At 33.4% G+C, this 72,089-nt stretch overlaps 9 protein-coding genes and 1 pseudogene across 9 annotated transcripts; 5 read left to right on the top strand and 5 right to left on the bottom strand.

Annotated features, from left to right (window-relative positions):
* Positions 1-3,155: 3,155 nt before the first annotated feature.
* LOC122589775 (cytochrome P450 81Q32-like) lies at positions 3,156-5,110 on the top strand. The gene is made up of 2 exons (XM_043762098.1): positions 3,156-4,074; positions 4,362-5,110. Exons 1-2 carry the CDS (start codon positions 3,193-3,195, stop codon positions 4,971-4,973), a joined length of 1,494 nt encoding a protein of 497 aa, XP_043618033.1. The 5' UTR covers positions 3,156-3,192; the 3' UTR covers positions 4,974-5,110.
* A 4,850-nt stretch (positions 5,111-9,960) lies between these two features.
* LOC122589774 (cytochrome P450 81Q32-like) lies at positions 9,961-12,066 on the top strand. Its single transcript, XM_043762097.1, has 2 exons — positions 9,961-10,883; positions 11,277-12,066. Exons 1-2 carry the CDS (start codon positions 10,002-10,004, stop codon positions 11,886-11,888), a joined length of 1,494 nt encoding a protein of 497 aa, XP_043618032.1. The 5' UTR covers positions 9,961-10,001; the 3' UTR covers positions 11,889-12,066.
* An 8,157-nt stretch (positions 12,067-20,223) lies between these two features.
* LOC122588225 (pumilio homolog 12-like) lies at positions 20,224-23,556 on the top strand. The gene is made up of 5 exons (XM_043760349.1): positions 20,224-21,062; positions 21,179-21,341; positions 22,687-22,850; positions 23,101-23,359; positions 23,437-23,556. The coding sequence occupies exons 1-5, from the start codon at positions 20,224-20,226 to the stop codon at positions 23,554-23,556; spliced, it is 1,545 nt and encodes a 514-aa protein (XP_043616284.1).
* Positions 23,557-29,858: 6,302 nt separating this feature from the next.
* On the bottom strand, positions 29,859-30,798 carry LOC122590009 (peamaclein). Its single transcript, XM_043762347.1, has 2 exons — positions 30,688-30,798; positions 29,859-30,185 (listed from the first exon to the last, which is right to left on the bottom strand). The coding sequence occupies exons 1-2, from the start codon at positions 30,770-30,772 to the stop codon at positions 30,001-30,003; spliced, it is 270 nt and encodes an 89-aa protein (XP_043618282.1). The 5' UTR covers positions 30,773-30,798; the 3' UTR covers positions 29,859-30,000.
* Positions 30,799-33,988: 3,190 nt separating this feature from the next.
* Positions 33,989-37,494, top strand: LOC122588549 (pyrroline-5-carboxylate reductase). Its single transcript, XM_043760683.1, has 7 exons — positions 33,989-34,379; positions 35,553-35,601; positions 35,787-35,875; positions 36,136-36,208; positions 36,608-36,728; positions 36,816-36,921; positions 37,003-37,494. Exons 1-7 carry the CDS (start codon positions 34,188-34,190, stop codon positions 37,189-37,191), a joined length of 819 nt encoding a protein of 272 aa, XP_043616618.1. The 5' UTR covers positions 33,989-34,187; the 3' UTR covers positions 37,192-37,494.
* Positions 37,495-38,792: 1,298 nt separating this feature from the next.
* LOC122590224 lies at positions 38,793-42,821 on the bottom strand. Its single transcript, XM_043762559.1, has 5 exons — positions 42,447-42,821; positions 42,191-42,302; positions 41,274-41,807; positions 41,002-41,185; positions 38,793-39,190 (listed from the first exon to the last, which is right to left on the bottom strand). Exons 1-5 carry the CDS (start codon positions 42,521-42,523, stop codon positions 39,168-39,170), a joined length of 930 nt encoding a protein of 309 aa, XP_043618494.1. The 5' UTR covers positions 42,524-42,821; the 3' UTR covers positions 38,793-39,167.
* A 2,948-nt stretch (positions 42,822-45,769) lies between these two features.
* LOC122589581 (subtilisin-like protease SBT1.7) lies at positions 45,770-48,291 on the bottom strand. The gene has a single exon (XM_043761886.1). It carries the CDS (start codon positions 48,225-48,227, stop codon positions 45,933-45,935), a length of 2,295 nt encoding a protein of 764 aa, XP_043617821.1. The 5' UTR covers positions 48,228-48,291; the 3' UTR covers positions 45,770-45,932.
* Positions 48,292-52,496: 4,205 nt separating this feature from the next.
* LOC122588224 (glycine-rich cell wall structural protein 1.0-like) lies at positions 52,497-53,489 on the top strand. The gene has a single exon (XM_043760348.1). It carries the CDS (start codon positions 52,497-52,499, stop codon positions 53,487-53,489), a length of 993 nt encoding a protein of 330 aa, XP_043616283.1.
* Positions 53,490-54,202: 713 nt separating this feature from the next.
* Positions 54,203-54,766, bottom strand: LOC122588223. Its single transcript, XM_043760347.1, has one exon. The coding sequence runs from the start codon at positions 54,764-54,766 to the stop codon at positions 54,203-54,205; it is 564 nt and encodes a 187-aa protein (XP_043616282.1).
* A 7,850-nt stretch (positions 54,767-62,616) lies between these two features.
* On the bottom strand, positions 62,617-64,929 carry LOC122588222 (annotated as a pseudogene).
* Positions 64,930-72,089: the final 7,160 nt, after the last annotated feature.

Here is a 72,089-nt window from a genome sequence, read left to right as displayed (position 1 = left end):
CATATGTTAAACGGCTATATATAAGGTTTTGAAAAAAAATTTCTTATACAACATATGTTTTTATGACGTTTCACATGTGAGTGATCAAAAAACATGTAATCCAAAATGAAATTTAGGAGTTCTTAAGGTTCTTACAAAAAGAATGAGTTCTTAAAATAAGGGTCATATGTATAATATGATAAAAAGGTAATTCTCTTGGATACACATATTAATATATATATATTAAAAACAAAGGTACGAAAATGCGTGTAAAAAATAGTAATGGGTCATTTTATTTATTTGGGCCCGTTTTTATTTTCTTAATGGGCTAACTTCATTTTATTTTGGACCCATCTTATATTCTTAATTTTGGGCTAATGCTTGCAAATAATAATAACGGGCATTTTATTTCTTTGGGCCCATTTTTTTTTAATGGGCCCACTTCATTTTCTTTTGGACTATCTTATATTTTTAATTTTGGGCTTGATAAATTATGTTTTGATCTTTTAAACTGTTTCCAATTTGTTTACAAAGATCACTTATTTTAATTACATATTATTATTTTTTAAGTTTGTAACATATTTAAGATTATCTCATCTTATTACAAGTGAACTATTACATAGTATATATACACATAACAGTGGGGTGTATGTTTTGAATATATACACCTAACTATCTCCGAAAAATTTGTTTGCAATACTTATTAGTTTCAATGTTATTTCGGTTGATGTTTTATTATTATGTATTATTTTGTTTCACTTTCTATTTTCAGTGATTAGGGAAATTATCTTTATTTATGTTTGTATTATTATTTTGTATTTTTTTTAAATATTCTACTTTCATACTTATTATATTTTAGAATTTATATAATATATTAATCTGTTATAAAATTATACTGTCAATTTTTTTTAACTTATAATTGCTTACTCATTAAAAAAAATCAATATTAACTCAGGTTTTGAGCAATATAATGTTTCTAAAAGCATGTAATAATTTTTTAAAATAGTACTGAACATAATAAATATAATGTCTCCCGGGGCAATGCCCGGATAACGTATCTCGTTATATATAATATGACAAAAAGGTAATTCTCTTAGACACACATATATTCTATATGATCAACTTTTAATCTGCTTTTGGTTTATGTTCAATTTTATATTTCAAACTTTAGAACGCGAATGTGGCTTGGGGTGAGATGTAAACCTGAAAACCAGAAGCTCAACTTCAACCCGGCTGAATCTGGTTTGACCCGACAGCCATACGACCCGGGCCTTGGTCCATCAAAATTGTAGTTTTTCAGGTTTGGGCATAATCGGGCAAAAACTCGAAAAAACCCGAATTGGACTGAAAATCCGAAAAGAGTATTTTAAACCACTTCGAGAGAGTTCATGGTTTCTTTTCTCTATTTACTTGTGAACTTTATCTTTTGAGTTTCGTCCATGCCTTTTGATTTGAGAACCATTCACATATAAATATTTATAGTTAATATATATTAGGTATAACTTGATACGTTCATATATGCATGTGTATGCATGTTTACATAGAGTATTTGAAAGTCCCACGTTTGCACAGATTAAGTTGAGTTACAACTAATGTAAACTTAATTAAGTAAACACAAACAAATAAAGTAAACACGTTTAACTATATGTATATATTAATTAAACAGTGAATACATGGTTGGTTTACAAAGAAGAAAAAGAAAAATACTTGTTAAGTTTTTGACACACAAAAACTTAGATGTTCTACAATAATAAGGAACACACAAAGTGACAATTGCAGAACTGCACCAACGAGAGTTGCGGCTAGGTCAAGTGATTCTTTAAATAGGCAGAGATGGGAATCGCATTGTCAACCATCTATTGGTGGATCTCTCAGATCTGCAGGGCTCTCTGTCTTCATCTTGTTTGTCTTCATTTTCCCGCTATTTTCTGACTTACAAAAAACTGGGCAATGAGTCATCGAACCTATTTTTAACTTGAAGATAATATTGATCGCTGAGAGATCGCTGACGAAGCTACTCGCTGAAGAAGAGACTTGCTGAGTCTCTTAGCAAATCCATAACTCAACAGTATTCACATGTGAATATCAAGTTATAATATAAAGATTCTCATTGTTCTCACATGAACTTTTTTATATATATAATATGTATATAATCTGTAAATGTAAGTTGTGAAAGAAAACAAACGGACAAATTTGTGGCGGTTGAGATGGGGTGGTGGTGTGAGAGGAGAACATATATATTACATCTTACATATTACATGTTAAGTATGGTATGAAATTTTAGGATTTTATGATTGGAAAAGCAGAACTATAGTGAGTTAATGGTGGATAAAAAATACCTAGTGGTCCCTAATTTTGGGCACAATAGCAATAGCATAACATACTACATCAACTACATCATTAACAAACATAATAGTTAATTAAAGCCATATAGCACGGGATGCTTATTAAACTGTCTAGTTAATTTTAAAACATATCATGATTCGTATATTTTCTATAAATTTTATTCATTTTAACAATTCTCCTAACACAACAAGACACTTTAGAGATAGAACGTGAGCTTAAAAATCCCTCAATCTTAAAATGCTTTTTCAATAAATCTACGTTTTTAACGAATACAAATACTATTTGACATATATGCTCGATTGATAATATGTGTAGAAAAACAGATAACACAAAGAAAAAAAAGTCTAACTAAAATACACGAGTATGAAATTAAGGAAAATGATTTATCTTCCTAAACATTAACCTAAAGATCCTCCTATGACTTTATGAATGTAACAAATAGATTTCATTTAATCTATTTCCAAATCTGTCACATTGAATTTTCACGTGTTATCGTTCAATAAACTAAAAGGATTTTTAGGCTAATAGTTAAATTAGAAAGATCATCCCCTAAAATTAATATTAAAACAACTTAATTGGAAACCTTAAATACAACTTTACACACAACCATGAAAACAATGTTAATATCAGTATTTTAATAAAGTGAGTAGTACTGCGCGCGCGAATACACCACACGACACGCAAAAACAAAGATAATAAGATTGAAAATGAAATATATAAAAAAACGTGCTTACGGTTGGGTCAATAATCGAACACATATACTTAGACCTAAAAACCATAAGATCGATCTCTATATAAGACCATAGATGAAGTTGGTTATGCTCATAACAATCTCCTATTCTGCTTCCTTCCCTTTTTTCTCATGAAATGGGTCTTTTGCTGACCATCATCGCAGCGATTGTAATTACACTCATTGTCATATTTCTAGTCATAAATTTCTGCCGTGGTTCGAACCTTCCACCAACTATATTCCCAAGCCTCCCAATTATTGGTCACCTCTATCTCTTTGTGTCAGGAGCCCTCCAAAAGAACTTAGCCAAACTAACCTCTAAATATGGTCCGATTCTTTTCCTTAAATTCGGGGTTCAAAATGTCCTCATAGTCGCCGACCCTAAAATTACCGAAGAATGCTTCAGCCACAACAACGACGTCTATTTCGCTAACCGCCCAAAGCTACAATTCGCCACGATTCTTGCATACAACTCCACTAACACAGCTTGGGCCCCTTACGGCCCGTACTGGCTCCACCTACGCGGGATCGAGAAAACCCAATTTTTTTCCTCTATGCGTTTAGAAGACCTTTATGACGTACGTGCGGATGAAGGAATGGCTATGATACGTAGTATTGTGCCTGACAGTTCTTCGCAGGTGGACTTAAGCTCGGTATTCGCTGACTATATTACGAATCTTATCATAATGTGGACAGCCGGGAAAAGGTTTGGCGGGGAAGATGCAGCGAAAGGGAAAGAGCTACAAGATATCGTGAAAACGACGTTTGAGCTCGGGGATACGAATTTAGGAGATTATTTGCCCTTCTTGAAATGGCTAGGATTCACTAAAAGTTTGGAGAAGAAGATGTGGGATTGTGTGAATGATAGAGATACCTTCTTCAATAATTTGCTTGCAGAATTCAGACAAGGGAAAGGGGTTCTAATTGACAAGGATAAGACCATGCTTGGAAACTTGTTAAAGCTACAATCAAAGGATCCCGACTACTGGCCTGATGAAATTCTCTCATCCGTGTTGTTGGTACGTACGTACATACTGTATATATAATTGTATATATATCTATACTACATTATAAAACGTTTAGCTCTTTACATTTTTTACAAGTAAGTTGTTGATAACCCAAAATGTTTATTTCTTTTTCACTATATATATATACTATATATATATATTATGATCTGTCTCTCTCACATGGGAGGATTTATTGGGTATATATATATGTTACTCCAAGCATATGTTTTGTGAAATAATATTATATAATACATATATATTGAACTGATTCATCAATCTTTATGATTATATATATGTAGAATATCATAGCAGATTGTATTGACAAATGTACCTCAACTATGTCATGGGCCCTTGCGTTACTGCTAAACAACCCAAGTGCTCTCAAGAAAGCACAAGAGGAGATCGACAGCGTTGTGGGGAGCGAACGTTTTCTTGAAGAATCGGACTTGAGTAATTTGCCTTACCTTGGTTGTGTTTTGAAGGAGACGATGCGATTGTACCCTGTAGTCCCAGTACTAGTACCTCACTATAGCTCGGAGGAAAGTGTAGTCCAAGGCTATACCATCCCAAAAGGAACTATGGTGATAGTCAATCAATGGGGGATACAACATGATTCTAACTTGTGGCCTGACCCTGAAAGTTTTAAACCCGAAAGGTTTGAATCGGAAATCACACCCAAGCTGAAGTTCATGCCATATAGTTCAGGATTAAGGATGTGTGCAGGAAGTGCATTGGCTACCCCCTCGGTTGGGCTGGCGATAGCCTTGGTTTTACAATGCTTCAATTGGGAAAGGATTAGTGACGAATTGGTTGATATGACTGAAGGTTCTGGCCTTGTATTGATTAAAGAAAAGCCTTTGGTAGCCAAGTGTACACCACGTCCGATCATGGAGAACTTATCTCAGGCTTGATCAATCCCGTACGTTAAGTAATGAAATAAAACCAGAGATCCAGCAGATCTGGTTTGTCATAATATGTATATCATAAATAAGGGGAACTACGTACCTTCATGCATGTTGTTTTTTATTAATTAATTACGTTTTAAATATGTGTGTTAATTGCTTTTTATTAATTAAATACCTTTATGTCTTGGTCATTCAATAATGTAACTGGACCACGGCGATTATTGATAGCAGAATAACATCAAACATCAAATTATATAATTAACACCGTGAAGTTGAAAACTCGAATATCATTATAAAATTGAATGATGTTATGTTACCCTGACCCTCTCATACAGACATGTACTGTAAATATAAATATTCACCTGTTATGTTACCTTTTCGATCGGCTACACAAATTGAAAAAAACAGATGAGTACTATATGTATATGTGACACTTCCATATGGATTGCAAATGTAAATATAAGCATGATATATTTTACCCTTTCATACAAATTACAAACACAACTAGCCAACGATCTTACCCTTTCATATTCGGATTGCAAAAGAAAATACTCTATATATGAGCCTAAAAGGTTACCTTTCCATGATGACCGAAAGGAAATTTAGCCTTCTATGTTACCTTTACATACAGATTGCAAAATAAATAAATATATAAATAGCCAATTTTTGTTACCTCTACACGGGTATTGACAAAAAACAAAAATGAGTATTAGGTATGTAGGAATTGAAAGACGTCAGTTTTGGGCCAGGTTTAGGTTATCCTAAACCCGGATCCGATTATAGACCTGTTACCAAAACTACTACCTAACTCGGCAGGTCCTTAGATACTAGTAAAACCCATCGGGTTTACCTGAAGGGATCGGTGATCGGGTATTCCGATTGATTTAAACGATATATATAAACACATTCAAATATCTACTCCCACACACTATATTATATTCATAATAGTAAACATATAGTGATATCTCACAACATTTTGTTAACCATCCACAACATATGTATGTATTTTTACTATACATTGTACAATTATGTAAAACCATGATTGTTGTATATAGCTAACTTGTGTTGTGGAAATATCACTTCCTTTAAAAAAAATAAGTCACTTTTACAAGTTTTTAGCAAAGATGGGTTACTTCTAATTTTTATTATGGTTTCATGTCTAACAAAAAGTTTAACACGGTCCCACTCACAATATTAAATATTTCACTTATAACCTTTTATTTACATGTAATTGTATATGTATAGGTATAATACCATATAAAAGTTGTAAACTCATATTAAAATATTAAGTTAAATGGGATGCGTAAATTAACAAAACTATCCTTAATGATTTAAATCACTACAAATTCTTAATATTATATTACACAATCAGTCTCTTATATTATAAAATATATATACCTTTTTAAATCAAATACTTTTACATCATTTACATACTCATACAACATTAAATTTGACATACGTTGGCGTGATTTGGTTTGAGCAACGGATCCTGACGTGATACATAGTCACTATACCATCATCATCATCTGGCACTAATTAGTAACAAAAATGTATGACTTCATCATGTACCTGATCATTAATGTTTGATTGAAAGTAATATTTATGTAGAAGTACTGTTAAGCTAATAATATTATATCCCGTTTTAAAATAAAAATACAATCACCCAATTAAAAAAGGAATACATGTTTCAAAATGAACGTCAAGTAAATTAAATTACATTCACTCTTATAGTCTTATGACTTAAACTCGTGGTGATAATATTCAAATGTCTCTAGCTAGCTAGCTAGCTAGATTAATAATAAATCTATTATTTCTCCTAGCTTTTAAAATAAATGATTGCAAATATTATTCTGATAGTACCAAATTCAATGTATTAACTACTGTTTAAGACTAATACATAAAATTTCTTTTGTATAAATTAGATTAAATTTATACAGTAGTAGATTCACGTTAAATAAATTCTAAAGTAAATTATTTTGTAAAACTAAAAAAAAATGGGATGTATAGTAAATGGATAATCTATCATACTAATGACGCCCTTGTTATATTTTTGTCAGAAACAACCCATATTTGCAAAATAAATTGAAAGTAACACACTTTTGAGGATTTAGAATTTCGACTCAGTTTTGCAAAAACCTCGTAGGTAATCAGCCTCAAGTCCGTACTCGGGTAAGTGGGTGGGTTTGAGTACTTAATATCAAACTAGCTCGGATCCGTTAACTTTATTTTATTGTATTGGCCGGTGACCTGAAACCCCAACCTAAAAACTTGATTAAACAAAGTGATATTGAAACTCATTATATCGCGTTTCGGTTCTCTCGTCGGGTTTAATTTTTATTTTTCATCTCTATTGTTATGTACCCTTTCTACGTCTTGGATTGCTTTACGGGCTTACATGGACACAAAACAAAAACAAAACCATCAAAAATATAATTCTATTACTACATAATCAAAGAATTCTCGAATTTAAACATACGTTCGGAGACCTTGTTCACTTCTTGTCCGAACAAACTTAGTACACTTGTTGTCTATATCAAAAATATCAAAAAGTATATCAGAATCAATAACAATAAATCATTAAAACAAATAAATATATATTAGCTACATCATATATAATAGTTTCTTGCTTTAATTACTTTTCAAATATATATAGGTCACTACAAATCATATTGCATTTGTTCACACTTTTAGGTGAGTGTGAACAAATTAAAAATTTTGTCACGCTTTTTAGTGTGTAGAAATATATTGAATTAAAAGTGTATGGAAATTTCTTCACACTAAAAAGTGTGTAGAAATAAAAGTTCACACTTTTTAGTGTGAACTTTCATAATTATTTTGTCACACTCCATTTGTTCACACTTTTTAGTGTGAACTTTCATAATTATTTTGTCACACTCCATTTGTCCACGATAACTAAAAAAGTTATCGTGAACAAATGAGGTGTGACAAAATAACTATGAAAGTTCACACTAAAAAGTGTGAACTTTTATTTATACATATTTTTTAGTGTGGAAAAATTTTCATATACTTTTAATTCAATATACTTCTACACACTAAAAAGCGTGGCAAAATTTTTAATTTGTTCACACTCACCTAAAAGTGTGAACAAATGCAATATTGTTTGTAGTGGGTGTACGTGTGTAACACCAATAAATCTTTTACACTATTTTATTAAAATTGAAAGTAGCATCCATATAACTCTGTAAAAGTTAAACCCCGCTAAGCAGTAGTAGTAGTTGTGCATGTGGTAAAATTGTTTGTAACATGGGCAAGATGTTATTTCAACTTGTAGATCAATATACGTTCACAAAAATTAATCCATAACAAACTCCAGCCCGCCTGCTATTGATCTTCGAAATTAAGTTGACGCAACTTTAAAATCAAATTCTAGGCAATTATTATTGTCCAGAAATAATATAGTATTATCACTCAAAGTTTTGATGTAAATTATTCAGACCACAATTGTTATACGAGTATATCCAAACAATAATTTAGAAGCTAGAAAAAGAATTAAACTTATGGTATCATCAGACACTACCAATTTTTGTTGCAAGTCAATATATGATTTCCCATGTTTAGCCATTACATCACTAAGGCGGAGATTTCATCATCATAATAACAAGATTTATTGGCACCGAAAATAAGTAAATAACCACTAAAACGACAGTACGTAATTAGTAGCCTCAAGCTCAAATTATAGTCATTAGTAGTTCATATATATATATATATATATATATATGGGACAATCAAATAAGAACAGTTTTAAAATAAGAACGGTGAGAATACTTTAAAAACATCATTTTGATGCATTAAAAGTCTATAAAACTGACATAGTGCATAACTAATTATCATTATTTAAGTGTTTAACAACACATTGATTCATCAAAATCGAAAAAATCATGTTTTTTGTTGGATGCATCATTTTGATGATTATGCATCCAAGATAGATGTACAAAACAAAAAACATGATTTTCTTGATTTGTACAGGCCAATGTGTTGTTATACAATTAAATAATGATAATTAGTGAAGCACTATGTTAGTTTTATGGACTTTTAATGCATCAAAATGATTTTTTTAAATGTTCTTACCGTTCTTATTTTGAGACTGTTCTTACTGGAGTGTTACCATATATATATATATATATATATATGTTCCGTGTGCTTTGCATGCGGCAAGAAATTCTACCACGTTACCTTCATATTCATATGCAACTATATATATGTATAGTCAGAAAGTTAAAATCGTAGTACAAATTATACTTGTGAAAGAAAGCAAACAAATGGACAAATTTGTGGCGGTTGAGATGGGGGGTGGTGGTGTGTGAGAGGAGTAATACTATACAGAGAGTTAATGGTGGATAAAAATTCCTGGTGGTTCCCAATTTTGGTCTTTTTGTATAGATATGATATTGTAAAAATCTAAACATATTCGTATGAGAATTTTGGATTTATAAATTTAACATAACAAAACTATATCAATGACAAACATAATAGTTGAAACCCTCTACGTAGCGTGAGCTGGCCGGGTTAAAAAACCCTCTAGTTAGTTTTAAAACCTAATCATAATTCGTATGTTTTCTAGCTAGCTACAATTATTATTCAATTTAATAACTCTCCTAACACAAGAAGACAACGTGAGCTAAAAAATTTCTTAATCTTAAAAGGCTAGGTCTAAACTCTAGACCTTAGCGTATAACATTAAATAATGAATATTAAAACAATTTAAATAGACACCTCAAAATTAAATACAACTTTACACACAAACTTGAAAACAACGTTAAATACAGTACTCGTATTTTAATAGAGTGAGTAGTACTGCATCATACACCACATTACCACACAAACACATACAGACAAAGATAATGATGTTGAAATAATATAAGTAAAAAAAACGTGCGTACAGTGTGGGCAATGAACAAAAATACTTGTACTAACTACGCACCATTAAACCTCTATATAATAAGACCAAAGATGAAGTTAGTTATGCTCATAACAATCTCCTATTCTGCTTTCTTTCCTTTTTTTTCTCATGAAATGGGTCTTTTGCTGACCATCATCGCAGCAATTGTAATTACACTTATTGTCATATTCCTAGTCATAAATTTCTGCCGTGGCTCGAACCTTCCACCAACTATATTCCCAAGCCTCCCAATTATTGGTCACCTCTATCTCTTTGTGTCAGGAGCCCTCCAAAAGAACTTAGCCAAACTAACCTCTAAATATGGTCCGATTCTTTTCCTTAAATTCGGGGTTCAAAATGTCCTCATAGTCGCCGACCCTAAAATTACCGAAGAATGCTTCACCAAGGACAACGACGTCAGTTTCGCTAACCGTCCAAAGCTACAATTCGCCACGATTCTTGCATACAACTCCACTAACACAGCTTGGGCCCCTTACGGCCCATACTGGCTCCACCTACGAGGGATCGAGAAAACCCAATTTTTTTCCTCTACGCGTTTACAAGACTTATATGACGTACGGGCGGATGAAGGAATGGCTATGATACGTAGTATTGTGCCAGACAGCTCTTCGCAGGTGGACTTAAGCTCGGTATTCGCTGACTATATTACGAATCTTATCATAATGTGGACAGCCGGGAAAAGGTTTGGCGGGGAAGATGCAGCGAAAGGGAAAGAGCTACAAGATATCGTGAAAACGACGTTTGAGCTTGGGGATACGAATTTGGGAGATTATTTGCCCTTCTTGAAATGGCTAGGATTTACTAAAAGTTTGGAGCAGAGGATGTGGGATTGTGTGAATGATAGAGATACCTTCTTCAATAATTTGCTTGCAGAATTCAGACAAGGGAAAGGGGTTCTAATTGACAAGGATAAGACCATGCTTGGAAACTTGTTAAAGCTACAAGACAAGGATCCCGACTACTGGCCTGATGAAATTCTCTCATCCGTGTTGTTGGTACGTATGTACATACTGTATATATAATTGTATCTATATCTATACTACATTATAAAGCGTTTAGCTCTAGCTTTATATTTTTTACAAGTAAGTTGTTGATAACCCAAAATGTTTATTTCTTTTTATTCACTATATATATACTATATATATATATATATAGGGTTTACTATCCGTACTGCAGTACAGATCATGAGAATTGTCTCTCTCACATAAGAGGATTTATTGGGTGCATCTTATAAAATTCAAGGGGCTGGGGTATAAATTTATGTTAAAAATCTACAGTGCAGATAATTATCTATATATGTTACTCCAAGCATATGTTTTGTGAAATAATATTATATAATACATATACATTGAACTGATTCATCAATCTTTATGATTATATATATGTAGAATATCATAGCAGATTGTATTGACAAATGTACCTCAACTATGTCATGGGCCCTTGCGTTACTGCTAAACAACCCAAGTGCTCTCAAGAAAGCACAAGAGGAGATCGACAGCGTTGTGGGGAGCGAACGTTTTCTTGAAGAATCGGACTTGAGTAATTTGCCTTACCTTGGTTGTGTTTTGAAGGAGACGATGCGATTGTACCCTGTAGTCCCAGTACTAGTACCTCACTATAGCTCGGAGGAAAGTGTAGTCCAAGGCTATACCATCCCAAAAGGAACTATGGTGATAGTCAATCAATGGGGGATACAACATGATTCTAACTTGTGGCCTGACCCTGAAAGTTTTAAACCCGAAAGGTTTGAATCAGAAATCACACCCAAGCTGAAGTTCATGCCATATAGTTCAGGATTAAGGATGTGTGCAGGAAGTGCATTGGCTACCCCCTCGGTTGGGCTGGCGATAGCCTTGGTTTTACAATGCTTCAATTGGGAAAGGATTAGTGACGAATTGGTTGATATGACTGAAGGTTCTGGCCTTGTATTGATTAAAGAAAAGCCTTTGGTAGCCAAGTGTACACCACGTCCGATCATGGAGAACTTATCTCATGCTTGATTAAGCCCGTACGTCATATATATGACTTTAATTATGGGCTTTAATGAAATAAAACCAGAGATCCAGCAGCTCTGGTAGTTTGTCATAATATGTATATCATAAATAAGGGAAACTACGTACCTTCATGCATGTTGTTTTTTTTTTATAAAATTTTTATCTATTAACGTTTTGATTATAAGTTTGTTAATTATCAATTATACACAAGAGGTTTACTCTTGTGTATTACGTACTGTATATTTTGATCGTTGGGCCAATTGAGTTCCAAATAAATGTTAAGTGTATCGTATGATTATTAAATTAAGCTCGTGGTCGGCCTTATTGCATTATCCGAACATCACATGTTATTTACGTCCTTTAGTATAAAGTTCGAAACTTCTCCAAACACCTTCATGCGTGTCTTGGTCATATTCAATAATGTAACTGGACCCACGTCGATGATTGTTGATAGCGGAATAACATCAAACATCAAATTATAAAATTAGGACATGTGAAGTTGGAAAAACTCGAATATCATCGTTAGATTGAGTGATGTTACCATGCTAAGTTACCCTCTCATGCAGACTATAAATACAAATATTCACCTGCTATGTGTAATGTGTTACCTCTCCACGCAAATTGAAAAGTTGACCTACCCTATGGATTGCAAATGTTAGGTGCAGTTTGGTTTACAGAATATTTTTGAAGAAATTGGAATTTATTAAAGGAATTAAAATTTGATGGAATTTGAAGTTTTAAAATATATGTTGTGTTTGGTTGACAGAATGTGATGAAATCTTATTAAAAAATTTAGACAATAAATCATGCTAAATTACAAAGTTACCCTTTTAATATTACACCTCATCAATCATATATATAATTTATATATGAGTATTATTATCACAAACCAATAATTCATACCACTGGAAAGTTGTGTCTTTGACTTTCACGTTTTCCTCTACATTGTACTTTCTCAGAACCATAACCACAAACTCCATTTATATTTCAAAGACATCTAATCTTAACAAATAAAACCATGTCATTTAATTAAATAGAAAAAGGTGAAAGAAGAAAAACATACTACAACTGCGGTGGATCATGTGGGACTGTGGTCCACAGAGATAGTGATCGATGGCCGGTTTTATGGTGGTCCAACGATGGTGGTCAGTGGCTATGGTGGTGGTCAATGGTCATGGCGGTCCAAGGGTCAATGTCCCATGGCAGTACATCAGAGATGGGTCAATATCCGGTTTTAGTGGTGGTCTAACGATGATGATCAGCAACCATGGCGGTGGTTGCTGATGATGGTTGTCCGTGATTGGTTGCGGTGGTTCAACAGAGATGTGACCAAGAAGACATAGGTCTATATTCTTTCTTAATTTGTAAGGGTTTTTATGTTAAATTGTTTAAATTCCAATGGAATTTAAGATTTTCCTATGAGTTTTGTGAATTCTTTGTTTTATGGAATTTGATGGATAGTTTTGAATTCCAATTCCATTATTTTTCCAATCAAACAAGCTCTTGAAATGGAATTCAACATTCCAATTCCAAGAAATTTATTAGAAATTCATGAACCAAAACACCCCAAGGTGAGAAAATAGTTTAGATACCTAAATATTCATAAACATTTATTATTCTTGGCTTTTAGCAAAAAAAAGTTTTTAAATTTCACCAAATACTAACAAATTAAATCACAATGAAAAAACGTAAAATCACAATCAGATTCGTAAAATCCTAAAAAAAGCAAAATTCGCAATTAGATATCATAAAATCGCAACCATAAAGCCAAAATTGCAAACAGAATTTGACAAAATCGCAACGAAATTCCAGAAAATCACAACAAGATTTAAATGAAAATCATAACAAGATAGTAAATCAAATTCTAGACAATTATTGTGCACCTAGGAATAAAATGGTATTATCACTCATACATTTTGTTTTTGAAAGGTGAATTTTGCTTGAAACTTTGTGCCGTGATTCGACAAGGGAAGGTCTAGGATACGTTGTTTTAACGAAATCCGCGCTAGAAAGCTCTCTCGAAATAGATTGAAGACACAACAACTAATAAGGGCAAACTCTACCCCCTCAGACTTAAACAACTTAGGTATACCCAAGTCTTGTCCTTATAGAAATACTTTCAATATTTCAAAATTGGCCTAAGTGATAATTGAACTTGAGATCTGAAGGTCACCAAGGGAATTCCCAACCACTAGACCAATAAACATCTAATGCAAATATATATCTTAGACCATAACTATTATATATGTCCTCTGTAGGTTTTGGTTTTGAGCCCCAATACCTCAACGGTGTGTGGGGGAGGTTAAGTTATAGGCAAACCTTACCTCTACCTAAATAGAGAGACTGCTTCCATGTTCTGCCTAAATGGTAGAAAAGAGCATCCAATCTTTGCATGAGATGAGGTTCGAACCCATAACCTCTGTCTCAAGAGGCCAGAATGTTTACCACTGCTCCATGATGCTTAAGTATTATATATGTCCTATCAATTCTAATTAGATATTCATATTCGCTAATATATATATATATATATATATATAGGGTGACAATCAAATGAGAACGAAATTAAAATGAAAACAAACGAGAACACTTAAAAACTACATTTTGATGCATTAAAAGTCCATAAAACCGACATAGTGCATAACTAATTATCATTATTTAAGTGTTTAACAACACATTGATCCGTCAAAATCGAAAAAATCACGTTTTTTGTTGGATGCATCATATTGATGAATATGCATCCAAGATGGATGCACAAAAAAACGTGATTTTTTCGATTTTGACGGATCAATGTGTTGTTAAACACTTAAATAATGATAATTAGTTAAACACTATGTTAGTTTTATGGACTTTTAATGCATCAAAATGATGTTTTTAAGTGTTCTCACCGTTCTTATGTTAAAAGTGTTCTCACCGGAGTGTTACCCTATATATATATATATATATATTGTTATATTAAATTAATTTTGCTGCTAAAGATATATCTATAGGCAAAAGATGTTGTTGTTATCTTATATATTAAAGTCCACTAGTCCATCAATATCTTATGAATTATATTATTGTTTTATTATTATACCATACATAATAATCCCATCTTATATTTTTTGACGTTAATATATGCAGATAGTCGTAAAGAGTAAATACGCAAACTGGAAGTGTTCATTGTTCAAACATATATATTGATTTATATACTTTGATTAATTTTTTTATGTGAGACTTAAACAACTTATGGTATTAATTATCAAAACTTAAATTTTGATGCATTTAAAAATAAGTTAGAAAACTTTGCTATGGTTATTTTATATTTTCGAATGACATTATTGTTATGGTTGTTTTGATACATTTCTATATATACTTACTCTACTTCAGCCGTTAATGACAAATTTTGACGTTTAATGGGCATCATTAATCTATTATCGAGCTGGGCACTCAAAATTCATGGCACAGGCCTGATTAAACGTATTAGATACTTTCACCAATTTTGTGTAAGTGATTGCTTTTCATGTTAGAGATATAATTTGTTGTTGTATCTTTAAGGCGGAGATTTCATTGATGCGTTGATATAATATGTTCCATGTGCTTTGAGGCAAGCAAATCTACCACGTTATATTCAATTCAATTATTATATATAGTCGGAAAGTCAAAATCGTAATACAAAATTAAAAAATGTTTTTTGTTGCAAGTCGGTGGATCTTTCTTTTAAATTTTGATGGAATTTCAACTTTTAAAGTCTTTTAGTCGAGTAGTCAAAACAATGAAGTCTCCCAATATGCTCCATGGAGCCTTTTCCCGAAACGGAAATGGTGCAACTAGCGGCATCCGCACAATAGGGTTTCGGTGACAGTAACTGTGGCGGCAAAATGTGGTAGTGATGACAATAACGGTATATTTATTAATTTACAATTAATTGATGTTAAAGGAAATAATGTAATTATTATTTTAAAATTAATAGATATATATTGGAAATAGTTTCCTTAAAAGTAATATACAACTTTTTTCTTTTTTTCATCAGTTAGCTTACCTCTCCACATAAATTGAAAAAACAGATGCTATGCTACCCCCATATGGCCGGATGGCAAATGTAAATATTAGCCTGATATATTTTACCTTTTCATACTTGCAAGTTGCAAAAGAACATATTAGCTAACTAACTTACTATCTTACCCTTTCATACGGACTGCAAAAGGATGGGGGTAAAAAAAAAAAAAAAAAACCCTGTAACGTTACCTTACCATGATGATTGCAAGAAAATTTAGCCCCTTATGTTACCTTTACATACAGATTGCAATAAGCTAATATTTTGATTTGGGCCAGGTTTGTGGTAATCCTAAATCTGTTTGGGCCAGGTTTGTGGTAATCCTTTATCTGGACCTGATTATAAAACCTTTAGACTTTACTTAACGTGCATAAAAATGTTGTACCTTTCCATATCAAAAGCCCACCCAATGATTTTTATGGTAACTATACAACTAATTAATGCACCTTAACAAAAGCACTTAAGGTTTTGTTAGCAAAACCCTTATATAACAGGGGAAATCAAAAGAAACCTTTATATATATTGTATCATATTACTTTCCAAATCCATCCAATGGACGGATAGTCTCGATATATATATATATATATAGGAAGGGTTATTTGAGAACTTACAAATAAAAAAGAACGCGAGAATAAATCTAAACCATTCATTTTTTTTTATCATTTTCTCTCTCTTCAATTAAATAACAAAATTCACCCAAATCATTCAAAATGTTCTAACTCACAAATCGTAAATCGTTAGACAAAACAAAAAACATGGGTAATCTTAAAATTTTAAGACTACCCATGCTTTTGTTTCGTCTAACGATTTACGATTTGTGAGTTAGAACATTTTGAATGATTTGGGTGAATTTTATTATTTACTTGAAGAGAGAGAAAGAGAAAAAGAATGTGTGGTCCAAAATGGTTCTTGAGTTCTTTTTTTTTAGGAGTTCTCAAAATAACCCACCCATATATAGAGATATATATATATATATATTATATATCAAAGGTAAATAACAAAATAATAACAAAAAAAATTTAAAAGAATAAACCCAGTAAAATAATATGTCATAATCAAAGTATAATTGACAACAAATAAATTAAATTAAAAGAGATGAAAAATACCAACATAAGAATTCAATATCAAATAATAAATAAATACGAACAAAACAACAAAAATAAATTTAAAGTGATATATAAAAACCGTATGTATATATAATAATTTATTGAAAGAGTTTTAAGAATATTATAAATATTTTTAAAATTTAATAAGATTTGTTTCGATAGAAAAAAAAATTATAATAGAATTTTAAATATAATTATTTATTAAATAAGCAAATAAAAAATAAAAAAATTCTTAAGAAAAAGAGAAAACTCTAGAAAGTTTTAGGTCTATTAATTTTAAGGAGTGTCAAGTGTAATTTTAACCTTCTTTTTTAGTTATAGTATAGATAGATACATATATACCATGTAAGATTTTAATATATCAAGGTAACTGCACAATCACATTTTCTAATAATGATATATTTTTTCATTTGTGTTTTTTAATCATTTAATATTTTTACTATTTTAGATGTGAATTAATCATCAAGCTTTTAAATTATGTCTTTTTAGACTAGTTGTGTAGCTTAGATATCAAAATAGACATTAAATATTGCTAAGTTAGAAATAAGAAGTCAAAGTTTAGCTTGCAAGCATTATTCAACACTGTTTTCATACTTGAATATTTTACGTCTAAATATCATGATGTATTAAAGAAAATCCCTTGATGTTTATATTTAATGTAGAACTAGCAAGATATATGTGCAATGATGCAATAATGGTGGTGGCGATGGTGATGAAAGCGGTGACGGAGACTGTAACAAGTAATGTATGTAATTGATGTAACTGATAGTGTATGTATTTTAAAAGTTAAATGATAAATGATATAAATAAATAAGAAGAATATATTAGTTATTTTTCATAGCCCAAAAGTATGAATTTTCAACATAACACCTTTATATAATACGAGTAATATAAATAGACATAATCCTTTTTAATTTTTTTTTTTTTTTGATTTTATAAAATGTCATGATCAAATTGTTAGAAAATTATTATGCTCATATATTATGATGATATATAACTTTTCTCTGTACTTCCTAGTTAGGTCAAGTGGTTGAGTACTTGCCTTACAAGCAAGAGGTCTCGAGTTCAAGACTTGTGAAGTACATAGGAAGTCTTTTTATAAAGGTTTGGCTTGAATATACCCAAGTTCAAGTTTGGGGAAGCATGGTTTACCCTATTGATCGTCGTGCATTTGGGCGGGTTAATAGGGGGTTTTCCCCCATCGGGTATTTGACATAGACATTTCTATTTCGAGGGAGTTCTCTAACACGGACTCAGTTAAGACAACGTATGTTAGAACTCCTGCTGTCGAATCACGACACGAAGTTCTAAAGCGAAATTCACCTTTAAAAATAAATATAACTTTTCTCTAAATATATATTTAAGTAAATATAACAATGCAACCATAACCCTTAATACTCCGTATAATCAAATGATAAAATATACTTCGTCATGATTTGATTTGAAAAGATGAAAAGGAACCATTGGTCACAGTGAGTTTACAGTCCTTAACTGCCGCGTATTGGCTCAAAACTTCTCCTTCACGCCATGAGCAAAATGTATACTTTCTATATATTGCATGCATTAAATGATTAAATCTTCCAAATTTTTTCTCACTATAAAATCACATTAAAAAAAAAAAAAAACTTATACAGTCATTAAATACACACCAAAATCATAAATATCCCAATCCCATTACAAATTTACAATGCCTTTTTGCCTCTTATAAAATTATACAATTCTTTTTCTTAATGGTTATCACAATAACAATATTTTTTCACATTTTTATTGTTACTATTATTAAAGTTATTCAATAAACTGTTCATCTTATTTGTTCATTTTTTCAATATTCATCTATAAATCTATAAACCCTTATAAAGGGTATTGGAATTAAGAAATTAAACAATTTTTCATTATTCCTAAAATACCCCTACTTCTATAATCTCTTATAAAACATATTAGACTTTCTATATTAGGAAATTCAGCAATCTTTTCAATATCCCCATATTGCCCCTAATTCACACATTATCTCTAATTCTATATTTCTAAACACAATATTTAACACACAATCACTTCTTTCTCTCCTTTCTATTTACACACACGCATATTGATTCCTCTTCCACTGTTTTGTATTATTATCACCGTTTAACCGCCGCAACGCGTGGGCAACAACCCTCGTTGTTAGTTGAAAATGTTGCATTTTCTAGCTTTACGAGGGTAAAGTTGTAACGAAAATAGTCTGATTTTTGATTAAATTGACTAAAATACTACATTATATTTTAATCCAGGCAATTTATATGATAGAGAATTGCGGTTTGTGTTGCAACTTTTCCATATTATCCAATGAAAATACTTTTGATGAAGAATTTTTAATAGTACTTGTTGCAGGTTCTTAAGTGGTGGGATATCATAAAAGATAATAATGTTACGGTTGAGTTAAAAAGTTTTTACTATTAAATATTACTCCGTAATTGATAATTAAATAAAGTAACTATATAAGATATTAAAAAAACTTGACCAAAAAGTAAATGAAAGAAATTAGGTACGTGTCATGTTTTGAATTTTCAAAGTCTAATTTTTTTAACTTTGACCTTAAGTAAATTTTTTTGTGTTAGATAATACTTGATAAAAGTTATATAAATTGATTATGTTTTAAAAGTGTTTTCATTGGTATAATTTTCATCAAGTTTTATATAACACAAAAATGTATATTTAAAGTCAAAGTTTATAAATAAAGATTTTAAATATTCAAAAAAAAGACACTTAATGAAGTAATAATTTAATTTCAAGTATTAAAAAATTATAAGTAATGAGTTGATGGTTCATTGGAAATGTATTATATCTCGAGAAAATCCTTCTATTCAAATCTCACATTGTACATTTATAGTGGATTATTGAGGGTTTAAATCCTATTAACTAACAACGCGCTCTCAACAAAAATATTATAAGTATTGATAGAATTGTTATAAAATATATTAAATATTGAAAGTTGAAAAAAAAGAGAGCTTAGATAATTAATTCTTATTACTGTATATACGATATATTATTATATCTGCAATATTATATTCATAATATAAATCAGAATATTAAACCCCCTAATCTATAAAAACTCAAACAAACTCTCCATTTTTAACTCACAAAAAACCCCAAAAATCTTGTATATTATTTTTCTTTCATAATTCTTGCTAGCATGAATCATCAAAGATTTCATCCTCATATGACGATGAACCAAACCCCACCACCGGCGGCGGCGCCACCTCAGAATTTTCCGGCGCCACCATCCTCATTTGATATCAATCAAACACTTTCAAATGCTTTATTTTCTTTGAATCTTTCGGAATCTACGCACCAATCGACGTCCTTTTTGCCGCAAACTCTCGACTACGAATACGACCATGTTCAAGGTTTGACCAACGGATTATTTGACGATGATGATGTTTTTAGGGTTTCAAACAGTAATGTTGATCAGCAACAAGGGTTTTATTCCGCTGTGGGCGATGCTACACCTCTTACCATGCACCCTCACTTTCAATTGTACCCACATTATCATCATGATCAGTATCCAATTCATGGGTTTGACCCAAGATTTGAGCTTGACTATATTTCTTACTTGTTAGCCAAGGAAAAGTTGTATAACAATCGTTTTTCGACGATTTCGGATGGTCCCTTTAGGCCAAGAAACAATAGTAGTAATTATAGTAATGGCAATAGGAATAGGAACGGGAATCATTCCCATAGTGGGGTGGTGAATAAGTTGCCAAACCAACAATTTTTTAATACAATGTCTTTGAAAGATTTAAGGGGTATGATTTATTTTATGGCTAAAGATCAAAATGCCTATAAAATATTAAAGTCCAAAATTGAGAATCCAACAAATGAAGAGGTTGAGCTTGTGTTGTCAGAGATTATGGGCTCACTTGTTGATTTGATGAAGGATCAGTTTGGTAATGTTGTAATTCAAAAGCTTGTTTGTGTTTGTAATGATGATCAGAAGACGTTGATTGTTCGTGAATTGACCGAGTTGCCCAACCATATGATTAGTGTTTGTATGAGTCCTTGTGGGTATGTTATAAGTGTTTTTATTAAGTTTTGTGTTAATTGTTTATGTTTAGAAAAATAATGTAATAAGTATGTATAATGATGATGTAATTTGTTTACTTTTTTGGTTGATTGTGTAGGACAAGGGCAGTTCAAAAATTATTGGAGAATATGAATTCTCCTAATCAGATTATGATGGTAATTAGGGCTTTGCATCGTAGCGCGGCTAAGTTGGCTATTGATCCGAATGGTCATCATGTTCTTCAGCATTGTTTGGTACATTTTGATAGCGAGTTCACCCAGGTACTATTATGCTATCAAAAACAACTTGCTTTCATTGTCTAAATCTGTGAATCGAGAGATATAGACTATTGTATATGATTGTGTAAGTTGTCAATGTTTTACATTTGTTACAAAAAGTTTATTTTGCATGTCGAAACGATAGAAAAGTCACAAACTTTCGAAGAGAGTTCTACAAAAGTTATAGTTAATTGAGTGACTATGTTAAACACATATGAAAGTTATTATCATTCCACATTTTTGCTCAAAATTTATATCACTTTTTTTTGACGATTTCCCTTTTTACATAATATGAACTACATAATACTTAACTTTATTTAGGTTGTGATCAATTGTTATATGATTTATTCTCTTGTAATATATATAGTATTTTCGAAGCAGACTATATATACATATATTATATGTACTCTATAGGCACTAGGCAGGATTATGCCATTTTCTTGAAAACTGATGATGGTAAGATTCTTTCAGAAAATCTTTTGTTGATACTAGCTAGATACATATGACAAAAAGCATATAGAAGTATATCATCTTTGTACTCTATATATATCACCAACAAAAGCTCACACTGATTTTTCTTTGGTGTCATAATGGCAAAATATTGACCATGGGCAACTAATAATTGTTCTCAATATGGATAAGAAACAAGGGATGTAAAGCAAATATCTTGTACAGATAATGTTGTTATGAATTGGTGAAAGATCTTTTCATGTCCCGTTAGATGTCTACTCAACTACAAGTAATTCATGATAAATCAGCACATTTCAAAATATTTCATGAGTTTGGATTTGTTGTTCTATTTCTCTGCAAGATTGCAGTTACATAAATTGGGATTCTTATGTTTCCCATCAAGGCCTTCATTTAATAGATAGTACTCTTTCTATCTCAATTCTGTAAAGAAAAAAAAATATCAAACTGCTATTCATTCACTAGATATATAATTGGAAGTTTGAAATGTTAACCTTCAAAACAAGGCTTTAACAATCTTTATAGTAAAAGTTCCATTATAGGAGTATTCTTTTGTGATATGTAACCTGTATTGTTAATGTTGCAGCCTTATTTCTATTGACAGTAATTTTTATGTTCCTAATTTTTTACATTGATTCTTATGGTAATTAACAATAATGTATCAATGCTTTGTTGATTTTATATATATTGTTTAGCTAGCTTAAGTGTCATATAGCTTCTGTTTTTCTTTCATCAACTTTAATACTTTCAGTTTAATTAAGATCAGTGAGTTAATACTTTTAGTTAAGTTATGACTATTACCAGTGACTTCTTCCTTAATTACTATTTACGTGAATCTTTAAAATATATAATTTTGACCACTAGCATTTTTGTTTTGCAGCTCATTCTGGATGACATAGCAAATAATTGCTTGAAAGTTGCAACTGATAGAAGTGGATGCTGTGTGCTGCAGGCATGTGTGGAGCATGCTCGTGGTGATGTTAGAAACCGATTACTATCAGAGATCATGGCCAATGCAATCCACATTGCAGAAGATCCTTTCGGGTTTGTATCTCCAAATCTTGTCTCTATGTGACTTTATTAGGGTGGACGGAGTGGGGAGGGGAGGGGGCCGGTACCAGATAGGTACCTGTTGGCACACCGCTCCCACCCCCCGGTACCTGCACTGAAATGACTCGTTCAACCCAAAATCTACTTTGACCCGTTGACCAACCCCATCTTGCCACCTCTAACTTATTTTTTTTGTGTCATCTTGGCGTCATAAGACTAATTTTTTACTTATTATTATGTGCAGCAATTATGTGCTGCAACATATGGTGGGACTAAAGTCACCAGAGTTAACAGAACTGCTTGTGAGACAGCTTCAAGGGAATTTTGCATATTTGTCCCAAAACAAGTATGCTAGTAATGTTGTAGAGAAATGTTTGATTGAATCAGGGTCTGATGTATCAACCGAAATCATCCTTGAATTGGTGGGAAGCTCAAATCCATCGTTGCTTCTTGTAGATCCCTATGGGAACTTTGTCATCCAGTCTGCACTAAAAGTTTCCAAGGTCGGTTAACTCTTCCGTTTCTAAATATTACATTAGTTTCCCCTATAACTTATCAAACTGATGCGTTGATAAATCAGGGGTTCGCACATGAGTGCCTGTACAAACTGATATCAAGAAATGTAGCATCAATGCAAAGCAATCTTTATGGCAAGAAGATACTGGAAAAGCTTGAAAAGAGGAGGGCTGTACACATTTAAGTGTTGCGGTGTAGCATGTATGTGCATAGAGGTCTGTTATCTAGTCACAAACGTTGTGTCAAAAATTCAAAATGTGTATGTGTGTTAGTGTTTCTGTGTCATGTTGTGATTTTTTGTTTGTGTGTAAATCTTAATTCTGGCTATTCAACTGTTGGAATAAGTTTAGGAATAATAGGTGATTGGGGATGTTGTGTTGAATTTGTATACAAATGTGTCCTTTGGATTCTTATCTTTGTCACTTTATAGTGATATAATTTTCTAGTAGTTGCATGTGTTTCAAAGGTTTTCATGTATATTTGAAAACTCTAATTCGGAAACAATTTAGTGTGCTTTAAGCCTTAAGATTGTTGCGAAGTGTAGTTGATCGCATCAGAGTGGTAGTCAATGTTGGAGCAGGTTCTGCACACATGGATGATCGATCAACAGCAGGAGTGAACTAAGGCTTTCTGTTGACATGATCACTACATGACTTTCTGTATCATAAACCTACGCTCGATTTATGAGCTACACACTGTATACATAACAAAAGATGAACATGACAATAGTATCAAAAACAACCGATCATGACACCTTGAAAACTTGTTTGGTCGATCATTTGTACATGTCATGATAAATTAGGATGCATGGTTATAAGTTCATAACTTTGGTTAGTGTAAAAACGTGTTTCAGCACGTTCCCGGATCGATTAACACGAGATCTAACAATCATAGATGTGCGGAATCCGTCTATGATCGTCTTTAGGGTTAATTAATGATTATCATGATAAACACACACGAATATAATAAGAACAGGAGATAAACACAAAAATACTATCATTAATCATATGATTACAAGATGAATCCGTATGAACAACATCTACAATGATTACGGATTACAATCATTGAGACGAATCGTGATAGTTTGGGCGGTATCTCGAGGTATAGATCTCTACCTCAAGAACCTAGTGAATGACTCTATGTTGCAACTAAATCATCAACCTAAATTCGTGACCTAAGACTTATATTTATAGGCTGTACAAACAGACTGGGCCTTATTAACTTAATAGTTCTTAGCCTTTTAGAATTATTGCATCGGACAACAGATTGTGCACTTTATGTGCTCTAACAGTTAGTTATTTATATGTACTAGCGAATTTACCCGGGTTCAACCCGAGCGTTTTAATTAAAATGATAAAACTAAAAAATATGTCTGTAATTTTTGTTATTAATATATTATAAATCGATATGAAGATAGTGAATTGAATAACACAATAATTTATAAATTAAAATAGCTATTGCATTAACAAAACATAAAAATATTTTTAATTAAAATTATTATACAAGTTATTTATGACATTATAGTTAAAATAAATACCTTTTAAGTAAATTGTAGACTTTCTACATCACATTTTTTCTAAAACTTTTTTTGAAAGACAATTATCTTTTATTTATTATAGAAATAGAGATTTGCTGCCTTAAACAATTAAAATTTCACATAATGATATATGAAAGTCTGTTTAATAATTTTAAAGTGTTTTTAAGTTAGTTATTACGGAGTAAATAATTAAGCATCTTTCAAGTCTAACAGTTACCATAATGTGTAATATGAATCAAAAATGCATACTCATATAAGGAAAATCTCATCCCTTTAATGGGTGAAATTCAAAGTCTAATTATATATTTTCCTTTTTTTCTAAACGGCAATATATGTTTTCCAGTTAATTATAACAAGAGAAAGTATCCGTGCCTTACTGTGATAAGATGGTGGGAATGATAGGTCATAGAGTGTGATAGGTCATAAAGTGTGATAGCCAAATGCCTTAGCCGTACGGGCTCCGCCCTCAGATTTAAAAATTCGTCGAAAGTATATCAAATAACATCTTTAATGAAAGATCATGAAATTTTAAGAACACCCATATAAATTTTATAATTTATCGATGTATGTTTTTTGAGATAAAAGATTTTGAATGAATTAGAGGAATAAAATGATTTATAGAGTAGAGAGAAAAATGAGTGGTTGAGATTTGAAGAAAGAATGAAAAATAAGTGATTGCGATTTCTTCTAAGAGTATTTTAGGATATATAGATGTATTGTATATTATGCATTAGTAGATGTACATTGTTGAAAGTTGAAACTTAAAACCCTTTTTGCTTTATCATAGAGTATAGATATACATATAGATAATACGAGAAAAGTACCCACGTATTGCAGTGGTGAGATGATGGGCGTGATAGGTCATAGTGTGTGATAGCCAAATGCCATAGCCGTACGGGCTACGCCATCGGATTTAAAAATTCATCGAAAGTATATAAAATGACCTATTTAATGAAAGAACATAAAATTTTAAGAACATCCATATAATTTTTACAATGTATCGATGTACGGTTTTTAAGATAAAAGATTTTGATTGATTAGTAAAAATAAAATGATTTATAAATGAGAAAGAAAAAAAATGAGTGGTTGAGATTTGAGAAGAAAGTTGGAAATGAGTGATTGAAAAGTTGGAAAAAATTTGAAGTAAATAAATGCTTTATAATACGGTAGAGATAGAGATAAAGACATGACCGCGCAGGTATAGCCAGGGTTGGGGTTGAAAGTGGGTGTTAGCATCGCAAGGGGCGGCTAAACAATGTAATTGGACTAGTCAATGGCCAAGGCCCTAACTAACAAACTAGCTAGGCCCCAATTTTTAATTCTATTGGGCTAAAACATATATATTATTGGTTTTTTATACGTGAAGTTTTATTCTGGGCCTAAAAAATTGAACATAAGACACCTCCAATTTGTAGCTCCGTCCTTTGTCGATCCACTTTCCTGGATAACCTACAGCCTACAAATTGTTGCACCACAATAATTGGTCCCGATCGATTTCTGCGCGTATAGCACTAGCAGAGGCCATTGCCATTCATACTGTAAATTTCTTTTTCCTTATTTTCTTACGTTCCTAAAGCCGGATAAAAGAAGAGGGGGTTTGTTAAAGACTCTCAAAAAAAGACCTCCAAAATTAGTATCGCTTTAGGCCACCAAAAAGGTTAAGCCGCCAATGAGCGTCGCGATATGGTGCCCAACGCCAAACCGACCCCATGGCGCCCCTTTCTTGGTTGGCTTTAGCATGATGGATTGGGCAAACCTTGACTGATTTGGGCGAACAAACCCCATGGCTCCCCTTTTTTTTGTGTCATCTTGTTTCTTATAATGGCTCAAAATTGGTACAATAGGAATCAGTGAGAAGTTGACAATATAACGTTATGGGCTAACATAATGGATCGCAAGCGTAAGGTTATGGTAGGTTCTACATAAAGTTATGATTTTTTTAAAAAGAGCAAAAGGCTACCGTTTTATGTATTGCGAGTATAAAATAGCACTTTTGCTTGTAATGCTAAAGATAACATTCGATCTCTTTGGTAAATAGATAAATGAACAAGTACCATAGTGTGACAACCGTCATCTGAGCGTACTTCCCGAAACATTTTCCGGTCACTTTAGTTCGTTTGGTTTATGTATGTCATTAGCCTATAAGACTTTATCATGGAATAAGTGAACTTATTTTTGATTCGGGCTTTATGAGCACCTAGACCTTAGAAAAATTGTACGTGGACTCGAGAACAGGAGGAATACTAGTTGTCTTGTGGAAGTGCCAAATTAAGTAAAATACTTAAAATTAAATCAATAAAAGGTTTAATAAATAAATATAGGCATGTTTATATCCGATAGAAAGCTATTAAAAAGTTACGTTTAAATATGACGACAAAATAGATTAACGGGCCACGAGTCTTCTAGAATGGTCGGGTCAAACGAGTCTTGGTAGAGTCAAAGATGGTCAAATTTCGGTCAAACTAGGGAAAAGATTAAACAAAACCCTAAAGTCGCGTTGGGTTCACAGAATCTGATGGAATTTGATGAATTGGAATTGAATTTCATTCCTTAGTGCGTTTAGTTGCACAAAGAAGAGGGAATCTCATTCCATAGGAATGTAAACATTCCATCATTTAATGGAATCTCCATTCCTTGGGGATGGAGGAAGGAACTTCATTCATTCCATCACTTGAATTTTCAAAAAATCAAAAACATTCCGTCAAATTCCATTCCTTCAAATTCCAATTCCTTTGAAAAATTCCATTCCTTCCCAAAACATTCTGTGAACCAAATGCGCCCTAAAATTCCCAACCCTAGCCTCCCATTTTCCCATTTCACTCTCTCACTCTTCTCCCTCTTTCTCTCTAGCCGTCCCCTCCCCCCTTCTCTTCTCCTTCTCTCTTTTTGCACCACGAACCACCACTAACCACCACGAACCACCACCGATTTCCTTGAATCTTCACATTATTCTTCATCTCTTATTCAAATATTGGTAAGATATGGCTAGATCTAACGTTTAAAGGCTTGTTATTCATCAAAAAAAAATTAAGAATCTCATTCATATATACCTATATATCTCGACTATATATATATATATGTATAAATCTGATTTTTGTCTTTGTACATGTATATTTTCGTTTAAATCCGAAAAGTTTTATAAAAATATGTATATATCGGGTTTTCTTTTTCTTCCATCTATTAAATCCAACATTTTGTATATTATATATGTATATATATATATATTTTCGGCTAAATATGCATATATATATATATATATGTATAGATCCGAGATATTTAAGTATGTAAAAATATATATTTTCCGAATTGTATAGTGATTTTGGTCTTGGAATCGTGATCCTAATCTTTGTTCTAACCGGATCAAATTTTGTTCTTCATATTTGACTCGGTCAACGCCGGTCAAACCGGCCGAATTGTACATTTTTGGCTTCAAAAATCAGTTTGTCATGGGTTAAGTGTTTAGATCTCGTGTTAGTGAGTTTGTTTTCCGTCGGTCAAAGTTGGTCAACGGTGGTCAAAGGGGCAGATTCATAATTTGGTCTTTTTGTTAAATTAGGGTTTTGGTTTAATGTGGTTTTGGATAAAGTCAAAATTAGGGACTTTCTAGCCAAAGTCAAAATTAAGTATAATTGGATCCAAAATGACGTGAAATTTAAATAATATGGACATTCAGACTTTTGTGTATATATATACGGATTAAACTATATATATACAAGGACTAACTTAATAAAAAAAATATATACATATATAAATACGAAGATTAATTTGAAACGAAAGGACTTTATAAATATTTTATATAAATCATAAAGATTAAATATAAGTTATACGACTTTTTGAACTCAACACATTTTTATACTAATATTCCATATGAAGACTTGACTGGATATAAACGATTTAAAGTGACATTATTAAACAAATTGTTCCCTTTGGACAATTTACAAGGACAACATGATTAATATATATTAATATTTGACGAGACATAATGGCATTTCTCAAGATACTAGTATAGGACATAGACATGTACATCTAAGTAAGTACTTACTGGGTGACTTGTGGATAATGTAGGGCTTTTGGACAAATATTGAGCGTATTTCAGGTGTACTGACTGTTCCTGTTCTTGTTCGTTGACTTAGGGTACTTATACTTGTGCTTCTTCCAAGTGAGTTTCGTAGCCCCTCTCTTTTATAAGTTTTGGGGTGGAAAGTATACTTATTTTCAAACAGTTTTGTCGGTTTCTGTTTTATGTTCAATATTGAGCTTGTGCGTTTAGAGTTACTTGTGCCATTTGATGTGCTTTGATCTTGTTGTATGTGTGTGATTATGTGTTTGTTGGTTGTGCTTTGAATGTACTTATTGTATGAGTTGAGACTTGAGACTTTGGACTAAGGCAGGTACCGTAAGGCCGGACTTTGAGACATTGAGACTTTTGGACTTATTATGGCGTAACTCTGCTCGTTATATATTAAACTATTACTGGTTTAGACTTAAAATAATCGACAAAAGACTTATTTATTTGACTAGACCTTTGACTAAAACCTACAAACTCACTAACCTTTGTATTGACACGTTTTAGTATACTTTTCAGGTGCTCAGGCTAATCAGGGATAAGGACTGCTATGCTAGGCTGGACTTCGGAGATTAGTACTTCTTAATAATTGTCAGACTTTAAGGCTACATGCCTTGGTTTTTTTTCTTTATGGACTTGATTGTAATAAGCTATTTTAGCACTGTTATCACTTTGAACTTATGTTTTTGGGAATATATTTATTATATTCTATTTCGTTTAGCAGTATCTATGTAATTCCATGTCGTGCTGTACTTTTCATGACACCTCATGTTTCCGCCAACGGTGGGGTGTTACACATAGTTAGTTTAATGCATTTCTCTACCATTATTCTGAACATTGTAATTGTAATTCATTAATATAATAATAATAATTCAAACTCCAAAACAACAATTACAATATTTAATCTTGTCGAAGACATGATATGAAATAATATAGCCAACAACCATGCATCATCTAAAATAACTTATATTAGTATATATCAACGTCATATAAAATATCCAATGAAGAATATGTAAGTGGTTGAATTAAGGACATTTCGGACCACCTTTAGAATTCTTTTTGTCCCGATAACAAGGGCACTCGTCTTTGTTCCCATACGTTCCTGATGGCACACACTTACAATCTCTACAACATATTCCACAATACTTTAGACACCTGTCTTTTCTTCCAGCCTTTGAGCACCTCACCCCACACTTTGAGTCGCAAAAACCTATATATATTACATACAATACAATTATCAAACATACTTATTAATCGTCCATGCCTTATTTAAACATAAAAGGACACATAATACAATCAAAGGTCTTGGGTTTCACAGTAAAATTACTCATTAATCAAAAGGTAGTCACTCATGGTTCTTTTTTATTTTATTGTACAACAAATCCGAAATTATGAAAACCGGAATTCTGTCAGGGTGACACACAAAATGTTGGGAAATTCAGTAAATAACGAACAAAACCGGATATAATGAAATCTTTGAAACGTTTTCGGATTGAATTAATTCGGTGGTTCACTCCAAATTCTTCAATTGGATACAATTAGAGATTAAACCATACACTGTATAACGTATATAAACATAAATTACTCCCTAAAACACACATATAGTTTCATGGTAGGATCAACTACAAAAGTATAATCTTCTTCAATAAATAAGGTACATGCATATTGGTAAGGTAAGGCTAGGCTAATTAATTTGTAAAGTAGAATCTTACTCGAACCAGCTATGGTGGTTTGAAGGAGAGAAGAGCTAAAAAGTAGAAGTGCCATAAGCACAAATGTTACAACAATTGGTTTCATCCTTCAACTTATGTTTGAACTCACGAAACATATGTGGGAGGATTTTGGTGCTAGAATGGGGCAGTATTTATAAACCTCAAAGTTTGGTAGGACAACTTCTAAGTATAAGAGATATACAAAACAACCCCTCGACTATTTTCCAACCCGCTATTTTTGTCGTTTGTCTTTGATTGCTTATAGTTTGTATATGTCATACTTAAAGTGAAGAGATTTGTAGCCCCAAAACAAAAATCTACATAGATATATATTATCATTGCATCAAGGAAAACTCTTCATTCTTCCACGATTCTGTTTTCCATCGCTGTTGCTTATTATTATCTTGATTTCTTGTGTGACTTATATTTTTTTAAAGAGCCACCAAGTTTTGCTAGTTAAGTCTAATCATTGAGGACGGATTAATCTTACAGTTTGCTTATATATCCTCAACTTGATTGTTTTATATTGGATGATACACAATTTTAAACAGTAATTGTTAAAAAGTCATGTTATACACAATTTCCATGGTCATTTCTTAGACTTTTTTTTGTTATAGCGCATTCAATGATATTTATCCAACGAGGTTTAAATTCTAGTCTTTTCCAAGACCTTGAGGACGGATTCACTATGCAATCTTAAAAATGATTGGATATACCTGTATATGTAGAACCGATATAATGATTGATACAAACCTGGAGTCTTGTTGAATTATAATGATATTGCATCGATTTAAAGCCCATAATTTTATTGCTCACAAGAAAGAAAAAAAAAAAAAAAGTATACCTCAAAGGGTAACTGGTTGGTTAAGAAAGAGTTGAGGGGCCATCATATAAGTTTTGATGTAATACGACTAATATTTATATTCTTTTTAATCCAATATTTGGATATATAGAATCAAGAATGACATAGAGGTGTAAGGTGTTACACTTCCACATCGTGGCTTCTTCGACCATCCCCCACTTTGCCCTGTCTTTTTGTAATTTGCATTTGGCTTCTTCGACCATCTTATCTAATTAACTTGTTTCTAAAAAAAAAAATAGATCTGATCTAATTAGTTACATAAGATTTGTGTTTGACAAGATGTTGATGGGTTATAAATTGAAAACTAAGATAACTTTAATGCGATGAAAATTTGCGATGAAATATGCAAACTATGTTAAAAAATCTAGTGGAGTGGAGACATATAGCGTTAATTATTTTCAACTTATAAAAACCTTACGAGAGTTAAATTAAACCAAACATCAAAGCTTTTCGTAACATGATTTAATTCCTATTGGTTTTGGAGAATACTCTGGAAAATGTGATCAAGATATTCAAGAATGCTCTAGTGGTGGGAACTAGAAAAACACTTGATCAAAAAGTGATCATGCTATTTGTGGAAACATAACTCATTAAGTGACAAATGTTGGAAACATAACTCTAAAAAGGAAAACTATATTTTTCTATGATAGATTTTCTAAGGCAAATTAATTGGTTATGCGTTCACATATGCATTACATCTTAATTTTGTTGGAGAATATGTGGTAATATGCGTTTTCACCAAACTTGGACCTCGATAACCAATTAATGCGTTTTTAGCCCTTTAGAGGGCTTTACAAGAGTCCAAAACACGATTAAAGTGAATGATTGATGCGATTTTGGAAATGTAACAATTGAATTATAGAAAATGTGCAGTGTGTTTGGGCTAAAACTTTTTTGAAACCAGCCTTGGCCCTGCGTAACCAAGCATTACCATTCAAGATTGCAGTTCCTTTCTCAGTCACATCCTACCTAAGTCCGACATTACGCTACTTTGAGCAGGTGTGCCTTATAAGTTATTAGAAACAAAGAATATCTATAAGTGCAAGCCCAGTACCAGTACCAGTACCAGTTATTTTTATTTGTGTTTCCTATTTTCTGTTTAGTTTTTATTCAGGAAGGAAACAAACGTGTTTCATTTTCTTCTTATTCTTTAATACTTTCTAGCATACTTTCTACCCTATATATATATTCAGTAATTTTGATATTTTTGAAATCTGTTCCTTCAATATATATTTAAGCTCAATTTTTTTACAAGTTTTACAACAAAAATAATGAGAACGTCATCACATTGACAATTTCTGTAAAAAAAATTTTGGTTTTAATTCTCTTTTTCTTGAAGTCAAACATATATAGTTCATTTTGTAGTATGTCATAAGTAATAAAGTTTCCTTACCTTTTTGTTATGAGTTGTTTATTTTTCAAGCTTTTCAATACAAATATAGTATAATTGGATGTCTCAAAAGTGACTTCTTATCATCGTATATAATTTTAACAAAATTTTCAAAATTATCTCTAGAAACATGAAGTTGAAGATTTGGTCAACAAAATGCTCTATAACATTTTTGGTGTACGTATTGGAGCTATACGAGTTTACACAACCAACAAAATACTTTTTTAAGTTATATATTTTCTAAAGTGTTACCTCATTTTAATTTGTGAATAAAAGAAGATAGATTGGAGACATGAATGACTTCCACTATATATCATGAAGTTGTTGAGGATTGAAGAGGTTCTTCCATATGTCTAATTATTGGATTGGTGCGGTTGATAGTACCGTATGTGTCAAGACTCGAGAGATCAATTTAACTTTTTGGAAATTGACACAACTAAACCACTTTTTGTTGGAAATCCATCCGTATACACCCACAACTATTTGATGTAAACCAATGTTTTAACGGCTGGTATTATCTGACATTACCTGTATCTGTCTTTTGTTCGGTATGTTATACAATATATCTAAACCACATTACATCAATAACATACACTACTCGCTGCCACTGTCACCACCACAACCTCAATCGTCGTCGCCGCCATTACATCATTATTGCCGCCATCTCCACCACTGCACGCCAACCGCCGTATTGTGCGGGTGTCGTTCTATAAATTTAACGTAGAGAAAATTATCTGAAAACTATAATTGTGTATATTTGTTTTTAGGAAAATGATAAATTTTTCATAACTAATAGTTTAAAAATTCTTCTAACCATTAAAAGAAGATATGTAAAAAAATTAGGAAGTAAAATTAAGAAATAGAATTAGCAGATAATCCACATTTGACCTTGTTATAGTTTTATGAGGATTTTTAGTCTGATTTTTAAAAATATATATCCTTGTTTTAATAACAAACCAATTAATGTTTTTTAAAAGAATTACTGTATGTCGTAACCATTTTCGATTTTCCAACCGCGACCACTTTCTTTAGATTGTGTTGAAAAAAAGTAGTCGTACCATATTTGAAGTATTGAACCCAGTAACAGTGCAACACTGGCCCTGACCCACATGGTTAGCTCGTATTGTCAAGAAGCAAAGATAGGTTTTCACATATAGTAGGAGTATCAATATATATCATCATCAGCCAAACAGGGTCACTGGTACAAACTCTTGACGGCTCTATTTTGGATTCCATAAACAAAAAAATATGGCGACACCTATACCAGCAGATACATACAACTTAGGGTTCATCGGTGCTGGCAAAATGGCTGAGAGTATTGCCAGAGGTGCTGTTAAATCTGGTGTCCTTCCTGCTTCTCGTATTCACACTGCCCATAAAGGCGTCCGCCGTGCCGCTTTCGAATCATTCGGTGTCTCTGTTTCCGAACACAACAATCAGGTTTTTACATCAATCTATGTTTTCTTTCTTTGTTTCATCACTAGTTTTTGAACTATTTCTGTAATTCTATGTGTGTATGTTGTACTTTAATCTAGTTAAAAAGAATAAATTGGTTAGATATGTATCGAGTGTTTGTAAATGTATTCAATTGAAAATCTTAAGTATGGATCATATTTTATAAATTTTTTCAATTATTGGGAGTACGTTGTTTAGGATTCTCACCGTTGATAGCGTTTTTTTAATTTGTGGTAATAATTAACCATTTTATTGATTAGAAGAAAAAGCCTAAAAGAGAAGTTGTTACTTTCCATGACCTTGTTGTGATGTTGTAGTGAGTAATGCATACAGAGTTGTATGACCTGCCACTTCGACATCTTATTCTCATATACAACTCTAATCATCAAACTCTCTAGTATATAAAACCTTGTACAACAAGTTGAATGTCCCACCAAGTAAGTCAGTCATACATTCGGTTAGAATCCATGAACCATTTTATGGAATACATTGCCACCTCATCACTTGTAGTGCTAGTTTGTATCCATTAACCTCCAAATCAGCCTTATACAACTCTCATAGAACTCGCATACCAATGCTCTGTTGATTCAAATCCTAGAGTCTTGTGTCTTTCAACATTATAGTTTTTCTTTTGTATGTGTGACCAATATAAGTATATTTTTTCTCTATAAGTCATTGGAATGCTTTTCTAGGTTATATATTTTTTCAAATTTTTTTACATTCATAGATAGCTTATATTGATTATGTTTTTTATTAGTATGATAGAGGGTGGGAATTATGATTTTAATGTTGTTAGTATTTTTGGATTCATATCATTTTTATTTTCATTATCAATTTGGCTACACTTCACAAATTGGCAGTTATGGGATTTGTAGTTGTTGAAAATACCCGAGGACCACTACGCTCCCAAATCCAAAATGTGGTTCTAATTAGTTACTTGTTACTTGTAGTTGATTAGTTATTCCACTTCAAAAAAAATTTCTTTATTTCATCATGTTTGTTGCATGACGTATTTCACATTCTGCCTATCATGCTCTTTATACATTGAAAGAAGCAACTTCTTCTTTGTTTTTCTTACCTGTACTATTTCTTATTAATAGATGTCTTTTGAGTGTGTTATAATACACTGTTTTTATTGGCATCTCTTTTATTTTTCAGGTTGTTGAATACTCTGATGTGGTGATTTTCTCTGTGAAGCCACAAGTTGGTATCCCCTTGCCGTCTATGCTTTCTTTTTATGTTCTTGCTATTGGAAATGTGCAATGCTAGTACTAGTCAATCCTTTATTCCGTTAAGTAACGCATAGCTGCGTATCTGTCAGAGCTTGCCGAAATTGATCTTAGACTTTATCATAATTTTAAACTTATTGTATTTTATGCTTCTTGTTTGTAGTTAAAGATGCTATCTCGCAGCTGAGACCCATCCTAGAGAAAAAACTTTTGGTGTCGGTAGTTGCTGGTGTCAAATTGAAAGACCTTCAGGTTTGGCAAAAATATAAATTTCTTATGGTTTCACCATTACTGTATTTATGATCATATCATTGGTAATTTAGTATATTTTTTTAACTTTATGATCTATCAAGCATATCCTGTCTTATATTTGAGTTTCAATCTTAATAGTTATTTGATATGTCTAGAGGGAATCTAATTTGATATGACTGTTAATGGCATGATGTGATATTAATGATAACACCAGCTGTGCATATTTTATCGTATGGGGTAGTGATTTTGTATGATGGCAGGAGTGGGCTGGTCATGATCGCTTCATCAGGGTTATGCCAAATACACCTTCTGCAGTTGGTGAAGGAGCATCTGGTATAATTTTTTTTTTTCTTTTAGGTATATGCTTGTTATCTGGCATTTTCTTTAGCATGAAACTTTCACTTTATAGATTTCTGAGTTGTGTGGCCATAGTTATTATAGTTGTATGAGTCACAAGTAGAATATCGTACAGAAACAGTTACAAAATCTGTTTTTTTTTCTTCGCTGTATATGTTATGGACTTATGGGAATATGCCGTTCTTAGAGTTCAACTTCTTTTTACAAATATGATATTAGTCTGGCTATAACCTGAATAAAGGGATATTAACTTTTCAACATTTGCTGCCAATTTGTTGATCTCTGGAGAACTTGCTTGTTCCATGATACATATTCCTAAGAATAACAATTATAAAAAAAAATGTGAATATTTCTAAAAACTGGTATGTGTTTCAGTTATGAGCTTGGGAGCAGGTGCAACACAAGAAGATGGTGAAATAATTGCTAAGTTATTTGGAGCGGTAGGTAAAATTTGGAAAGCTGATGAGAAGCTGTTTGATGCAGTCACCGGCTTAAGGTGTGTAACTATGTATGTCTCATTCAATATAGAACCCAATACTAATATTTGACTTTAACTTGTTCTTTTTTTTCATAAAAATATTAGTGGGAGCGGGCCAGCATATATATTTTTGTTAATAGAAGCTTTGGCCGATGGAGGTGTAGCCGCAGGTCTACCACGGGAACTTGCACTCGGTTTAGCGTCTCAAACTGTAAGTTTTTGCCACCACATTTTTAATCGTTTCTTTAAAAGCGTGGTATCGAGAGTAATATTGAAATGTATCTTGTTTCAGGTTCTGGGGGCAGCGTCTATGGCTACCCAAACTGGGAAGCATCCAGGTCAGCTTAAAGATGATGTTACTTCGCCTGGTGGAACCACAATTGCTGGGGTTCATGAGCTGGAGAAGTCTGGATTTCGCGGGATATTAATGAACGCTGTTGTTGCTGCTGCAAAGCGTAGTCGTGAGCTTTCCCAGAATTAGAGCTTAGCTGGTGGTAAAAACATGCACTAATATTTAAAGAATAGACCTCTATTTGTAGCAGTTGAATAAATGAGTCACCAATTGGTCTAGAATATTAGCTGACAATGAGCACATTTTGTGGAGTTGCTCATTGTCCAAGATATTAAGAGTGTATTTTGTAGAAACTAGAAAGCGCAGGAGCAAAGCAAGACTAGCTAGTTTGGGAGCAAAAAGATGTATGCTTGTGCCACTGTAAACAAGGAAATATTTTCATTTTATGGCCTGTGAGTTGAGATTTGGCATTACACAGCCATTACAAATATATACCCATGCGTGCCTAAATGCTGATTGTTTGCAACCTAAAGATCCTCCACGAGCAAGATCCTCAAAGCTACTTTGTATCTACATTAGCGTTTAACTAAACAAATTCTAACTAACGTTTTCTTTTAGTGTTGGCTTCCGAAGGAACACTTCTTTTCTAACTTGAGGACTTAGTATGCTTAGATAAATGTTCAAAATATTACATTAAAAATAAATAAACAAACAAAGAGATTGGTAAATTTCTAAACTTGGGAGTTATGATTTATGAATGAATTTACAAGGGTAAAAATATGAATACAGATTTGTATGGTTGGACTCCTTTATGGGAAACAAAAACATGCTAAGGATACTACAAAGATTAGAGCGCTTGGAGACTTGGACACCTTGCAAGCTATGAAACTATGAATGTACCTTTGAAACAGTAGCTGCTTACAAAGATGAGGTGATGAAGCTAATTATGAAATTATCTTTTGCCTGTTGTGAAGTAACCGCAATGAGTTCATGTCTGTTGAGTGTTGGCCTTTCTAAACAATATCACATTCCAATCAACACTTAGTGCTTGCTTTCCATGATAATTATCATCATTATTGTTCACATTTTAAACTGATATATGGCAACCATGTTACTCTTTCTAGTTTATTCGTTTGTTTCCGCAAATTAGCATTGATAAGTTAGAAATTATTCCATAATCTCTGAACTTCAAAAGATATTACTTAAACTTTGGGCGACTCTGCCCATATATTAAATAGCGTGCTTTGGACTTGAACAAATAGAATTGCTACAAAAGCTGGCTAACGGGGGTATACCTGCGTATGAGAACATAGTAATAGCCAAAATAGGATTTGTTTCATCCTCTGTATCTATATAATGACGTTATCTGGACTTCGTTCTCAGTATCTGTGTTTTACCACCTGGCACAATATCCACATCAAGATGCTACATCGAAGCAAAGAAATGCTTCCCTTATTTTCTTCATCTATAAACCTATTTGCATAATCAAAAAAAGCAAATATCTGTTTTCTTTTTGAAGTTACACATGCTTTGGCTCCATTAAACTTTTTTAAGTTGAAACCTATTGGATGCATTAACAATTGTGAAGCCTGAGCCACATCTCACAAATTTGGTAAGAACATAAAGCAGAACCTCACTGGTTGACCCTTTTGCCCCTCAGTTGACAGACATATTTTAGTGCCATTCTGTAACAATATCTAAACTGGTATTTAAATTTCCTAGAACACACTTGGTGAAGGTTAACTGATTAACGAAAAACAGATAAAAGGGTGCACTATATGCAAAATCACTGATACAAGAATAACTACATAGATCACTAATACATGAACCCAGAATGTACAGCGTCTCGAAGATCGTGTCTAAGTGGGAGAACTATTACAATTAAAACAATTGGTCCTAAAGCATCTATAGTTTACATTACATGAGAAAATACAACAAATTAAATCTGTACAAATGCATATCCAAAACAGGGGCAAGAGGTTATATTTTCTCACCCCACCAGCAAACCATTTGCTTATTATATATCAAAAGTGGATCGGTGCAGGAATGTGGGAGTGGCAAGGTTATTTAGAACCATGCTTATCTCTAAATGTTGAATTTGTGTTCTTTACGGTATATGTATTCTGGAATTCGCTGCAACTAAGGACATATCTTTGCTTCAGAGTTCAGATCACATGCACTGTAACAACTGCAAAAATAGAAATTTAAAGAAGAGATGAGCACATGAGCCATTTGTCACTTTTCAAGTGGTTGTAACAGATGTAGTAGTTAATGATTAAAGGGTTACAAGTAGAAAGGATCTGAACTAAAAACGGATGTATTGGTTTAAGACTACTGCAACACTGCTCCCACCATAAACTTAACAATGGCAATTTAAGAAAACATCATAGCCTATGATTTCCATATAACATAAATCAATACTATCTATAGTCCTTTCAAGTTCATGGGGTTCATAATCAAGTGTCGCTAAACCTTTTTTATCATTTGACACCAATGACCAACCAGTGCAATGTGGTGGATCAAACCACAAGTCCGCGACTGCTGTTGTTATCCAGTGTTTTAAAAGTCTTCTGGTGGTTTAAGGTGGCTTCTGATGTTGCAGATATGAATATATACGGTCAACTAAAAAAATCAGTCATTACTGCAGCTTTGAACTTTGTGCAAAGTCAATCAAGTTCTTCAAGTATTAATAATCAGCCTTGGTAGAAACATGCAAAGATGAGTCCAAAGAGGGGAAATACTATCATTCCAATCAGATTGACTAAAAAAAATGCTCAATGGAAAAGCTTTATCTCAGACTCTCAGTTATTATAATGCTACTAAATTAGAATCCATGCTGCTAAGTAATGCTACTAAAGATTTACTCACAGTTTGTAAGCAAGCATAATGAGACATTCAAGTGGATCTGGACAACTAATTATTAAATGTGACTTGCAAACAAAGTGCTTTCTAAAGATTTGTTCTAATATTCATATATGGAAAGATCATTAATGGAAGTGTCTCAGGGATTTTAAAATCTTTAGTTATGCATTACTTAAATGACAACACATCCATAGTAGTCATATATAGGTATCACCCAAGACTCAATCTCATCATTTTCTTGGCACATATGCAGCTTTAACTCAAAATATTTTGGAATGAGAAGTAAAGAAATATTCGTAACTTATGAACATGTTTGCAAAGGAAGCTCATCCTACATCTTTGATCTAACATTCAAATAATGGAAAGATCTGCTGATGGAAGTTTATGGAGTTCATAATCAGGTGTCACTTATCCTTGTATCATTTCATAAATTGTAGGCCAATAATAGAGGATCAACTACAAAAATGCATCCTTACCATATGTTTGAGCTTTATGTAAAATCATATAAGTGCTCTAGGATTGATAGAGGAGCCACAACATTTCTCCCTCATTTTAAAACGGTGCATCGCAAAAAGAGTTCAAAGGGGGGTACTTTGCAATAGTCTCAGTCCAGTCATATCCAACCAAAAATCAATAGAAGCGATTTATTACATTTATTATAATGCGATTTTATGTCTAAAACAATATCATTCTATTCTGAAATGTCTGCCTTTACAGTTTCTCATAACTCTTTAAAATAGAAATTCAGAATCCATGCTTTTATGTTTCTAAGAAAGTTCAACCAATATATTACTTCCGTGTAAGTGTGTAACCCTAAAGTCATCAAAGATATTCACTGTTTACAAACCCGCATAACGAGATAACCAAGGGGAGCCTATAAATGTTGTACTAACTTTTTTATCTCAACTTTCATATAATAGCACGATATGGTTGGAAGTGTCATACGACTATTATAAATATCTAGTAAAGCATTACTTAAAGGACAACACCTCCATAATAGACTAAAGGTATCTTATCTGCCTCAATGGTATCATTTTCTTTGTATATATATATAATTGTAACTCGAAATGTTTCCATATGAGAAGCAAACTTATACAAAAGTAATGAACACATTTTGGCATAGGAAAGCAAACTCACCGAACAATAAAATCAGGACAAGAACCCAAAATACCATTTGAGTAGACCGACCATACTGCACATAGTACTGTGACCTTTGAACCTGTCGTTGAATTGCACCATACCACCCATATAGTTGCTTCTGGTAACAATCATCATCAGTCTCAAGACAGCTCTTACTCCTTTCATAGCATGCATTAATACCCTTTTCATGATTAAGAAAGTAATATCAATTATCGATACATATATAAAACATAAATCGATTCATGTAAACACTTAATACAAACACTCACTCTGCTCACAGGCTGCGTCTCAGGCAATTTAGCATGATCTACGAACTTCAATTTCCTGTAACCATTCTTCGACCACGGTAACTTCGCTGCAGACTCCATTGTATTTAAAAAACCAGAATAACTCGGTATTTTCCTAGGCAGTTCAGTTTTCTCATCAACACCATTAACAGAAACATCATCACCTACCGCAATGATCCACGTACCAATGTCAGCATCAGCACTAGCTGTCCTTCTATGCTTAGAGAACTTGTTCCCGTTATCTTTCAAGCATTCAGACGTTGACTGGTCATCACCCACACAAACTTCCGCAGGTTTCCCTGAAAGAAACAATGCAAGCTCATCGCTTTCTCCCTCATTAAGATGTACCCATGGCCGAGGCGGCTTTCCAGTAGAACCCGCAGATTCATCCAAACACTTTTCCACCTTAGAAACTTGAATCTCCATTGCAGTAATAAATTCACGATGCCTCGTTTTTGTATCGTTACATGATAATTTACTATAGCTTTTTCCAACAGCTTTTTCAAATTCATCCAACTGCCCAAATCCCAATATCATCAACATCACTCAAAAAAAGGTTAATCTCACAAAGTAGCAAATATACTTTCCGGAATGTGCATCTAGATTCTAGACAATTAAAACTTTTGATGTCCATTTAAGTAATTATAGTTTTTTTGACCACCTAAAGCTTAATTCTACCGTTATAACCAGTAAAAATGGGTGACGTGAAACGTGGCCCATTTTGAACCCCCATAATGGTAAACCTGAGACTTAATCCGATCAAACAAAGTATTAAACTTACCTAAAGGGACATAAAAAAGTTTTAATTATCTACGTAGACATTCTGTGACATTAACCCCAAAAGAGCAAAAGTTAAACATAAGAAAACATATTTTTTTATAAAAAAAATCAATAAGTACCTGCCATTTAGCGGTTCCAAGAGCAATTCTTAAATCCCTTTTAAGTTCTTCTACTTTCCATAAATTTGGTTCCTTTAAAGCATGAATTAAAGTTCTATAACTTGATTCCATCCTGAAATTAAATTTAAAGATCTGGCCATTTAATACAAACTATACATATACATATAAAACTGTAAATTTCTAACTATAGATATAAAACAACAGACAGATACAAATATAAAGGTTTTAACTTTAAAGTAAAGAAAATAAGATTAACCTGTCAGCAGATTCTTGAACTTCTTCTGCGGCAGTAAAGAACGGATCTTTTTCCCATTGTTCAAAATGGGATCCCATTGATTTTTCTTTTAATATGAATATATTAACAATAGAGTAATTAAACTTCAACAAAAAACAGCCAAGCTTACAGAAACCCTAAACTATAAAATCTTGACAAAAAATCAATCAGTTTTAGGATTGAATGAATAAAGTTAGTTAATTTTTTGTGTGGTCAAAGAATTTTTCTTCTTTAGATTTATATGTTGTTTATATTTCTATCTGTATTTGTATTTATATTGATGGGTATGATGGCGCAGTCGAGACAGACCCACCTGCTTTCTGGGGAAGGTTACGGCGTCGTTATCGTTAAGTGAGGTGCTGGGTCAAAACCGAGTATGTAGATGGATAATTATTTAATCGAGTAATGTAATCCAGATCAAATTTTGTTGAATTGCCTCTTAATCAATGTTTTAAAATTGAGAAAAGTGGGATGTGTAAAGTGTTTGTCTATGTATCTAAACTAACCTTTGAGATAAGTAATATTTTATGGAGAATTTACATATAAAGATTTTATATTAAGTTAAATACATAACAACCTTAATACACTTTAAATACTTTTATATCAAAAGTTGGCTCCTTAAATTATATGGTTAGTGTAAAACTACTTAATACACTTTAAATACAAAATTAACAAAAACCCTTGTTATATTAATGCATGAATAAAAAAAGCAAATGATCCTCTTTTTATAAAAATAAAATTAAACTATTTCAAAATCGATATATCTTTAATGGTACTCGTGTTATGCGGCGGTGTAATGACATTGGTGGCAATGATGGGTGGTAGTGGCATGCAGCAGTTACAGTGGAGGTGTAGGGTGATGGTGGTGACAACAGTAGCGATTAGCGGTGGTGATTGATTGCCGATGTTGATGGTGAGAAGTTTATAGGTTATTACTAGAAAAATTTACCTATATAGACAAATTTGGTCAATATATTCACGGTACACAGTTAAAAAATACACAAGTTCTAGTATTCCAGTAGGAAATTGACATATAGACCATATATATCTCTCTCCTCTTGATCTTTTTCCCTACCTCTTTTTCTTTCTCCAGTTTTTTTTGATTATTTATTTTATCTCCCTTAACAAGACCCTACAAAAGATTGATGATTTCAACCTAATATTTGAGGGTTTGAATCAATTACATTGAAATCACTTATAAAACTTGACAATATAGAGTTGGGTAAAGATTTTTTCAGGAATATTACCTCGTGTATATGTTCTACCTCGTGGGTTCAAAACAAAACTTGTAATCAATTACTTAATACCTCACATCATATAAGACTATTTCACTATTAAGGGTTTAGATTCTAGTGTTTTTTCCCTCTATTCCATGTTATCATGTTTTTCGTTGTTTTGCTGTATAATATTTCATTTACAAAGCGTGAAATAGGAAATAGGATGGAGATATTATATGTGAATTGAGATTGAAACTAAACACAGGAGATTAACCTATCCTTTTTTAAGAAAATTTTGGATAGGATCATAGGAAAGAAAAGAAGAAAATTAGGAACAATGAAAAACATGAGAAATTATAGGAAGAAGAAAGAAAGGAGAGACAATAAGTGCATTTGTCAGTTGCTTATTGGATGAGCAGAATTCTTGTGATATGTAACTATGCTCCACGGGTTTTTAGACCAAATTAGTCATTCTTTAAAGGGAGATGATTCATACACAACATAAATTTACCATACACAACAATATATGCATCAAACAGTTGTACTGTATAATTATTTAATGAATATATTGTTGTGTATGGTAAATATATGTTGTGTAGGGATCATTTCCCTTCTTTAAAATGTTGTCCAAACCAAGACCCATGGCACCTTCTAATTAGACTATATAGGTAGATATCCCTTATCTATACTATATTATAAAAAGAATAGCCCTTTTTATTTTTAGTAATGTTGAAAATATGTAATATTTTCACTTGACACCTCTTAAAAATACTTTCACATACACTACCTCCTTAACATTAATGATTAAATTACACTATCAATCCTTTATGTTTTAAAATATGTCCATTAATCTTTTACATCAATTATATACACAACTCAACGTCGCTCCATCACCAACCGTTGCCCAACCATCACATCGTCACCATCATGACTACCGCCGCATCGCGCGGGTACCGTGTTAGTTAATATAACCCAGTTTTCATGGATGGATGGTTAAATATTGAATGTTGAGAATGCTAGTATTTGTTTTACAACTGCCTGCCGTCAAACCACCACGATCACACCCACACCACCGCCAACACCATCACTACCGTATGACACATCATCCGAGCATCCTTCCGGCCACCAGCTAAAAATGCTTCGATCTTTTCCCAGTATCTTTCTCTCAAATTTACAACGCCCCCCTCTCTTGCGTTCTTGTATTTCCATCTATTCGTATCTTGTATTCGGCTCGTCACCCAGCACTGTTGGCCTCCATCTTGTCGATCAGTTGACCTTAGCCACGTCTGTATGCATTTACAGTGTTTAAAACGTATGATTTCTTTAGTTTTTCTCTAGTAGGTAGGTGGGTAGGTAGGTGGTTGTGTAAGACGAATAATGATACACACTTTATCTTGCTGTATGTATATCTGTTGGATACACTTTTCAAAGTGATACCAATATTAACAAGCATCTTCTAATCTTCTTTGTTATTAGTCACTGGAAGAAGATAATCTTCTGCTAATATTTAACTGTGAGATATATAGATAGATTAATTAAGTTTGTTATAAACAACTTTTCACACTAAAAACATACCTTACACCTCTGTATTTATTCCAAACGTTTATTTAATCGTTTTGCAAAAGCTTGAAAGTTTGATTTACTAATCGACTGAACCAAAATCAGAACAATCAACTGACCACATCCGTACTTTCGGGTCTATACATATAGCTTGTATCATATATAGTGGCTTTCTTAGGTAAAAACGTCCTTAGTATTGGAGCTAGCTAGCATAACATCTTAGGTAAAAGATACAGGTGTGCTTTCTTGATATGTTGGTGAAAAAAGCTGATGATCATTTCTTATAAGCACTAGCCTTTCCGACTCGCTGTCAACTAGTATTCTCGCTTTAGCTTAAAAATAAGGAATCACTTTGTTGGTGGAAGTACTTTGACACGTAAAGCTTTGAAAAATCGAAGGCAACCAGAAATGATTGATCTTTTAGATTAAAAACTTTAATAAAAAACCGAACCCGAAAGAGAAAATAACAAAACAAAACCCAAAATAGAAAGTGAAACCAATAATTTACAAACTTTAGCAGGTAGCTTATATAGTAAAAAACTTTTGTTTCATCAACGATTTCTTCAAAGCCATATAGTTAATTTATTATACTTACTCTCTTTCACTTGTATATCAAGTAAGAAAAAGTTACATAGTAAAGAATTTACATAGGTTGATTTAGAGCAATATTTTACCATATTGAATACTGTAATCATACCCAGATAAAAGCTACTGGGCTCCTTACAACATATTTTCCACCAGACCATGCTAGATTCCCAAAGCTGGTAGTCCCTGATGGCATGGAACTAGCAGTGAATGTCACAGTATACTTCTTTTTCTCATTTTTCTCGGTGAAAGTTAACTCTGCTGGCTCCACTCTAATCTTCACAGCCCGCGTCTTTGACGATATCGACACCTTGTATGCTGCTGGAGGGCCGACATTAGTCAGAATTCGCGTGTACTTTACAACAGTTGGTGCACTGCTTCCTCCACCTTCCCCTGAAGCCGTCATCAAAGGAACTGCAAAAGATGGGTAATTCAGATCTTCCACCCTGTATTTCTTTCCCACCACACACGTGAAATTTCCACCTGCAAACATCTTAATGGAAGCAGAAGTATAATTTAAGGCACAAAGGAAGCTCAGGTAGTCATCAACAGATGCATCATAGACAAGGCCAGGATCAAGGGCCGAAACAGGATCAACGTGTCCTGAACCGTGATCAAATGGGGTTGATAGCCCTCCGGTTGCAACATCTTGCAGTCCTTCACCATTTCTGTATGTGGTATAAGCTGTCGTCATAAGTGCTGATCTTATAGCTGCTGGGCTCCATTCAGGATGAGCTTCCTTGAGTAGCGCAGATAGCCCGCTTACATGTGGACATGACATCGACGTTCCCGACACTATGTTAAATTCCACATGCCGAGGGTCTTCAGTTAATCCAGTTGGACCTACTTTACTTGTCCAACCTGCTAGAATATTCACCCCTGGTGCTATGAAATCTGGTTTGAGTATTTCTGGTGTAATTGGATTCGGGCCTCTAGAACTAAACGCTGCTACTACAGGTGACGGTTTGATGCCTAATAGAGTTCCTCCAGGTATGATCGTAGCCGTTGGATTATGATCCGAGACTATGTAACTCTTTATGGCATCACGAGCTTTTTGACCTATGGTTGTGCTTGGCAAGAGATGGCTATCAGCCACAAGCTCCTCCCCAAATATATCAGTGTTAGCTAGGATCATTCCTGCACCACCAGCTGCCTTAACAACCATCCCCTTTTGCACCCTTGAAATCGACCCACGTTCACACATCACAATCTTGCCAGTAACTCGACCCTGTGGCAACGAGCCCGGTATGCATAGGTTACTATTTGTCATGTTACTGACATTTCCCGCAAAAACTAGTGGAATCATGGAGCCCGATAACGGTTTCCCACTGTAAAGTGATACACCCGAGAATTTCTTTCCATTCCCGAGAACAACATATGCTGGAAAATCGCGGTCTAAAGTTCCTGCTCCTACTGTAGCTATCCATGGGGCGACGTTTGATAAGCTTAGAGGTGCGGGACCACTATTTCCAGCAGAGCAGGATACGAATATTCCATGTGATACTGCTTTGAATGCCCCGTAAGCAACCACATCAGTTGTGTAATCAGATAGTGAGCCTCCTATCGACAGTGATAACACATGGACACCATCTGTGATAGCCTTCTCCATAGCAGCTAGAATGTCACTACCAAAACATCCACCTAGCCAGCACGCTTTATAAACTGCCAGCCTAGCACAAGGAGCCATTCCACGTGCCGTCCCTCTTGCAAAACCAAAGAGACTAGCGCCGGTCACTGCTGAACCGGCTGCTGTAGTTGAAGTATGTGTTCCATGTCCATCATCATCCATAGGAGACTTGGATTCAACATTTTCATCAATTGCCCCGTAAGTTGCTTCATATGCTCTTGAGAAATACCGTGCACCTATTAACTTGTTATTACAGCTTGATTTGCTGAAGCCCGTACCAGTCTCGCACTCTCCTCTCCACGAACTGGGAACCGGGCCAAAACCTGTGTCATCTAGGCTCTTACTTCCAGGCCACACGCCCGTGTCCACCACTCCAACTATCACATCACTACTTGACTGGGACCCTGAAAACATCACTTTACTGTTATCTAGTCCAAGAAACTCAGGTGAATGTGTCGTATGAAGTTTGTATACTGTCTCTTCTTGGACAGACACAATCCCGTGTTGTTGTTCAAGTAGCTTTGCCTCCTCAACAGTAAGCCTCGTGGAAAATCCGTGGATCACCTTGTTGTATGAATACAACATTTCCGTAGACATGGAAACCGATCTCATGGACGTTTCATACCACTCAACATGGTCAGAAAACGTCGATGGCATGACAGATTTGTCCATATGAATTATGTACGTCTTCTTTTGGTGTTTCTGGTCTGCCGCGACATAACTGTAACAAACGGCCACCATTATCGTCACCAGGACTACCTTCCTGGAGATCATCCTACTCAAACTTGTTGCCTGTTTTTACAGCTGTTGCTTGAGAACATATAAGTTAAGTAGTCGATATTGAGATTTAGGTGGTATTAGCTGTTAATAAGATGTTAACATATATATGGGGCATGAATAGGTTGTTATTATCATGGATATTAAGTGAGTGGACCAACTGATTGGACTCTTAATTAATCAATGAGTCTTGTTAAATTTTTACTATTTGCTAAAAAGTCGTAGGAAAGGAATCTTGTTCTTCTTGTGTGGCCAATACTAACATGCATCTTCTTTTATAGTGATGGCAACCCAACAAACAATTAAATACAATATTGTTAACTGTACTACTATGAATTAATAATGATAATTAAGCTTTGTCGAAAATAAGGTACGTAAGTAAGTGGTTTACAAACTTGCTTCAATAATTAATTTTTTAGTTGTCATTTATGAACATCGATCTTGTTAAGTTGTGTACTGATGACCAATAATCACCGCCCATGGAACGAGTATCCAAGTGCGTTGGAGCACCTCGGTTGGGGCTCGTTCGATCACTACAGAGGGATCGAATTGACGGATATCCCTATGGCAAGTCATCTGTTTTATTAGGAATTACTCTAATTAATACGTCCTCAATATTAGCATTGTCAAGCTATAATTTGAGGTTTAATCGACTTTCTTTTACCGTGTTCGGTCTTACTTGACGAGGATCGTTCATATATGTGTGTTATTTACAATTAAAGTATGTGCTTACTTGTTTCCACCATTTTTAACAGCACATAGATAAAATATATCTTATCTTTCTCCCTCAATTGATTGATGGAAAAGGTTTGGTGATTGGCCTTAGTTGGGATAATCACTTTGTCTTTATGACTAAGTATCAACTATATATGCATTATTATTGTTATTAATTATTATGACTTTAGTCTACGTTGAGGAATCATTTTGTTGCAAAGTGTATGTATGTGGAAGCATTATAGCATGAAAAGCTAATTGCACTTTGGAAACTATAATCATGTATTCATGACTTTCACGTAAAATTTGATCCAATCTTTTTAGTAGTAAAATGTACAAATATTCACTTGTCTCGTAACAAAACCTACAAGAGATTTGAATACTAGAAATTCGAATTACGATATTTGACCATTTGAGGGAGAGAGGGATTGTGATCTTTTAATTGCCAACTGATCGATGGCTTTAATCTCCTTTGTGGCAAACAGGAATTATGGTACTTTGTTGGAAAAGATGTAGTCACTCCAGATTTTCCGAATAACCCAACAATATGCTAAGACATCTAAGCTGAGCAAGTTGCTTTTGCAAGGGTCTTTAATTTGTGAGGTTCTTGTGTACTTCGAATCGATAGATTCATTTTATTTTGCTCAATAGAAAATTTTGATGGCAACTAGCTAGGTTAGTAAGAGCTAGCGTTTTATATAGATATAGATTACATAAGGACCTTAACAAGAAAATCCAACCCGATTATTTTATGGGGTAACAAGTATGCTTCTAGAAGTACCATACTTCCATTATTTTGTGAGAGGGGTGGGGGGGATTTTGTATATATATATATGTGATTTTCATGGGGGGAGTTTGTGAGGTGAAGCATGGTTCTTCCTTACTGTTATAAGCATAATGGTTTTTTCCTTATTTTATTTAAAAAATATCATGAAAAATAGAAAAGATAGTCAACCAGCAGCTAGCGAAACTGGTTGTCTCACTATTTTACTTCTCCGATGTTTGACAATTGTAAGGTTTATGTAAATTAAAGTTAAAAATAGTTACGCAAATTGCTAATGGTAATATTCAAGATTTCGCCTATCATAGATTCATTAATTGGCGTATGCATGAGTTAATGTGATGTGCGTGTGAGAGTGAGACCAGGCAACTAACGTACACGAAAGACCACACAAAGACAAAATCAATCAAACAAAAAAAAAAAAGTCGTTTAGAAGTTTTATCAGTAGGGCATATATCTTTAGCTACCAAAATTCTGCCACATATCATTTTAATTATTTATTTGCTTCTTTACATATCAAGATCCACAAATCACGTTTGTCGACTGCTTTGTTCAATTCCTATGTCACAATCATTTTCATTATCATTACTTCTAAATTTAAGTATTTTATGTATTTATATTTTGCTTTTATAACCCATAATTAGCACTAACTGAAGGGCCAAACTACAAAGTGATGTTACAAATCCTATATGCTAGGTTATAAGAAAATATTGTTTCATAAATTGTTAAATTATGTCATGTACTTGTATAGTTATATATATAAGGTTAGGTTTTTTGTGAGAACTTTTAAAATATAAATCGTGAAAATTTTAAAATTATGTACTCGTATTAGATAATATGTGAATGATCATTCACATGTGAAAACATAACAAATGTTCATATGAGAACAAAAGCATTGTTAAAAACATGTAAAATTATGTATAACTTAAGGCTAACTCCGATGCTAAGGACGCCCTTAGGCGTCCTTGAGCTGCCACATCATATCCTTACAGATCCTTATACATCTTTACAAATCCTTCAAATCTTATAATTTTATCTCCAACCATACAAACATCCTTACATATCCTCTTACCTCCACTAAAAACAAAAATATATTAGGTAAGGACAAGTAAGGGTATGCTCTTAGGTAAGAGCATCCTTCAAAAAATCCTTAGTTTTGAACAAGTTTCAACGACAAAGATATCCAATGACGCCTAAGGGCACCCCATTGAAGATAGCCTAAATGTTCATTTGTGAACGGATTTGTTCAGATATAACATTCACATCAACGTATCAAATTATCAAGTTATAATTTAAATGTTCTCAACTCCCTTTTAGGCCTCCCCTTACTTTACCCTTTCTAAACAAAAGCATCCGTCTCTTTCGAATGATCGTCAAACAATGTGTTATCTCTTTACTTTAGGTAGAAGAATAACTTTGCTTGGCAACATACACTACAAGAAAAGGAGCAAAAGCGACGAAACCTATTGCAAGGACATGTCCTCACAAAAAGTCTTTGTGGTTAACGGATCGAATGCAAAATGCAAATTATAAGCTATATATTCCAAAAGCAAAGTATAAAGTACCATCATCGTACACCAAATACCTTACGTAGTTAGGAACAAAGGCTAAGCCAAAATTGTTTAAGTTGTTGCTTTGACTCTTATCTTTATTAGTATGGATACAAGGTACTGTATCATATTTAAATGCTTGATTTTGGTTTGGAAGCCTAAATCAGACAGTTATGCTTTTGGAGTTGACTAGATGAGGTCAATTTCGTTCATGTTTCTCCTCATAAAAATCCAAGTCAAACGAACTAAAATATCCAGTCTTAAAAAGATTTATTAAGGATCCAACATTCTATTTTTCTTTTCATTTTCATTTGACAAGCACAGTGTATATCTGTGTGAAAGTGTGATGGATTTTTTAAACTTTTTTCGGTGAGGACATATATAAGATATCCGTTTTGAAAGTTTTTGAATTTCAGATTGTGAAAGGTTCATCCTCTAAATTAAATACTAATTTTACTCCGAATTGCTATTACTTTCCAAGTTCTTATATACTTTGCCCATTTTTTAAACTATATACATTAGTATTACTTTATTGAATATGATTACACTTTTTCATTAGTGAAATAAGAATGCATAAGTGTGAATGAATTGGTAGATTATAAAGGTTGTAAATGCTCAACTACACTTTAGGTGAACTATAATTCCTCTGTAACTTTTAATTATTAAAAGATGACCTGAAATGGCCCATAATTAGATGAACTGGTTGAAGTTAGAGTAAATGTCAGTTGCCTGCAGGTGCCGGTAATAAGCAGCTATGATTTTAATCGATCAGGGTCGTTGAACGGCTCTAATGATCAAAACAGAGAAGACCATTTGTGCACTTGTCTAATTGTCATGCAGATTGTTCGCACTACCAAACTAGTCTTATCTCAGATCATGCCCATTGCATGCACCCCAATAGTTTGTCTTCCTATAGTGGACCAAAACTGTACATATATAGATGACCTGCACAACGTAACCATGCACACAAACTTGCTCTATTAGTGATCTCCATTCTCCTAATATCTTCTTTCATCGTAATTGTGGTTTTTCGTTAGTTTTCCCCTCTCAAATTCATTAACAGGTTGATAACTTCTTACAAAACTTGAGGGTTTTTCTTGCATCAAATTGTGTTGGGCGCGAAGGATCATGGAGAGAAAGTGTGTTGTATTTTGGTGTTTTTGTTTCTTCACAACAATTTTGTTGGGGCTAGACTTTAATGTTGGTGTTGAAGCAACCAGAATGGGGATTGTGGGGAGTAACCAGACTCGAGAAATGAATGAGGGGGTAGGAGATAAAAACGTTACAGTGGCTACTTATGACGGGCCTGGAATGGTGGGCAATGCTAATGGTGGAGGAGGAAGGGGATATGTGTCGAGAGCCAGAAGCGGTGGGAACGGAAATAATGGGAATGGGAATGGAAATGGAAATGGGAATGGGAATGGGAGTGGGGGAAGAGGAGGGGGTAGAGGTGGAACAGGCGGTGGAGGCCATGGATTCAATTCCGGAGGTGGTGGTTATACAGGCGGAGGTGGTCGCGCTGCTGGTGGTGGTAATATGGGCGGAGGTGGTGGTAACATAGGAGGAGGTGGTGGCTATTCTGGTGGTAATATGGGAGGAGGTGGTAGCTATTCTGGTGGTAATATGGGCGGAGGTGGTGGTGGCGCTGCTGGTGGTGGCTATATTGGCAGAGGTGGTGGGGCTGCTGGTGGTGGAAATATGGGCGGAGGTGGTGGCTTTGCAGGTGGTAATATGGGTGGAAATGGTGGTTATGATGGTGGTAATATGGGTGGTGGTGGAGGTGGTTTTTCTGGTGGTAACATGGGGGGAGGTGGTGGTTATGTGGGAGGAGGTAGTGGTTCTTCCGGCGGTTATGTGGGCGGAGGTGGTGGTCGTGGAAAAAGTGGAGGTACTTATGGATCCGGATATGGTGGTGGGGGCAATGTAGGTGGAGGTGGAGGTTTCGTTTCAGGACCTGGAAACGGGGGCGCATATGGAAACGCAGGGAGTCCGTATGGAGGTAACACAGGAGGAGGAGTTGTGGGTGGTGGATATGGGTCAAAAGGTGGTTTTAATGGCGATGGAGGTGGATATGGTTCTAGGACAGGTCCAGGCTCAGGATATGGTAATTTTGGAGGAGCAGATGGCGGCGGTTTTGATGGTGGTGATGGGGACATGGGTTCGGATGGTTTCGTAGGTGGAGGTCCTCAGAAGAAAACTACACAAAGGAATTAGTATGAAAGGATGACGTAGAATAAGCACGGTATTTCTCCATTAAGCAGTTACTCCTATTTTATGTCTTGTTAAGTTATGATATTAGTAAGTGGTAAGTCTTTCAATGATATTCTAGCAAGAAAATGATGTATTTTGTTTCCAATGTTAAAGTATTTGCACACATTATTTTCCATACATTTTCCTGTCACAAAGAATATTTCAATCAATCTATACAAACAATTCATTTTTCTGTACATACACTCAAAGCATTAATAACTACAAATATGCAGTTAAAGTGATTCTACAAATAGCATAATTAAGTTATCTTTCATGAACAAAGGCCTTGTGATCTTCATCAGCATAATTACCTATTCTCCGGAACTTTCTCCATATCCGGATTCATATTCTCAAGCTTTTTCTAAACATTCCTTGCACAATCCTATTAATAAGATCATCTTTGTACGTTCTATAGAACTAAACCACATGCCAAAACGAGTAACAATGCATACACCTAAAACATCATCCTGAAAACGCCTAATTCGTTCAAGCTTAACCATCTTCCCTTTACTCATTCATTATTTGCCATTAATCTATTTGCTAGACACATTTTTAGGTTGATGTTTTACACATATATACCAATCAGGCTCTGAAACAATATACAACATTTCATTCCACAAAACATCATGAGATTATAAACGAAAGTCTAACAATACTAATTAGCATAAGAAGAGATCTTACAACGCCATAGGTTGAGCATCACCTTCTAAACTTTTCAAATTATCATCAAGATGACCATAACTTGAAGCAAACACGAACGCTTTCTCCCATTCACTTCTCTCAATCCCTTCCCAACCATCATCTAAAGAATCATCATCTTCGTCCGAAACCAACCCTTCTTTCTCTTTCAAATCTTCATCAATCTCATCACACACTAACTTCACACAATTAATCTCATCCTTGCTACAACTACCTACATTTTCTCCAACACTACTCATTTCGGTCTGATCATAGTCAATGACAAGATCATCTTCCATTGGCTCGTCGAAAACAACTGATTGTGTTTCGGATGGTTCAAGGATAACCTTATTGACAACATATTCATCATCATTGTCAATAGCAAACCGAACTTTTTTTTTCTTGGTATTTGTTTTAGTACCACTTTTCTCATTTATACTGGACTTCAATTTATGATGATGACCATGATTGTGAGTAGAAGTAGCAATAGTAATTCTTGCAAAAAGGATAAATATAACAAAAGTTGCAATTACAGTTATGAAAAACTGTTGTAATGTTTCCATTGATGAAAAATAAGAAAACTAAAATTGAAGTTTTAAAGAAACCAAAAAAAGAAGATATACAAAAAGCAAGTTATGGTATTTAATAGGAAGATGGAAAAATTTTAGTTGGGGAGAGGAAAAGCATAATTTTTCTTTGATGTAAGGTAATGAATATGGGACCAAAAAGATGTTTGCTATTCGTTGCCTTTGTATTTGTTTGAATTTTATTTTCTGATGATGGCTTTTTGAATATTCATGATAGCTGGTCAATTGCTTCTAAAAGATTGATTTGTGTCGCAGATTTTTTATTTGTATTTTGGTCATACTAGTTGACATTTCTTTTTAATAAATTGATATTGTATTAAATTTTATTAGAATATTGAATGCAAGAGTAAAATTAAATTGTATTTAAATATTCAAAATTTAAGTCTAGATACAATTGATATTAAATTTTATTTGTATTTTGGTAATACTAGACACTAGTTGACATTTCTAGTGATATTGTATTCACTAGATAATTTGGGCCCACGTTGTATTTTCCCTACTAGTCCAACTAAAGGTTTCAATTAAGCCCATTATGTATGACTGTAAGTCTGTGACTGAGAGGCTTGAGAAAGCGAGCCCAAAGGCTATCCGGCGAGCTTTGTTACTTCACATGTGTACTTCTTCGATGAAATTTTTTTAAGTCCCAATTATTGATTGGTAATCCTAAATAGATGCTTAAATGTATACCAAAGAAATGATGGACGTACGAAAAAAAAAAAATCAAAACTATGGGAAGAAATATTTTTTTTTTATAGAATGTGTTTTTAAATATATCTAGTAAGTTGAAAGACTCTAAAATGACATACCATTCAAGAAAGCATTGGCAATTGGTAAATGGGTATCTAAAATATTGGTGTAATTTGTTGGTTAACCAAACCACTTTCCAATAAAAAAAAAAAAAGTTGGATTTGGGTGTAATTAGTTTAATAAATAATCAAATTCTACTTTACTTAGTTCAGATCATTTCCTAGTTCGTCATATATAAAAACGTACAATATGATGCGGTCACATGGCTAAAGCGGAATTTGGTTAAATAAAACAATTTTTTTACGGTTCGAAATTTTGAAATTAGCTAAGGGGATTTGCCATAACAGCAATTCTTGTAGATATAGAAACCAAGTATGGTGTAGATGGGTTTACGAGCTGTTGTCTGTGGCAAGGTCATCCATCCTTGTCAATGAGTCACCTACCTTCGAGTTCCAATGTCAAAAAGGTATGAGGCAGGGTGACCCGATGCTCCGTTTTTATTCACTATTGTAATGGAAGCTCTATCGGTCATGTTGAGAAAGGCGGTGGAATCTGGAAAGTTTAAAGGGATTGAATTGACGGGCAGTGACCAGGTGGTCTCACATATGTTCTATGCGGGCGACTGTGTAATTATGGGAGAGTGGTCGACGAATAATATAAGGTACGTGGCAAACATATTAAGAGTTTTCAATATATGTTCTGGATTAAAGATCCATCTTGGATAGTCATCGTTATTTGGTGTGGGAGTCGAAGATATAGAAATCAAAGAGATGGCCCAGAAGATTAAATGTATGGAAGGAAGGTTGCCGTTTTTGCATCTAGGCATTTGGGTTGGGGCCAATATGAACAGGATAGTGAATTGGAACTTCCTCTTCGATATTTTTGAGGCAAGACTATCAAGATGGAAGGCAACATCTCTTTCCATGGCAGGTAGAATAACTCTCATAAATTCGGTTATGGAGAGTCTTCCCAATTATTATTTTTCCATCTTTAAAGCCCCGGTATTGGTTATAGAAGGGTTGGAGTCCAGAATAAGAAAATTTTTATGGGGTGGGGGTGAGTCAGGAAAGAAAATACATTGGGTAGCTTGGGAAAGAGTGGCTTCTCCTATCAATATGGGGGGACTGGGGCTGAAGTGTTTGAGGGATACTAATTTGGCGCTTCTAGCCAAATGGATGTGGAGGTATAAAACGGAGCCGAACAGCCTGTGGAGGAAAGTGATTAGTGCGATTCATGATACTAAAAGAGGGTGGAATTGCATCCCAAATAACAAATATATGCCAGGGGTGTGGAGTAATATTGTCAGGAGTATAGAATTGATAAAAGTGGCAGGATTAGGTGTAAAGGAGCTGCTGAAGGGAGAACTTGGTAACGGGGAGGATATTAGTTTTTGGCTGGATAGATGGGTGTGCAGCTTGTCATTGAAAGAGAGATTTCCACTCCTTTTCAAACTCGAAAAGGAGAAAAGGATTAAGGTAGTAGATCGTTATAATTGGGGGACTGGTTGTTTCAGTGATAAATGGAAATGGATGAGAAGCACGATGTCGAGCCAGGAAGAGAGTGAAAGGGTGGACCTGATGGCATTACTAAATGGTGTAAGATTGGTGGATAGGCCAGATAAATGGGAGTGGCAAGAGGAAAAGAGAACGTCTTTTCGGTTAAAGACGTAAGGAAGTTCTTGGAAAAAAGGAAAGATTATTCGAATAGGTATATTATGGATTGGTGCAATTGGGCACCAAAGAAATGTAACGTGTTTGTTTGGCGAGCTGTGATGGATAGAATCCCAACTAAAGATGCATTGAAGACCCAGGATTGTTGGAATGGAGATACCAGTTGTTCCCTATGTGGGCAGGGGTCACAGAGTACACAACACATTTTTTGTGAATGCGTGGTTTCTACTCGGGTTTGGCACTTTAGTAGCTGCTAGACCAACTCTGCTCCGTTTTTCGTATTCAATTTGGCAGACTTACTGGAGATACATAAACAGCGTGGAAGAGGGAAGACAAAGATCTTGGCTATCAAAGGTATCATCATCATTAGTTGTTGGTGCATTTGGAAAGCCAGAGACGCGAAGATCTTTGAAAATAAGGAAGTCAATACCATAGAAATCACTCAAAATATTAAGACTTTGGGGTTTCTTTGGTTCAAGTATAGGACAAACAATAGGAATTTATCTTGGAATGATTGGTGTAATTTCAATGTTATGTAAATACAGGTCGCCGGCGTTTTTGCCAGGACATATATGAATAGAAGTTTACTTTTCAAAAAAAAAAGTGAAACTTGATAGATTGAAATTTTAATGTGAACCAAAACAACTATATTCGGAATTTTATATTTTTCATGCTCCATCATATATACACATCATGATCAACAAAGGCGGAGCCAGGAATTTGAGTTGGCGGGGACCAAGTTGGTTGGGTGGAGGTTCGGGTTCGGGTTCTTTTCTAGGTTGACCTTGTTGAGTTACGAGTTCGGGTTGACAGTCAAAAACAACGTCCTGTTTTCGTTTTTTTAAAAAAATCGACAGTCTTCTTTTTTCCCCATGATTTAACTGAAAATCATTATAGTAAAGTTAACAACTTGAACTACGAACTCTTTAAAATAATTAGAGTTTAATAAGATTCATACTAAAAAATATCACTGAATAAGATGTTAGCTGTGATATTTTACCATTTTCTCACGAATACAAGATCGCATGATACCGTCATAACTCAGAACATTAATTTGATAAATTATTATAAAGTTTAATAAACGGTAGATTGGTAAAAAATAGTAACATTGAATTACTTACATGAAAATTGTGAAAACTTGTAAGAAATTGAGTTTTCTTTTGAGCATGACGAGAGACAATGATGGACATTTACTCTTCTGACCTTCTTTTATCTTTTTTCTCCTATTAAACCTGTTGGTAAATTTGGTTTGGATACAGTACATAAATAATAGTTCATAAGCAATAACAGGGACCATACATATACTAAGTTGAATATTGGTTTTGGGCTACTATAAAAACAAACTTGTTGGGCTCAATAGGGGTGACCAGGCACCCCCTAGCCACCCCACTCCCTCCGCCTCTGATGATCAATTTTACCTTTGAAAACGTATTGATAAAACTGAAAGAGTTGGATGGTTGAACGATGGGTGTTAGTATAAACAATCCATGAACATGTTAAGCGTTAGATCTCTATGTGTTGACTGGAGCCCAGATCGCCATTCTCGTTTCTAAAAGAACCATGTGGGTTAACAAGAATGGCAATTTGGGCTGCAGTCAAGACATAGAGTTCCTAGAAATTGATGTTATGATCGGTTGGAAAGATCATAATGTTGTCACTGATGTAAAAGAGTTGCCCACAATGAAGGCATCACCAAATCCTCCCCTCAACCATAACTCTATTACACTTCGACCGGAGTTTAGATTTTGGTCTTTTGGGTTTGATTGTTTAGTGTGTATGTATTATGGGATTTGTAAACACTTGGAAGGGCTACTTATAGCCGGTGCAAGGAAAGATTTGGGTGAGATATTAAAGAAGGTTGGCCCATTGCATTGAATAAATGACGATAAATTTGGGCATGCGTTTTCTTTTAGCCATTCAACTTGCATACGTTAAATTCCATTTTTAGGATGTCATAATTGTTTTTTTTTTACTTTTTTGTAAGTTGAATATAACTGTTTAATTTGACTATTTTGCTACACAATTATTTTATAAAAATTATTTATAAACATCTTAACATATGGAATTTGGATGTCCAAATTCTCTTCGACAACTATTATCATCAAGATCAACTAAGTTGCTACAATATGATCGTCCATCCCCATATCGGCTTCATTGACGAGTCAATGACCATAACATAAATATATTTAGCAGGTAAGGTATAGTGGAATACATATATCAATCGTTGGGTATAAGTGTATGACTTAATAAAACTATTTACAAAATAATCATTAGCGTTGACTGTTGAGTAATCTTGAATACAATTAACAATTACCAACGTTATTGGGTGTGCTTAATGAGGAAATTCTTTTCATGATAGAAAGTGCAGGAACTAGTGCCCAATTATAAAACCAGATGGAACTATCTGATTTATTCAGGCTTTATCTGAATCGTAACATGGCTAGATTCGTACTCCCTCTCCATGTAATCTACAAGTAAGGATAAATGCTCTACTTTGTGTTCGCTTAAACAAAAATGAGTGATTTGAAGTAATTTCTTTAATGGGTCAATTAAATTTTAATTTTGTTTTCAAAACATGAGCCAAAAGGTGTAGAAACTTAACACTTTTATCCTAAATTTTAAGCTTTATTATGCTAGTTAAATACATTTTGAAATAACAGAATAGCTTATATGGTCCAACAAAATATATGTGATAAGTTTTAACTTGTTTGCCACTTCATATAACTTTCAGCACACTTAAGTAGTTAAAGCCACATTTATGCTTCTAACATCCATTCATGTTTTTTTGGTTTTAGGCTTAGTTTATAAACATCTAGATAAATATAACAGAAAACCTTCAAAAAACAACTATTATTTTATACTTTTATCGACTTTTGGGAAGAAATTTTATTATGGTCAAAAGTCTCTGACTGTTATCTAATATCAAATTTCTTGTAATGTGCCCAAGATTTTGTAGAGACAATTCATGTTTGTTATACAGAATAAGGCGTAGAATGAAAAACCCAATTGTATTCCCTTAACAAAAGTGTGTTTATTTAGAGACTAGGAAAAGAATCGACCATTGCTCTTGTAAAATGATTCCCTCAGCTTCCAGCTTCTCCATTCATCCCACTACCCGCACTATTTCCCCATTCTGTGAGTGAATAAAGACCAATATACCTTAAATGTTTCTGCCTTCAAACTAACCAACTATAACATGATACCCTCATAAATTTCTATCAAAAAAGGTTTATCCACAATTAATGAAACTATATAAAGTCCTATACGCTAAAGTCAATGAAAAGGGAAAAAGGAGTAAATGAGAAAAATTCGTTGTCACTGATCGTTTAAAAACTTAGATTGATTTTAAAACCTCGGGTATATATAAATATATAATAATAATATTTTTACAACAACAATCGTGTAATGATTTTAGTTATACACATCGAGGGGGATTTTTATCACTTCCTATAATATGTTTTAAATTTTTAATGATTCTTTTCATTCTAATGAGGGAACCAAACATTAAAATGAAATGATAATGATCGATTTCATTACTCATCTCATTCCATTTCATCATTCATTTCATTCGGTCCAACTAAATTTTTAGCAGAATTATAAACCAAATAGAATCACTACAAATAATGTTGCATTTGTTCACATTAACTAAAAGTGTGTAAAAATATCTAGAATTAAAAGTGTGTAAAATCAAAAGTTCACACTTTTTACTGTAGACTTTCATGATTAATTTGTAACATTCCATTTGTCAACACTAACTAAATTATTGTGAACAGATGAGGTGTTACAAAATAATTATGAAAGTTCACATTAAAAAGTGTAAACATTTATTCACATTTTTTAGTATGGATAGATTTCTACACACTTCAAGTTTTACTTATTTTTACACACATAAAAGTGTGATAAAATTTTTAATTTGTTCACACTAACGGATAAATGCAGCATTATTTTAGTGAATGTTTCAAAACTAACCTATGATGAATATCAATAAATGTCAGCCACTCACCCCTCCTGGGCTCCTAGTTAAAGCCATGAGGTTTTTTCTCCAAAACTTGAGTACGAATCTTGTGGCTGGCAAGTTTTTGGTGATTAATTTTTTAAATTCACATTCATATAACGTTGCCCCGGTTTAAGTCGGTCTATACAAAGTAACCTCACCTTGTATATTAAATTAAAAGTGATTCAAAATACATTGTTTCGGGGGGGAAAAAACTATGATGAACTTAAATTAATAATCACCATAGTGAATAAATTACCATCACTTTTAATTGATAGCTAGAATTTATAAATTTATAATACGAGGGTTTAAAAGCCCGTGCTACGCACGTCGTGTTTGAAATATATTGTTCACATGTATAATGTTGTCAGTTTTTTAAATCGCTAATGAAACTTAAACGTGAGTCACTGATATAAAGGTATTGTTGTTGTATCCTGGCTCGGTTCTGTTCCCACCATATTTTTCATGCATTTCTCCAAACTTGTCTTGGCTGTACATCAAATATAATAAATGATTATTTTAGTATAATATCTACGATATAGTCAACTACTAAAATGCAGAGGTTGTCGCAAAATGCACGGCAGTGCACTATTTATCCGTTTTAAAAATAAAATATCGTAATTTTGAGGAAAATATGTGACAAAGGTTGGATGCATTTAACATCAAGTTTTAGCATTGCAGCTAGTTTGACCTGTATCCCCCCATTTGACCCGTTTAAGATAAAACAAAAACGATGTCAACTCATTCATAAGTGGTTTTCGCCAAGTCTGTTATATGTTTTATACTTTAATCTTCATACCTGAATCGAACACGCCTAACCTCCTGCGTGCCACCAGGCAGTATTCACACTTGGCTCGTCCTGCTCAGTTTATTCATTTTCCAAATTGCATGCGTTGCTGAAACAACGGTGTCCAGATTGATCAGTCTCTTGAGATGAACTACTTATTGAAGATGTTTCAGTTTTGGCAACACTAATGCTAAGTGTTCAGGAGAATCTGATGATGATTATCCCATTTCAATTGGAATGTATAAGTTCCGAGGTGTGCGTTCTTTGCTAAGTGGTGGACACTGGTGGTGTTACTGGGGTGATCTCGAACACATTTTGTTTTCAAGCTCTGAAAAGTAAAAGATTATGCCACATTAAAAGGATTGATTCATTCAAAAGGGTCAATTCAGTCATGTGTTATCTCTAGGTGGTTAATCGGGTCAACAAAGGATGTTTGGCGTTTGGGTTCTGTTCTCGCTAAACACAGGTGTGAGTAGTTTTCATTAAAAAGTAAACAGTTCAAACTGGTCAAAAGTTGCCCGAAGTGTTTTTCTGTGCACTTGCGTCATAGATATAAAAAATTTCAAACTTTTGACAACAAAGTGTTTGGGTCAACCTGGCCATCCTGTAGCAGATTTACCTATTTTGATCAATGTTTTTTGCCCATTACTTGACGCACTTGATTTTTCATTTTGCCAATGCTACCTGTGCTTACCATATAGTCTACAAGAGTTGTATGAAAACTAATCTCATCTTCAGATCTTGGTTGAGATGGTAGTGGAACACCTTGCTGATTAAAGCACTGAACGTTGTACAACTCTATAATCTTTTCACGGGTTTCAGACCACCATCTTTGAGCTTGCCATTTATCAAACATCTTTCAACTAATAAGGCACACAAAGTTACCATTAAAATATACTCGTAATAGCATCATAATAGGTTGTATAGCCGGCTAACGTTCAACAATAACAAGTAACCGCTGATATAAATGCCTTACGTCTAATGTTTGTGTGTGTCAGCAAAGATAAAAATTATATGTCACGTGATGCCAGACACTACAACAAACACATTACATATTTGAGTCTACACTACGCAATGAATAGAAACATTGGTAATACACAGAGACCAAAAATGGTTAGACAATGTTCAATTATTTGGGGATCCTATCGAAAGGCTAACACTGCTACGCCTCAACGAAGCCAGACACTTCCATCTAGCCACATCCCATATCAATTTAAAAAGTTACTAATGCAGTAAAAGTCGATCATATTTAGCATATACCATAAAATAAGCATATAAACACTTGACAAGCAACCCCAGACATAATGCGTTATAAACCAAAACCAAACCGGGAACCAATTAAAAGGCAAAATCTAAAACGATGAACATCTAATACTCATCAACGATAAGTCAATAACTTAATGACATACAGGGCACTGGTCAATCTTGATGGAGTATAATCACTCTATCAATACGTTTAAATAGCTGTAACTCTTAATGACAAACACACCCTTCATTAGATACTAACATGTAAACATCAATCAATTGCCAACTAATTTTTATTTCAACTGGTTGCCCGGACCCTATTCAACCTATAGTCCTATACATTGTCAAAAAATTAACTTAATACATCAATCGAGGTATTAAACACTTAATGTAATTATCAAAAAGATTATGGTCCATGTAAAAAAAAGATTGGGCCCACAAAACATATGTATAGATGTCATTTTCTCTTACTTTGACTATTTTTAGATTTTTTTTCTTTGTTAGTCACTGTATCTCATAAAAATTGCTATAGTGCACATTTTTTTATCAACTCATTTTCCTGTTGCCATAACTTTCAAGCCTGGAATTACTCGATACTATTAGCTCATTTCCTTAAAAAATAACAATAATGCATGACATTTGAAGATTCAAATAGAAATTTTTTACCAAAAAGAAATTAGTGACCATTTAAATTAAATGTGATCAGTATATGTAAATCTCCTAGTGGCCAAAAAGTCCATCCGCTATGACCCCCGGCTCCTAAAGCGAATTGCCTTGGGATTAGTTTGTTCGAGTAGATATGATTTTTTATGACATTCCAACCTGGGTGATTTGAGCCAATCTAGATCATCCATCATAGGACCTTGATGGACTCTTTGGCTTTCAGGGTTTTTAAAGGTTTCAAATGAACTCGCCCCGCTCTTGTCTATATATCCTCACTTATGGTCGACTAACTTGTTTAATATCATTAACTCAAACATGACTACCAATTGATCATAGATCAACTAATACCGCCATCATGTGACAACATGGGCCCACAATTGAAGGATGCAAGTCATAGGTTCAAATCTTGCCAAAGGCGAGTGGAGAAACAATATCTTGTGATCCATGTGTAAGAATGGAGTCACCAGGCATGATTTCTATGCGGTGTGCGCTCTAGGTACCAAGACGATACATGGGACCAGAGGGTTCCCACCCATTTACTTTTTTGTTTACATGTAGAGAACTAACAAATTAACACATATATACTCTGTTCAAACTTCTTAAAAGTAAGGCCTTAAAGCACATCTAACACATAAGATATGTGATAAGTTAGTTACTCATTCAAAAAAGCCCATCATTAGAACCACAAAACTTGGAACTTAAAAGCACAAACCTGAACGAAATACGTTTTAAATCATTGCCACCTTGAGGCAAGGAAACAAACGTAATATGAATGCTGGGTTCAACCTGAGCAACACATTCTTTAGCCTCATCTTCCTCCATAAACAAAACTGATTCATTCCACCCACTAATCGATGCTGGAGTGCTCCTACCGCTTGATACAGTCCTGCCTCCATTTCCTTTCCCCATATCCGCCTTGTCGAATTCCCAGTACTTCGGGACCCACCAAAGAACCTTCTAGACACTGGGCTTCAGAGCCCGGGTAACGCCGGGTCAGGATAGTGTTTAATGATTCTGTTGCATACTTTTCCATAAAAGAATTAACGGATTACCCCTGTCAATTAATGAGCAACAGATAAATTAGCCACCATTCGACAACTTTAATTCAAAAGACCATATTAATGCTATATATTTAAAAATGTGAACTTGAAAAGAATGACTTTTTAAAGTAGAATGGAAATAAAATAAAATTTACTGTAAATCAAATCTCGAGAAACCTGCAGATGTGTATTGCTCCTATTCATAGCATGAAAGGCTAAAGTTAAGATTGTCATAACATATAGTGCTCTTTACCAACTCCTGTCTCTTTTCCAGAAAAACATGAAATACAACATTAAACAAACCGAAGCATGAAGAAAAAAAGTAGAGATGGGAGAAAGCACAAAAGATACATTTGTCTACTTTGACGCATTATTGACCCAAGACTCACCACAACAAACATAAAAAATATGCCCACCACTGGAAGTATTATGTATAATAGGTTTACGTTGCAAGGCATTGCAGAAGTTTTGACACAATAATTGAGGTACGTCATTGACTTCAGATAACATAAAACATGACTATGTAAAATCTTATATCCACATAGACCCAATAAAACATGAAACTATATCCTCATTCAACTTATCTCATACAACATTCTATAGTGATCAAAACAAAAGAGATCACCTTGTTAAGGCGAGAGCAGCATTTATGACCGGTTACTACCTCTGAATCAAATAGAAACAGATCACTGATGCTAAACTACACACCTTATTAAGCAATTATTATTGTGTTAATACACAAATCTTTCTTTTGTTGTGTTTTTTACGGCCTATCAGTTTTTAATGAATAATATTCGCAGTTTGCAACTACTAAGCTTTCTAGATTAACATCAAAGTAGTTAAGGCTTAGTACCCAATCTAACTCACCCAGTCTGACCATTCTACCACCTATTTATAGTTGTGCAGAATAAATTATTATATGACCAGTCATATTTAAAGGTCCATTTCATCCTATTTGCTTATCAAAATAATAAGTTCGAGCAGTTTATAAATAGCTTGAAAATCGGTGTGAAGAAAGTCGCCATATTTAAAAAGCCATTGTTCGGATATAATGTAGCATGTCAACCCAACCAGAACTGTTTTGTTCCACTACCGAACGACCAAGTTACAAAATCTATCGATGTTAAGCATATAATAGGGTCTAGATGACTTACTACTGCTGCAATGATAAAAACAGAATGGTGATTAACTTACTAACTCGCTACAAAAACAAAACCTAACATCAGTTTATACTGAATGAATAATCCCGACAGTTTGCGAACATTAAGCTTTGTAGATTAGCACCAAAATAGTTAAGACTCGATACCCAATCTATTTTTACTCATTTGAAAAGTAAAATATTAAGAAAATTTTTGGTTCTGATTTAAATCGAAATGGATCTAAACTGTGTCAGGAACTGGATATTATGTTGATTGTTCAAGTTTTCCGGATAAGTGACTTAAGAAAATAACGCTTTGTTTGATTTGGTCACAGCTTGAGTTTTTGCTTTGAAATTTGGCTCTAATCTGACTTGCCGGTTTTTATGTGGATAAAATCAGCCCATACTGGCCTGCAGTGAATAAGGCAAGTTGTGAGGCTGAGGCATGTTGTAAAAACGCTATAAGTAGGATTAATTACAACTTTTGCTTACTGCTATATGTATATAATCCAAATCAAAAAAAGATTGATAAGCAAACTGGAATTAAAGTTGGGCTTGCTGCTACTTTACATAAACCAAATATACAGGTATCACATGGTGGCATCATTAACAGGTCAAAACAGGTAGTTTCTACACCTATTAGACTCATTCGACTTGTTCATTCCCTTTTAAGCTACATCATTTTAACTTTACCCTCTTGATCCTTTAATATTAAAAAGCGTACCTTATAAATGGGTCCAAGTTATAGATAGTAGGGGTGGACAGGCCTAAGCTCGTTATATTCGTACTTTTCAAAACAGAAGCCTGGCCATCTGTTGCCCTTAAACCCAATTGCGACCCAAGCTTGTTGTAATGCACAACAACCAAGGCATCTTGTTTTGCCCCATGGATTTTTGCAGTCTTTAGCACAATGACTGTTTCTCGTCTGTCAAGGTTTCAAGAAAAAGGCCTGGTAAGTCCTGCGATGTCAAACATTTATGTTTAGCTAAGTATCGTGTTTCTTATATTTGTTTTTTTATGGAAATTTGGATAAACCATACTTTCTCCCTAAAAAACTGCTATATTAATGTTCTCCTACCGACTGAATATATTGAAAAATATGGCAGAAAATCATGTGTTTTCATACCTATATGGCTGATATGTAGTTTTGAAAAGATCTTTTCAGTCAGCAAGCCGAGCTATAGCTGTATACCACTCATCATCTTCAAATTGCCAATTTCCTTGCTAGATTATAAACATACAAATACATAAATTAATTTAACATGTATATATATACTCTTCATCATTGCAATACCAAAAAATGACTAATTTAGTTTCTCAAAGACATTTTATCAAACAGCTGGTCTGCATAACCTCAATCTTTTGCATAATTGGTCAATTTGTGTTCATTAAATAAAATGCACATTACAGATAACATATTCCATAAAAATAGAAAATGAGATAAAGGAAGTTCTATAAACCGAACAGATTCAAGGGACGGTTTCTTAAAGAGAACTAAAATGATGGAAATCAACCTGGATGATAAAGTTGTCAGTCGTAGTCTCAAACCATATCTTAATCTGCAAAACCAATCAAAATAAGGATTTCCGTAATCAAAATGATCATAAAGATGAATGAGAAATCTTATACCAAAGCGCTCAATAAAATCAAAAACTAATTGGAGAATAATAAAAAGAAACAAAAGAAAAGGTTTGTTTTAGGAAAGAGAATGAAATGCGAAAAAATTTGTACTGGAAAAATAAATATAGCATTAGTTTAATGATCACTTAATGGTGTGAATGAGTATCCCATTTAATCCATTGAAGACATCTCGTTTGAATCAAGAAGCCAAAAGGACACAATCATCAAATCAAACTAATATATATCAACATAATTGAATGCAGATACATACACACATAAATTTATTAAAACACATATAACAAAACTTTAATAGGAGAGATATGATCACTTTCAACATTAATTCAACACCTATTATATTATATCTTTATATTAACTAATAATAATAATAATAATATAAACAATTTGCAAAATCTGAATAGACACTCATAATTCATAAACCATTCATTCATTAAGAAAGAAGATTAACACGTTAAATAAGAATTCAATAACACATACATATACCACAAATTTATTGAAGAGAAGGAAGATTAACCCTATAACCCAAGTAAAATCATTAATTCCCAGTAAATTAATTAAACCCTAATCAATACTTAATTCTCAGCATTGATTTCAATCTTACAACTTTTATATATATATAAGATATTAATACTAATATAGTCTTTTTTTAAGAGCGATTTTCCTTCTTTTTTTTTGGAGCGGCAATTAAACTATTTTATTAAAATAATAGATCAACTAGCAAGGTACTAGTGATCAAATTACAAAATCTAAATTACAACAAAATAAACATAATCTAGATTTATCTTGAAACTTTAACTACTAATAAAGCGATTTTATGGAAAGCAAGAGTCATGCTTTTAATCCTCCCTTCGAGGAACATGGGGACTAATTGAATTAACGAGCCTCCCGGAATAGGCCGGGTTATATACATTCTCATTGTGAGAAAGGGTCATTTAAGAAATTATTACTAACTAATAAGTAATAACTTCATATTATCTAAAGTTAGTTGTTATTTGATGAGGCCTGTTTCATTATTGAATAAGATTCTTGTAAACCATTGAACGGCGGTATCGACAAACTAACTAAAACAATAGAGTTTTGACTATTGTCTTCATTGGCTCATCGATAGGGCCATTTCATGGTTTACAAGGATCTTTTTAAATAATACAAGAACAACCCAACCATAGCTATTGAAATCAAGATTTTCTTTTAAAAGATGTAAATTACTTACGAATGTCGAGAGATTTAGCATATGTTATTATAATCAAGTCCGTTTTAAAGAGTCTCTAGCCGATCGATTGAAGAAAAAAAAACTCACCCATATCTACCGTAAATGAAAATTAAGTAATTATGGCACTTAATATATGTATCATCATATCTTTCGATTATTTTTATTTAGTGGTATTAAGCGATGTGTACACAAAAACGAGATAATGTATAAAATGATCTTTAATTTCAAAACCATCCCCCAAGTGTTATAAGATATCTTATCTTACTTTAATTTATTATATAAATTCAACATACATAACAAAATTTGGAGAAATGCAAAATTAATCAATTTTTTTTTTTTACGTTCGTGTCACGTGACAACTAGTCTTTACATCCGTACGGGCAGACAGTCACTAGCGACCGATCCACGAAGTTAGGGTCCACAAGGAAGGGAAAATCCACCAATTTAACCGCTACAGAAGTCACAACGTTAAATTGGAGGTAAAAAACCAATTTAATCACATCTAATATGAATAAATCCAGGAAAATAAAGAAACCAACAAAAATTGATTGGTATGCAGGGCTGTGATGCATGCCAAGGAGAAATGGGAATTTGGTTGAATTCAATTTCACCGAATCGATGTATACGAGTCAACGGCTTTATCCTATTCTAATCATAAACTATTAGAACATTCGTAATCGCTCATCTCTTTCAGTTACACTTTGTGCTTACCTCTTTCACCTTCTCCTTCACCCTTAATCATTCACCTACCATTTGGATCTCACTTTATTTAATTAAAAACGTACACTACAAACAATATTGCATTTGTTCACACTTTTAGGTGAGTGTGAACAAATTAAAAATTTTGTCACGCTTTTTAGTGTGTAAAAATATATTGAATTAAAAGTGTGTGGAAATTTCTTCACACAAGAAAGTGTGTAGAAATAAAAGTTCACATTAAAAAAAACTTTTTTTAGTGTGAACTTTTATTTCTACACACTTTCTTGTGTGAAGAAATTTCCACACACTTTTAATTCAATATATTTTTACACACTAAAAAGTGTGACAAAATTTTTAATTTATTCACACTCACCTAAAAGTGTAAACAAATGCAATGTGATTTGTAGTGGTAATACATTTAAACTAAAAATAATATATTTCATATATATATATATATATTAAACTTTCATTAAGTTACTTATAAATAAAAATAGATATATAAAATTCATTAATTTATAAACTAAAACTAATATATTTCAATATCTTAAATGGGTCAAAATTAAGTTTCAATTTAAATGGCTGCTAGTGTATTACTTTCTAAATTAGTTGAAAATAAAAATAGATTACATTGTATGTTAGTATAGTTTTAGCATTTTACAGCTATAAAGTGTAATACTCCATCTATATATATGAATTTTATGTACACCGCATTGATGGTCCTACTCTGTGCTCACATGTAAAAAAGAACAAAACAATGGTACATAGTTCTAGTCGGTGATTATGTTCACCGAGTCCCATTTCACCTACATATTTGACCGACTAAGCTTAAGCCTTTCACCATCTTTTCACTTGTCATTTCATCCCAATCATTTTCCTTTCACCCAAGCTTTACAAATGGTCTTACCGTATTGTAGACCTATCATGTGACTTCTTTCTTTGAATTTTCTATCAACTTGTTTAATTAAATTAAAACTTCATAACAAATTGAATGGAATATTATTGTGCAATGCACGCGTCCATTTTATGTAAAATTTTAATAAAAGCTTGACAAAAGGATAAGCCATGATTTCAAGATTTATAACATGCATGTGTGATATGATATGATGGCTATAAAAAAAAAGTAATGTTATATCTTGCAAAATGACGAACAGCCATGTATGGTGACCAACCGCTCTACAACTTTTTCTCATCTCATCTAGCAAAATGACGAAGTAGGTTATTGAGTGAAATTTTGATTTAGCATCTTTATTTAAGTTCAAAAAGCATGTATCATATTCAATCATGATTAAGTTTTTATACTCTCTGCATATATATTCATTTGTTCGAAGTTTAAATCATAGTGCGAGTTCATCATTCAATTGGAGGTTGTTTTACCATCAACTTAATAATTAACATTTATGTCAGTATGTGTACAATGTGGGTGGATGGACCATTTCATGATCAGCTATGAATGATGGTTGTGTCACATTTCACAACTCATTATATATAAGATTAAATTTGGTACTGAATATGTGATCAACTATGAATGATGGTTGGTGTAACTTGTTTCACTTCGCAACTCGTACTAATATGTAAGATCAAATTTGGTAAATATGACAATATGTGATAGAGATTGAAGGGAATCAGAATAGGAGCAGTGTGTTCAACGAAGTCCAAGAGTTGAGTTTGTTTTTTTTTTTTTAACCAAATTATGGGCTAAGATTGCTACTTTTACTTGAGAAGACTAGAAGACTTTTAATGTTCCGCCTTGTTAAGTTTAACTTATTTTGGTGTTTGCTCAGGGGTGAGTCTTATTTTTTATGGATAAGCATTTGTGAATGTAATGAACTATGCACGAATGTTTATGTTGTGTAATGAACTACTTTGATGTTTATTGTATGTAATGAACTTTCAAATCCCGGTTATTGGATGTACCTGGATATATGTGGCAACCATATAAGCTGTCACTTGTAAGTTTTTGATTAGTCAAATACATCCAATAACCTGGATTTGAAAGTTCATTAGATATAATAAATATCCAAGTAGTTCATTACATAACATAAACATTTGTGCATACTTCATTACATTCTCAGGTCCTTATCCTTATTTTTTAACGTTTGATCATTCAATATAAATGTACTTTGTTAGTTCAAGCTTCCCGCTAGATATGTGAACATATAAATATTTTTGTTGACTGTTAAAAAAAATATTGAATATATATATATATATATATATATATATATAATTTAAATAAATTTTTGTTAGTGATAAGTCAATTGAAAATGGGTGGTGGTGATTAAAATTTACTGTTATTTGAAAAATGAATGGTTATGATAAGTTAAAGAATGAATATGTTAGTCGAAATCAATTGTTTGTTATTTGTGTGACATATAGTGTTTGGCGGAGTCAGGTCATATATATATATATATATATATATAGATATATATATATTATATATATGTATTTGTCTATGTATATGTGTATGAAAA

Source organism: Erigeron canadensis, chromosome 2 (assembly GCF_010389155.1).
Source record: "Erigeron canadensis isolate Cc75 chromosome 2, C_canadensis_v1, whole genome shotgun sequence".
NCBI lineage: Eukaryota > Viridiplantae > Streptophyta > Magnoliopsida > Asterales > Asteraceae > Erigeron > Erigeron canadensis.
The sequence above is the reverse complement of the archived record's forward strand: the minus strand, read 5'-3'. Positions and strand labels throughout refer to the sequence as shown.

Coding starts and splice junctions, on each gene's coding strand:
- LOC122589775 (XM_043762098.1), top strand. CDS start 3,193: ATGGGTCTTTTGCTGACCATCATCGCAGCGATTGTAATTACACTCATT. Junction 4,075..4,361: donor TTCTCTCATCCGTGTTGTTG/GTACGTACGTAC, acceptor ATATATATGTAG/AATATCATAGCAGATTGTAT.
- LOC122589774 (XM_043762097.1), top strand. CDS start 10,002: ATGGGTCTTTTGCTGACCATCATCGCAGCAATTGTAATTACACTTATT. Junction 10,884..11,276: donor TTCTCTCATCCGTGTTGTTG/GTACGTATGTAC, acceptor ATATATATGTAG/AATATCATAGCAGATTGTAT.
- LOC122588225 (XM_043760349.1), top strand. CDS start 20,224: ATGAACCAAACCCCACCACCGGCGGCGGCGCCACCTCAGAATTTTCCG. Junction 21,342..22,686: donor TTGATAGCGAGTTCACCCAG/GTACTATTATGC, acceptor TTTGTTTTGCAG/CTCATTCTGGATGACATAGC. Junction 22,851..23,100: donor ATTGCAGAAGATCCTTTCGG/GTTTGTATCTCC, acceptor TATTATGTGCAG/CAATTATGTGCTGCAACATA.
- LOC122590009 (XM_043762347.1), bottom strand. CDS start 30,772: ATGAAACCAATTGTTGTAACATTTGTGCTTATGGCACTTCTACTTTTT. Junction 30,186..30,687: donor AACCACCATAGCTGGTTCGA/GTAAGATTCTAC, acceptor TAATATATATAG/GTTTTTGCGACTCAAAGTGT.
- LOC122588549 (XM_043760683.1), top strand. CDS start 34,188: ATGGCGACACCTATACCAGCAGATACATACAACTTAGGGTTCATCGGT. Junction 34,380..35,552: donor TTTCCGAACACAACAATCAG/GTTTTTACATCA, acceptor TTTATTTTTCAG/GTTGTTGAATACTCTGATGT. Junction 36,729..36,815: donor GATGCAGTCACCGGCTTAAG/GTGTGTAACTAT, acceptor TAAAAATATTAG/TGGGAGCGGGCCAGCATATA.
- LOC122590224 (XM_043762559.1), bottom strand. CDS start 42,523: ATGGGATCCCATTTTGAACAATGGGAAAAAGATCCGTTCTTTACTGCC. Junction 42,303..42,446: donor GTTCAAGAATCTGCTGACAG/GTTAATCTTATT, acceptor ATTTAATTTCAG/GATGGAATCAAGTTATAGAA. Junction 41,808..42,190: donor TTGGAACCGCTAAATGGCAG/GTACTTATTGAT, acceptor GGATTTGGGCAG/TTGGATGAATTTGAAAAAGC.
- LOC122589581 (XM_043761886.1), bottom strand. CDS start 48,227: ATGATCTCCAGGAAGGTAGTCCTGGTGACGATAATGGTGGCCGTTTGT.
- LOC122588224 (XM_043760348.1), top strand. CDS start 52,497: ATGGGGATTGTGGGGAGTAACCAGACTCGAGAAATGAATGAGGGGGTA.
- LOC122588223 (XM_043760347.1), bottom strand. CDS start 54,766: ATGGAAACATTACAACAGTTTTTCATAACTGTAATTGCAACTTTTGTT.